This window comes from Lytechinus pictus, chromosome 18 (assembly GCF_037042905.1).
Source record: "Lytechinus pictus isolate F3 Inbred chromosome 18, Lp3.0, whole genome shotgun sequence".
NCBI lineage: Eukaryota > Metazoa > Echinodermata > Echinoidea > Temnopleuroida > Toxopneustidae > Lytechinus > Lytechinus pictus.
Genome location: NC_087262.1, coordinates 736,054 through 797,001, shown reverse-complemented (window position 1 = coordinate 797,001; position 60,948 = coordinate 736,054). Strand labels below are relative to the sequence as shown.

Below are 60,948 nucleotides of genomic sequence, written 5' to 3'. Positions count from 1 at the left end.
CAGTGCGCATTTGAGCTTACATGCAGCTTGAGCGCCGCGATGAGTGAGTGCGCCACGCATTTTATTATGAAATACACTTTTTTGGGGAAAAATACACTTTTTTTTAATCACAGAATACACTTTTTCATTCCCAGAGGTTGGCAGGTCTGCTGACTATATACATAAAAGTCCAGGGTTCGATCCCCGGCCCGGGCTCTTTTATCTGCATTCAAATACATGAAAATGCTATATGCATTATTGGTAACTAGGTGTGTACTTGTTTTGAAAAATAAAACCATTGAAAAAAAAAATATGAGCAAAAATAAAAATTCTTCACCTTTCTCACCATATAAAGTAAGCCTAGATATCCAAATAAGAATTTATACTCTCAATTATTCTCTTAATGTATCATATTTATTTATGTCTCTATTTGAAATCAATAAATGAATTTCAAAAGTTTGAAACTGTTTGTGTTAAATTGTATAGCATGTTTTACCAATTCACAATATGAAATCCGCTGAACATGAACAAAATTTATTTCATAGGTTATTAGCAGCTACAGTGCACGTACCATTGATGCATTGGAAGTTTTATCAAATGCTTTTATCAATGTTTATTTAAAGATGAAAAGAATGTTGCAGCATAATGCCATAGGATTATAGCTATATTCACAACTTAAATATTCACTCTCTATTATGAGTTTATAAAATCTATATAAACATCTGGAAATTGGTCATTTACAAAAGTAACAAAATACAATGCAATATGTATGCTATCAATTTCAATGTATGGAATAAGGCAATGCTAAGAATTATATACATTTATCTCACAGTAAATCTGTTGTTTGGTGATCACATATATTTTACATGTCCAACAATTAAACAAATGTCATGAAAGTAAATTTAATATTGTATTATGATGATGATCCACAGCATTTATATTGCTCCATATTTATGTTAAAAACATTCATACGCGCAGGCTCATCCAATTAAGCTACACATCTGCTGAAATAAGTGAGTTTTGAGGGACGATCATCATCATATCGTGGAAAGGAAAAAAATTCTGAACAATTACTTAGTTTAGTAGGTTACATTGTACATTGTGGATGACATGTATGGTGCATTTCATTGTACTCTCGTGATTAATGACCATGTTCAGGGGGGGGGGCAGTACAATGCTTTTAAGCATTGTATACTATTACCCTGGCTTTAGCATGGCTACCCATATAGGTGCTCAAACATTCAAGGAATTCCTTCCAACCTGGGTGTAGTGGCAAATGTAGATACACAACTTGTCAAGGATGCAAGTGCTGCAGTGGGATTTGAACTCCGGACCTTCTGTTCAATTTTTACTAAAGCTGGTTTGGGATGAAAATCTTGCAGGCTAAAATAATCAAATTTTCCATGGTTGCAAACACAGTTGCAATCAATGACAATCATACAAATATTAAATGTAAGTCCTAAATCGACACTCCTGATTGGTTGCAAATCAAGTTTATTTGATCCCAACTTGATTGGCTGAGAGTACATTAGTCCATGAAATATCACAGAAAAAACTCTTCATGAAATGCACCCCACAGATTGAATGAAATATTTATATTTATTCTCAAAATATTTGCATAGAATTACCAAGCTACATGTACAGTAAATAATAAATGGAATCAAACCTTCCTCTCTTATTGTTATTATTATATACAATGGGTAAATATCCAAGTCAGAGGAATTAATAAATAGTAATTATAGTTTTATCTATGTATAACATATATATCTGAGGCTGAATATAAATTCTCAAAATAAACGATGTAAATATTGATAACATATCATACTTTGAAGAATATAGAGCTCATGAGTTGTATTATTATCAACATGAATTAAACAGAAGAGGCGAGTTCAGTTGTAATATTTATGCAAACTATTTTTGTTTGTGAACACTTTCAGAATAGTTAAGTGACATGAAGAACAAAACCTGTGTGTGAACACTCTTGGGATAGCTCAGAAATGTGACATGCTGAACTATATCTGTGTGTGAACACTTCCAGGCTAGTTCATAAACGTGACATGCTGAACTATATCTGTGTGTGAACACTTCCAGGTTAGTTCATAAACGTGACATGCTGAACTATATCTGTGTGTGAACACTTCCAGGCTAGTTCATAAACGTGACATGCTGAACTATATCTGTGTGTGAACACATCCAGGTAAGTTCATAAACGTGACATGCTGAACTATCTGTGTGTGAACACTTCAAGGCTAGTTCGTAAACGTGACATGCTGAACTAATGTATATCTGTGTGTAAACACTTCCAGGCTAGTTCATAAACATGACATGCTGAACTATATCTGTGTGTGAACACTTCCAGGTTAGTTCATAAATGTGACATGCTGAACTATACCTGTGTGTAAACACTTATAAATGAATAAATCCATAATTTATTGTTCGAAATAGACATGAAATGAAATACTCTGAAAATTTGCTTTGCCCAATTGATCGTGGGCCCGGCAGCCGCTGTGCAGCGACAGATCGACGAGGCTCTATCCCTTTAATCGTTGAACGCCAAACAGGGTAGCGGCAACTCCCATCTTTTAACGTCTTTTAGTCTGACGCGGCCGGGGTTTGAACCCCTGACCTCCCGGTTGTGAGACGGATGCTCTACCAACTGAGCCAACACACCGGTTCCAGGCTAGTTCATAAACATGACATGCTGAACTACATCTGTGTGTAAACACTTCCAGGCTAGTTCATAAACGTGACATGCTGGACTATATCTGTGTGTAAACACTTCCAGGCTAGTTCATAAACATGACATGCTGAACTATATCTGTGTGTGAACACTTCCAGGCTAGTTCATAAACATGACATGCTGAACTATATGTGTGTGTGAAAGGTGGACCTGTGTGCTATAAAATTAGCCACCATTATTTTTATTATTATTCATTTTCAGTTTAGTCTCATCCCACAAGGTCCAATCTTAGTTTATCTACAACCAGATCATCTACTTACCAATTGGTTCATACTGGTAGATTCCCATGTTATATAATGCACAGTTTATGGTAATCATCGTCAAAGATATATTAATGTGCATTTATATTCATGGAAATATCCCCAAATTAGATCTCAGCAGGACCTGAGTAACAGAGACATCCATGTACATATGAGGCTACAAGTTGAGATTTTCAACTGTTTTTTTAACAACATTACTCTCATTACCTGTATAAGAGATTATAAAAAACAAACCATTACTAGTGATGTGATCAGAATGTGGAGATTACATATATTCAACAGCTTCTTATTTCATGGTAGCTCTTAATTTCCCAATCAGGAAGCAATTGGTAGTTCTGCACTATTTTATGAAATATGTCAACACTGACAAGTCATCGTTCCCCGACAGTAACCATAGTAACAACCAGTGCTTCCCCGCCATTCAAAACAACAGATTTTACTAAAATTGTCAGTGCTGACTAAATAAGTCAGAGGACAAAAATGTTGATGAAACATCTGATGATCATGCCCTCCTATCTTCACCGTAGATCTACTATCTTTATCGATGGGATGTCATTCCGGATCTTGCAGTGGGCTCCTTCTTCATAGATAGGGGGTTGTGAGGGGTGCGGATGAAACCCCTTCTGCTTACAATTGGCAATGAAACTGATACCATAGTCTGGGGTCAGGGAAAAGAAGCCCGTTCTGTGAACGACAAAAAACATAAATAATAATCAGAAGTATTTGTATAGAATTGTCTTTTAGTGGTCTAATGGTTCTAACATGTCTTTCAATAATGATAATACTTGAACATTTATATTGCCCAATTTCTATATGTATATACTGGTACTCAACTGCACGTTATTATTATTACCCCAGCTTTAGCCGTGCTGCCTACAGGCCCTCAGGCATTCAAGGAATTTCTTCCTACCGGGTACCCTTTCACCTCAACAGGAATGAGTCCAGCATAATGAGAGTTAATTATTTGTATACTTGTATACATTTCTGGTATGATAGAAACAAAATAATCATACTCCACAGAGAAGACGTAGTGGAACTTACAATTTCCAATGTTTTCTGATCAAAAACATCTTCAGATGAATGGCTGAGTTATATGGTACATTTTAACTTTATCAATCAAATATTCATAACAATCATATGTTTAGTAGTATTGTAGCATTAGTAGTATAGTATGATTAATTTAACACAGATTAAATCATCACACACAATAATAGCACAAGACACAATAGCAAAGAACTGATGAGTTTGGGACCCTATGAAACATATTTCCTTTTAGAGATTATACCCCCCCCCCCCCTGCTGGACTCAGTGAAATGAAGTTGATTCACCAAAAATCTTTTAAAGCCTGTATAAAATTTTGGCAAAGATTCAATCATGTGAACAATATTATAGTATCAACTAACATTTCATCTCCTACAAGCAAAGTGACCAATGAATCTCTATTTCATCTACAGCATTGATTCTTTTTGAAAATTTTACATTTGAAAAAATCGGATCACCCTCTCTCAGTAAAGTTTTTTTAATTAATTTTTTTTTTCAAAAGGCTCCCTGAACATTTATTTTACAAATCAAGTGATTGTATATCAGGGAACTACAAAAAAGAATTACATGAATTTCATGCTTGAAAAATGATTTTAAACCAAAACAATGTCATTTTTAATTTTGATCAGGAGCATTATACCTGCTAACCCTGAGCGCCAAAAGATAGGAACAAAGTACTTAAAAATTTCAAACAAAAAAAGTTTCAAAAAATTCTTAAATTTCTTATTAAATACTACAAAAACTCTGTCAAAGAAATAGGAATATGTTATTTAAAATGGCAAATTTTTCTGATCCCCACAAATAGGAATATTCTTTATTTGATAAGAACAGTTGTATACATGTAAAATCAGGCGTACTGCTAAAGTGGGAGGGGTGGAATGAGGAGACAAAAGAATTCTAATGAAAGACAGACTTACTGTTGGTGTTTTGGTGCACAGACGATGGCAATGGCTTCTGGCATCATGATCTGATATGGACAGTGTGTATGAAGATCTATACTAGACATAAACGCAGTCTGGGATGGGTGTGTCTGAAAACAATAAAGAAAATGGCTTTTCATAAAGACTAATGCCTCAGTCACATTTGTGACCAGACACCCTAAAACCACCAATGAGTTGCCAGGAAGGTTCTCTATAATAGACAGAATAGTAAAATTCTTAGTGTAGTAGGTTTCACGGTACACCATGTATCTTTCTTGGGCAGATGTTGGTCCTGAAAAGGAACACCCAATCTCGACGTTTCGACAAGTGTGTTCTTGTCGTCCTCAGGAGAATGAGCAAAGTTTGTAAAAGCAGGCCTTATATACTCTGTCGAAGTGCCGTATGCACGGTATCTCGCATTTGACCTTTTTAATACAACAAGGCAAAAGCAATTTTGTGTCTCGCCCACTTATGAAAATGACTAGAAATATCGTGATTTGCGAGGGCACGCAAGAGAATTATATCGAAACTTCATTGTGAAATGAAATAACACTTGTCATAAGAGCCTTGCACGTAAAGTTTAATGTTGCGGAGTTAGGTGTCATAAGAGAGTCTTGCATGTAAATTTTAACGTTGACCTCAAACTGACCTTTGACCTAACCATGTGACCTCCGACTGCAGCATAACATGCAGGTCCCCCAAGTCCATCTACCATCCAAGTTTAGATGAAATGCGACTTACGGTTGCGGAGTTAGGTGTCATAAGAGAGTCTTGCATGTAAACTTTAACGTTGACCTTAAAATGACCTTTGACCTTACCATGTGACCTCTGACTGCAGCATAACATGCAGGTCCCCCAAGTCCATCTACCATCCAAGTTTGGTTGAAAAGCGACTTACAGTTGCGGAGTTAGGTGTCATAAGAGTCTTGCATGTAAACTTTAACGTTGACCTGAAAATGACCTTTGACCTTACCATGTGACCTCTGACTGCAGCATAACATGCAGGTCCCCCAAGTCCATCTACCATCCAAGTTTGGATGAAATGCGACTTACGGTTGCGGAGTTAGGTGTCATAACAGAGTCTTGCATGTAAACTTTAACGTTGACCTGAAAATGACCTTTGACCTTACCATGTGACCTCTGATTGCAGCATAACATGCAGGTCCCCCAAGTCCATCTACCATCCACGTTTGGTTGAAAAGTGACTCACGGTTGCGGAGTTAGGTGTCATAAGAGAGTCTTGCATGTAAACTTTAACGTTGACCTTAAAATGACCTTTGACCTTACCATGTGACCTCCGACTGCAGCATAACATGCAGGTCCCCCAAGTCCATCTACCATCCAAGTTTGGTTGAAAAGCGACTTACAGTTGCGGAGTTAGGTGTCATAAGAGTCTTGCATGTAAACTTTAACGTTGACCTGAAAATGACCTTTGACCTTACCATGTGACCTCTGACTGCAGCATAACATGCAGGTCGCCTAAGTACATCTACCATCCAAGTTTTGTTGAAAATTAACTTACGGTTGCGGAGTTAGGTGTCATAAGAGAGTCTTGCATGTAAACTTTAACGTTGACCTCAAACTGACCTTTGACCTAACCATGTGACCTCCGACTGCAGCATAACATGCAGGTCCCCCAAGTCCATCTACCATCCAAGTTTGGATGAAATGCGACTTACGGTTGCGGAGTTAGGTGTCATAACAGAGTCTTGCATGTAAACTTTAACGTTGACCTGAAAATGACCTTTGACCTTACCATGTGACCTCTGACTGCAGCATAACATGCAGGTTGCCTAAGTACATCTACCATCCAAGTTTTGTTGAAAATTAACTTACGGTTGCGGAGTTAGGTGTCATAAGAGAGTCTTGCATGTAAACTTTAACGTTGACCTCAAACTGACCTTTGACCTAACCATGTGACCTCCGACTGCAGCATAACATGCAGGTCCCCCAAGTCCATCTACCATCCAAGTTTGGATGAAATGCGACTTACGGTTGCGGAGTTAGGTGTCATAACAGAGTCTTGCATGTAAACTTTAACGTTGACCTGAAAATGACCTTTGACCTTACCATGTGACCTCTGATTGCAGCATAACATGCAGGTCCCCCAAGTCCATCTACCATCCACGTTTGGTTGAAAAGTGACTCACGGTTGCGGAGTTAGGTGTCATAAGAGAGTCTTGCATGTAAACTTTAACGTTGACCTTAAAATGACCTTTGACCTTACCATGTGACCTCCGACTGCAGCATAACATGCAGGTCCCCCAAGTCCATCTACCATCCAAGTTTGGTTGTAAATCGACTTACGGTTGTGGAGTTATGTGTCATTAGGTTTGTGACGGACGGACGACATTTGGATCCCTAAGTCTCGCCTTCACCTCTGGTGGGCGAGACAAAAATCCAATTTTGTGATAGATTTTGACATGATATCCATAGAATAATATATTTCACTCTTCTCTCTTTAGATTTTTTTTTTGGTGGTCTGTACGCCACTGTGAACAGGATTCTTTGCGGCTGTAGCGTGAAGGGTAAAAAAAAAACTAAGGGCGCAGTATAGCCCATGTGCTAAAAAGCTGCTTTATATAAGTCCCGAGAGAGCAAAGCGAGCGAGAAAAAAATCACCTTTTCATGAGAATCTAACTTTGAGCTATTTTTTTACATTATATTCAGTAAATAAAATCATATCCTACACTTTTCCTTTGCTTTTCTTTCCTCCTTTTTTTTTGTTCTTGTTTTTTGGGGCCATCATCATCATCATCATCATCATCCGTTAAAGTACAGTCCACCAGGTTGGTGTATCATCGTACTTGTATAATTATGAAAAAAATAAAAATAAATAAATAAATAAATCAGCGCAGTCTTAGCGCAATTGGATTTTCTGCACCTCAGCCTTGAAGCTGGCTACTGAAGTGCAGTTAACTGTAATGGCAGGGAGAATATTCCACAGTCTAATGGCATCAGGAATAAAAGTTTTCTGATAAGTAACAGTGCGAGCATGTGGGACGTGTAACCTCATCTGATGACCACGAAGCGAAGTGGAAGTAGCAGCCTGGTTGAAGTACTGTACCTTTGGTACATCAGCAATTGTGTTTACCAAGCGATAAACCATCACCACCTTGAACTGGGCTCTTCTCTCTTCAAGGGTGGGCCACTGTAGCCGTCGAAGCATATCGGTGACACTACTAGTGCGACGATGGTCTCCCATGGTGAATCTAGCATATCGTCGCTGCACCATTTCCAGCTTCCGGGTGTTGTCCTTGGTGAAGGGGTCCCACACTTCACATCCATATTCCAGGACAGGTCTGAGGAGAGATTTGTAACATAGAACCTTGACGCTTCTTGGGCATGAGTGCAGGTTACGTTGCAAGAAGGCACGTGTAGAGTTGGCCTTCTTGGTGACCATGCTAATATGGTGGTTCCACTTCATGTTCTGATGAATATGAACACCAAGGTATTTTGCAGAGCTGACCTTTTGTAAAGGTTGATCATGAATGGAGTATGTCATGTTTAGTGGATTCCGCTTGTTGGTAACTGAGATAGTTTGACACTTCTGAGGATTGAATTTCATAAGCCAGTCTGACTCCCACTTCTGCAAGGAGTCAAGATCCTCTTGAAGTTTGTTGGCATCATCCTGAGATTGGATCTTGCGGTAGAGTAGGCAGTCATCGGCAAACAGTTTGGTTGTTGTCTGAGATGAAATGCAATCAGGCAGATCATCGATGTAGAGTAGAAACAGCAGAGGGCCGAGGACACTGCCTTGCGGCACGCCTGACGAGACTGGGATAGTATTTGAGGTACATCCATTGACGACTACTCTTTGAGTTCTGTTGTGGAGGAAGTCTTGAATCCAGCGCAGGGTAGTAAGACGAATGCCGTAGAACTTGGCCATGTCCCAACCCTTCCATACGCAGTGATGTGCGGTTGGGGCCCGGGGCGGAGTCCCGGAACTTCTTGATATCAAAGCCATTTAAACCTCGCAGATTGCCGTTATTTTAATCAAATCGCGGGCATATACAAAATATAGCTTTTACACAACACATTTATTCAACCCAGTTGCGTAATGAACCAAATATTTTGAGGGGGCAAAACATAGCAATGTGGAAAAAAATTGTAAAAAGTCGCCAGCGTGCAAATCGAGCTGGAAAAAAAATTGCCTATTGAAACCCGGGGGGGCCACTTACATTGACGAGTGAATACCATGCGCGGCCAAAAAAACACGTAAAAAGGATGTCTTTTTCAAGATAGGGCATGTTACGTACGTAACGTAATAAGGGTGTCAAAAACACTAAAATAATGAAAAAAGGGTATCTATTTCGCTAGGAAAGCTACGTGTTTAGGGTCGAATTTGCGAGGTTATAAAAATCAAGACTAAAATGTTTTATAAAGGATGTACTTTTTGCTCCAAGAGTCAACACTACGTGTTTAGAGTATGATTTGCGCGAGTTGAGCTGTTAAACCCATGCAATGATGTAGGTAAAGGTACGACCGACGTCCGTGACATACCGCTGTACTTGTTTAGGGGTTCAATTCAGGGAATACTTGCAATTAGTATCGTTTTGTTTCCAATACTTGTTAAGGGTAGGGTTTCACACGCCAATACGTATTAAGGGGTGCAATTTTAGAATATGGAAAATACGTGTTTAGGGTGCTTTTTGAGATCTCATGGTCGCGCATGGTATCCACTCGTGAATGGAAGTGGCCCCCCCCCCCCCCCCCCCCCGGGTATTGAAATTACATTCTAATTATGTGATAGATTTTTCCATTATATTCAGCAAATAACACATTTCATTATACGGTGTCTCCTATAATTTCTTTTATTTCCTCTTGGGTGTGGAACCAAGACCCCCCCCCCGCGCCTGTATGCCAGTGATTGAACGTGATTTAACGGGGGGGGGGGGGGGGGGGGGCGTTATAGAGCCATTTGAAGGTTATAAATGAAGAGCCCCTACTGCGTTGGGTCTGGGGCAAAGCCCCGGTAGCTTATTTGCATAAAATTTAGGCAAGCTATAAGCTTATAGCTTGCCTAAATTTTATGCAAATAAGTTACCGGGGCTTTGCCCCAGACCCAACGCAGTAGGGGCTCTTCATTTATAACCTTGTGGGCTCTTCATTTATAACAATGTTGTATGCAGTCCATCTTTCTTCCCGCTCTTTAATTTCAATCATCGGCAGCCCGGTCGTGTTATTATTTTTTTTTCTTGTCCCTTTTCTTTGTTTTCCAATTAAGCTTTCGACTAATTACATTCTACTTTCGTTTCCCGCTATTGTTTGCCATTTTGTCATCTTTTAATTTATTTCCCACCGTGCTATTGCATGACATAGGCCTATTTCGGAATGATTTGTTCTTTCTCAAATGTTCTTCTTTCGTACATTTTCCCGCTTGCCTCCCTTTTCCATTAAAAAAAATGTTTTTTCTTTGTTTTCTTTCCCTTTCCTTTTCCTCCTTTCCTTTTCCCCTTTCCCTTTTTTTCTCCCTCCCTTTTTTCTTTTTCCCATTTTTCTTTTATTTTCCAGGTGAAATCCGCCAGGGGGGGCAGCTTGCCCCCCCTGCCCCCCCGCCTGTTACGCCACTGCACATATGCGGACGTGGGTGACAACACACAAATTGGGCACGCAAAGTTATCATTCCCGCTAGGATTAGCATGAATGACAATAGTCACCACTTCCGCCCATGCACTGCAGTGCTCACACGTGTGTGGAACGTCCAGGTAGGCTAATTAGGCAAAAGTAAAATTCTTCTTAAAAATCCAAAAGTTAAAAAATAGCTTGTCTGGATGAGTATCTCTTCTTCATACTGTAAAAAAATTTCAAGTTGTAAAGTTGATTAGAAAAGAAGATACAAGAGTTTCTTTGACACAAGTTTTTGTAGACTGCTTTGAAGTTTCATTGAAATAGCACAGTGTGCATTTAATGCTTTCTCTTTATATTCTGAAGCTGTCAATTTCTTTCTTCTGCATTCAATCAAGTATTTCAGTGAGTCATTGTTGATCAGTTTTGATAAATCATATATCATTTTAAAGCTAAGAATGTGCTTTTTCAAACAGAATTAAAAATCTCAATATTCATTTTGGGCAGCTTTTTGTCAGTTTTGGGGTGGCTAGCCACATTCAATATGGATGATGCTGGATGATAAAACCTGCTCAAATGATATAGGGTCTATGATTCTGTTTAGCATGCCATTACATATTCATCGGCGGTCTTCGGAGCCGTTATATCACACATACAACAGACTTGCAAACCAATTTCAGAGAAAATCAACCTCAAGTTTATTATAATTTCCACACTTTCGTCCCAAGCCTTACAATGAGGCTATTTTGAAATAGAATCGATTCGATTTGTTAGATTCGATTCTATTTCGCGCCAGCTCCGCCGACACTTAGAGAAGTATAGCATACGCGCCGTGTTCAAGTCCGATACTACCATCCTCAAACAGCTAGTGCGCCCTAAAGACCCCGCGCTGCCCAGCAGACTCGATAGTGTTGTCTACAAGATACCATGCGTGGCTTGTGACAAGGTATATATCGGGGAAACAGGCAGACCCGTTAGCGAAAGAATGTTAGAACATCGCCAAGATGTCAAGCACCGGCGCATAGATAGTTCAGCAGTAGCAGTAGCAGTCCCAATTGGGACGAGGTAAGCTGCATAGCGCGGGATAAGCACTGGTACACACGGCGTGTTAAAGAGGCTATCCAAATCCGCCAACATCCAAATAAGGGATAACGGGATTAACATCCCCGAGGAATGGCTTCCGACCATTCGCCGGCATGCGCCCCCTACGACCGCCCGATACTCATCGATGAATCGCTTGCTTTCCACGCCGCCGGCAGCCGACGGGATTTCCCCGACGTCCGCATGCCGCCCAGCGGTCGCACCGTCCGTGGCTTCTAATTGGTCGGTTGCTCCGACCAATCATAGCGTGGCGCTTCCAGCACTGACGGCACGCAGCTTACAGCGTAAAAGGCGCACGCAGTGATTGTCCACTTCATTGCCTGACGAAAACTAGCAGGTGCAGTCGAAACGTCGCAATTTCAGTTTGCTGCATCGTGAGACAACAGATTATTTTCTTCATCGATTCTATACTACCACGATGATCAACATCTTCTGTACTATTAAGAATAATTTTATTTTGTTGCGCAGTTGGTGCAGACGATGTTCAAAGAAGGCAAACGGTAGTCATGGGGTAATGGTATATATACACTTAACAATAAAGTATAAGTTTTTGAATAATTAACGGCTCTATTTACAATGTAAAGCCCTGTAATGAAAATGTGCAGACTATTTTTTAATGAGAAATGTAAGACAATTATACGGCTAAATAACGATGTTAATTCTTTAAAACAACAAAAATAATGACAATAAAAATAATATGTAATATTGATAACAATAATAATTACAATGCACGATGGTGTGAACATTCATAGTACTGATTTTAACAATTTTAATTTCATTTTAATTTCCAATATTAGTTTCAGTTACAATTTCCATTTCAATTTCAATCTTAATTTTAATGTCAATTTAATTACACCAAATGTTCCAAATGCTATGCACGTGTACATTCGTATATATCATAATTGTCTATATGTCAGTGTTTGACTTTAAGGAAATATGTTCATTTTCTATAAGTCATGTATGTTCAATACCATGTAAAAATATTTATTTCTAAATTCATTTGGACTATAAATACTACTTTATGAACCTTATGAACAAGATATTCATTGCTAGAAAAATACATGGTAGGAAATACCAAGTCAATTGCATGACATTGGTATCATTATTTTTACACAAAACCAAAAGTCAGAGCAGAGCTACAAGCTTGTAATTTTGGTTTGAGCAGATTAGATTTTCCATGTACATGTACAAAAACGCCATAAGCGATACAACTACCCTGACCTCATTTCAATACGCACAATCAGCAAAATGTTGTATCAATCTTGTCACATGCAAAGTCAATGCATTGTAGATATGATTGTTGACTGACCATGCATTGGCATGTTAAGTGCATGCAGCTGTTGTTTGCTTTGCTACACTACACGTTTCCAATGGGACTTGCGCATTTAATAAACAAGTGGAATGCCTCTGGTGGTCTCACCTGCATCACGCGATTCAATATAGCAGCAGTGCTGACTTTGAAAACTACTATAACTTGCACAAGATGTTCAGTGATACTTGGTTACTCTTTTGTACACGTTTTATGAACTAGACCAATACACTTACAGAGATATGATGGTAATTCAACAGATACCCCCATTATGGCCAAAGTTCATTGACCCTAAACGACCTTTGACCTTAGTCATGTGACCTGAAATGCGCACAGGATGTTCAGTGATACTTGATTACTCTTATGTCCAAGTTTTATGAACTAGACCAATATACTTTCAAAGTTATGATGGTAATTCAACAAATACCCCCAATTTGGCCAAAGTTCATTGACCCTAAATGACCTTTGACCTTATTCATGTGACCTGAAACTTGCACAGGATGTTCAGTAATACTTGATTACTATTATGTCCAAGTTTCATGAATCAGATCCATAAACTTTCTAAGTTATGATGACATTTCAAAAACTTAACCTTAGGTTAAGATTTTGATGTTGATTCCCCCAACAGGGTCTAAGTTCATTGACCCTGGCTGAAAGCAGGAAAACATTGCTATGTATAAAACATTGCTTAACCTTAGGTTAAGATTTTGATGTTGATTCCCCCAACAGGGTCTAAGTTCATTGACCCTGGCTGAAAGCAGGAAAAGATTGCTATGTATAAAACATTGCTTTGACCTTGGTCATGTGACATGAAACTCAGGCAGGATGTTTAGTAATACTTGATTAACCTTATGGCCAAGTTTCATGAACTAGGTCCATATACTTTCTAAGTTATGTTGTCATTTCAAAAACTTGACCTTCGGTTAAGATTTGGTGTTGACGCCGCCGTCGGAAAAGCGGCGCCTATAAGTCTCACTCTGCTATGCAGGTGTGACAAAAATATGCATTGCCTTGAAAATCCCCACAATCTCAGAAGCTAAAGTGAATTGCTGCCTAGAAATTTAATTATGTATATAGTAGGAATTGTATAGGGGTGTATCAGTCCTGCCCTCTGTGATTAGTTTCTTTTATGTGCATTGTATAAAAAAAGATATGTGACCTGCACATGCCATGTCCACTTTGGGTAGGAAAATATGTTCACTGATTTTTGAAGTCTTACAAAAAAATTTAAATTGATATTTAACTTACATGAATCCAGCCTAGTGTTATCAGATCATTGTTGTCAACAACGTCAAAGATGTCTTCCTCGTTTAGGGCGGTGCATGAGTCAGAGGTTGACGTCTGCTTCGGAACAATGATGTGAGTGATTGTGAAGGCATCGCGTGCCTAAACCCAGAAAGTGAAGGGAAAGCATTGGTTTCGTATCAAGTTTTTAAATATTTTGGTGCTTACTTTCAAAGTAGTAAATTATACTGTTTTGGAGAAAAGATTGCAGTCAATGAAATCCAGTTTGATTCAAAACCAATAATACTATTAAGGTCGAGAACCAATCCTAGATATTTTCAGGGATACAAAAACCATTGAGACATTAACCATTGACCTTGATATCCCCAGTCTAATCAGAGCATTGTTTTTCCTATATGTATACTTGGATCAAGTTTGAAGTTGATCCATTCTTTAGTCATTTGCAAGAACGAAAGTGGGATGGAAGGATGACCCCAAAACATCATGTCTACGGTGGGTGGAACCATAAAATTACCAAACAGTCACTGTTAATCAATTGCTGAAACCCATGATTAAATTAATTAGTTAACCTATTATATTTTTAAACCTACAACACAATAACAACAACAATGATAAAGATAAAAACAATGGTAACGATAATAATAGTAATAATTACTTACAAGTTTGCCTGCTAGAATGCCACATGTTTCCAGGTTCCTCTGTGTATTATGAAGGGCCAGAGCTAGGAATCTCTCCATAGTATCTGAGGGAATAAAAAGATCTCTCAAACCATGTAGATTGGAGGTACTAGAGGCAATGCCTAACATCTGGGCTGGCTTGGTCGTCCTGTCAATCTTAAGTGACCGGTCAACAGTCGGCATAGGTCTAGATGAGAAAAGGAAAACAGAATAAAAAGATCTCTGAAACCATGTAGATTTGAGGTACTAGAGGCAATGCCTAACATCTGGGCTGGCTTAGTTGTCCTGTCAACCTTAAGTGACCGGTCAACAGTCGGCGTAGGTCTAGATGAGAAAAGGAAAACAGAATAAAAAGATCTCTGAAACCATGTAGATTTTAAGTGGTTGAGGCGATACCCAACATTTAGCATGGCTTCGTCGTCCTATCAACTTTGAGTGACCGGTCAACAGTCGGCGTGGTCAAGCACATGTGGCAAAGAGATATTTTAATACAACCACTACTTCACCAAGAAATATGTATGCCATGATGAAATTAATATGCTCAAAAGTTATTAGGGTACTCTTGCCTTTCAAACAGATAGAGTAAAAGCGGACAAACAAAACAATAAAAATTGGATAAGGTGCAAGAAAATTCTGCCAATTGAAAGGTTTGCATTATTTTAGTGAAACAATTAGATGCATTTCCCCATAAATATGTGATTATATGTGAATAAACTAAGTTCCAAGTTCTGGTATAGAAATCCATTTTCCATAGTAAATGGTTTGAATCCTTAAGTGTTTTTTTAGAACAACAAAGTTGAATTGAAATAATTCAGGCTTGCTTAAAATCATATTCATTTCGTTACCACATGCTTTTTCTGGTGTAGCTAATAATGGAAACAACATGTGGTGGACCACACCATAAACGGACAGGCATATTCAGTAACTTTCTGATCTTCATTTACACATAACTCTGTAAACATACATTATCCTGTAACATCATTTGGCAGATATCATTTATATGTAGTCTCTATATCCATGAGTAAAGTTTTGATCAATTCTGTGAACATTTTATTTTCTGTCCTTAACAGTACCACAGCATATCTTTCAGCATCTTTTCCTGGAAATGTGATTAGAAAGCACCCATACCTTGGGGCTGTAGGCTGGGTTGGTGAAGAAGGCAAAACTTGAGATCGGATTCCGTACCCCTGTGAAACGGCATCATAGCTAGGAGGAGGTGGTAGCGCGCCCCCTGCCCCTACCCCTACGGCCATGCCTGCTGCACCGCCTGCTACTAGAGGTGTGGCTACACTCCCTGCATGAATGAAAGATGAAGAGAAGACAAGGGTTATACTCACTTGGTCTACTTCTGAGTCTAATACTACATGGACTAGCCCCATTTGGTCTACAATCAATTTGGTCTAATTGCCATTTGGTCTACACTATACTTTAATTTAGTCTAATTCTCATTCATTCTAATTCCCAAATGGTCTAATTTTCTCTTTGTCTACTCATTAGTTTGCTTTAGTTTCTTTTGCGTGTATTTGTATTGTAATTATTATGTACTATTGTTTTAAATCGTTTGTAAACGCTGTGATATAGTTAACTATGGAGAGCGTACTAAATGCTAGTTATTATTATTATTATTATTATTTAGTTTCATTAATCATAATGAAAGTTTGATTCATCATAAGTTCATCTATTCATTCTAATTCCCAAATGGTCTAATTTTCGCTTTGTCTACTCATTAGTTTGCACTTAATCATAATGAAAGTTTGATTCATCATATGTTCATCTAAATACATAGACTAATGGATGAAGATTAAGTAATAACTTCTTAAATCTTTGATGGACTTTCTTAAAACCTTCACCAAATTTTTTTACTATTTTTACTGGAACATTTACAGCTAACTCTTCTTTTCATCAAGGTGAACTTCCCTTTAAGGTAATTATAATCACAACTTTGCCATCCAATGGAAAGTACTATGGCAACTATGATCAACAGCCAATGAAAATGAAGGACTCAACAGAAGATACCATTGTATGGCAAAGTCACTATAAAAGCAACTTTTAGACAACGGGGCCCAAATTTCCCTAAAAGCAACTTTTACACAGGCAACGGGGCCCAAATTACATGAAATGGGACCTTATAATTTCAAAATTATGATCAAATTGCAAAACTTAACCTGAGGTTAAAATTCTTATTAATACTGCGGTCACGAAAATGGTTCCTATGTCTCACAAATGTTCATCTTACCCGCTAATCTCCTGTTTGCTTCTACTTGTCTTTCTTGTTCTCTCAATGCATCTGCTTTCTGTTAATTACCCCAAAAAAAAGTAAAACCATTAATATTCCAGACAAGGAAAAACAAGTAGAAACATCTTAGTGATGATTTGAAAGACATATATACTCAGGATAACATTTAACCTTAATATAGGTAACAAGGTACTGCTTCACATAAATATCATCAATTGGAGGTCAATGCTTTCTAATATCCTGCCATCCCATTGGTCAAGAGCAAATACATGCAAGTCCTAGAATTTCAGGATTTGTCATGAAATTAAAGTTTTATGCAACAAGGCTCAGAATGAAATGCTCAGATGATTGGAGAGGCTCAGCTAGACAATTTATTATTTTAACGTTAGGTGTTGTTATAACAATATAGACATCCCAACCTTCTGCTTGAAAAATATGGATGATTTTGCAAAAAAAAATAGGAAAGAAATTGAATTTTCCATAGAAATGTACAGTAAAACTATCTATAAAAATTTCTATCTAACCAAATATTAATGCTCTTAAAGATTCTTTCATACAAATTCAGGATGGTTGGTATATGTAGGTCTATAAATTACATCCAGGGGAGAGATTCATCAACATTTTTGTCCGACAAGTTGTCAGATCTGACAACTTTCCTTTTTTCTGGGAAGCATTTCATGAAAGAAGTCGCCAGACATTTTATCCGAAAAGTCCCATTTTATCCGACAGTTACCATAGTAACACTGCTTCATAGCCAATCAGCATCAAGGAAAGTTGTCAGATCTGACAACTTGTCTGACAAAAATGTTGATGAAACGCGCCCCTGATTGACTGAGAGGTACTGTTACTATGGTAACTGTCGAATAAAACGTCTGACAAGTCCTTTCATGAAACGCACTCCAGATATGTCGAGGGAAAATCTGTTTTACACCAATAATATCTCAAAAATCACTTCAGGTATACAGAATAATTGAATGATTATATTTTCATTTTTAAATCTTTTAAATATTGATTCAAATTTTACATCCCATTTTTATGAAATCTGAGTCCTACAATATAATGAATTCAGTACTGTTTTCAATACGTTTCCTTCAAAATTGTGGGGTATTCATATTAAGGTATTATCACATTGTTTTGAGCAATCAATATAGCGATCAGTATCGTCCTTCTTAGCTAAACTGATAGGCCAGAACTCACAAAGGTGATTTTAATTCCAAGGTTGAAACCATTGTTTACGCAGATTTCATACAAAGACTATGGTAATATTTCAGGGCATATATTGAACAACATGCTTTTATCATAGTGCACTTACTTGTTACTAAAGTTACATTTATGAGCCTATTGTTTTGAATTAATGAGTCATCTATTAATGTCAATTAATTTACATAAACATTTGGCACAGTAATACAGTAACTTGAGAAAAAAGCTTCAATTTAGCGCCCTTTTGCGCATTTATTGTTGGACGTTTTCTTCATATACAGGCTGGAAAAATTATAAATTAGGATTACATCTGCATAAACAATGGATAAAAAATCGCCTTTGTGAATTTGGGCCATCTTATTGGTTCCAACCTCCAAACATCAACATAAGTGCATACTGAGGCAATAATGTCACAAAACCCCTTCTTTTGCTTTTTTTCATACCACATCTTGCTGGAGTATGATAAAAAAAAAAACATCTAAATCCCAAAGTTGGTAGGGACTGGTCCATGGTGGCCGAAGATGCGGCCGTATGAATATCTAATTAGCAACAATGAAATCAATGTAAATTTGTATAATTCCAAACAATTAACAAGTGGAATGCCTCTGGCCGTCTCACCTGCATCACGCGATTCAATATAGCAGCAGTGCTGATTTTGAAAACTACTATAACTCGCACAAGATGTTCAGTGATACTTGGTTACTCTTATTTCCACGTTTTATGAACTAGACCAATACACTTATAGAGATATGATGGCAATTCAACAAATACCCCCAACGTGGCCAAAGTTCTTTGACCTTACATGACCTTTGACCTTGATCATGTGACCTGAAACTTGCACAGGATGTTCGGTGATACTTGATTACTATTATGTCCAAGTTTCATGAATCAGATCCATAAACTTTCAAAGTTATGATGGTAATTCAACAGATACCCCCAATTCGGCCAAAGTTCATTGACCCTAAATGACCTTTGACCTTGGTCATGTGACGTGAAACTCATGCAGAATGTTCAGTGATACTTGATTAACCTTATGTATAAGTTTCATGAACTAGATCCATATATTTTCTAAGTTATGATGACATTTCAAAAACTTAACCTTAGGTTAAGATTTTGATGTTGATTCCCCCAACATGGTCTAAGTTCATTGACCCTAAATGACCTTTGACCTTGGTCATGTGACATGAAACTCAGGCAGGATGTTCAGTAATACTTGATTAACCTTATGGCCAAGTTTCATGAACTAGGTCCATATACTTTCTAAGTTATGCTGTCATTTCAAAAACTTAACCTCAGGTTAAGATTTGGTGTTGACGCCGCCGCCGGAAAAGCGGCGCCTATAGTCTCACTCTGCTATGCAGGTGAGACAAAAATCAGGCTGATTTCAATGGAGCCTATGTTGGGTTTTCATTTGGCCATACATTACTATGCATTGTGCACTAGTATGTAAATTGTGAAAACCAAGGGTCTGTTCCTGCAGACTAACCTTTGGTCATCATAAACCACTACAGATTAATAGTGGTGTGCGGAGGTTTCTCATTATGCTCTACCAAAATCTAATCAAGATAAAACTGAAATGCACAAAAAGAAATTGTTGATGTCACACATTGGTACTCATCATGTGGTATCATTCAATGCTAGAGGGAAAATCATTGATGACATCTTTAAAGTTGATATAAGATAGAAATAAATATCCATGAATTTAGTATCTAAGCAAAGCCTACATCTTTTATAACCTGCTCATCAACGTATTAAATCACAAAAATCTTCTGGCTTCTTATATCCTCAATTGAAATGCCCCCCAAATAGCCTCTTCCATGAGCGTGAAAACTCCGCATCGAAAAATGGCTAATTCGTGTGACGTCACATCATGCCTTTGGTCACCGGCAGTGCACCCCACTGTGCACAGAAAACAATGCAAGAGCTATGGAGAAACTTTGTAATGTGTTTTAAAAATGGTTGAAAGTTATATAACCCAAAGCCCTATGTACGATTGTTCATATCATGTATGTAGTTCACACTATGAATAACATTTGCTGACTTAGATCTGTGAGATACATGTGCTTAATTACGATGGGTTACTTGATGTTTTACCAAGTATTTTTTTTTCATTCTTGCTGACTGGCAAGATTGCCCATGTTTACTCTAGATCCGGTCGCTTTTATTTTTTTAGTGGTAGCACACGTGGCTGTGCGCGAGCTCCATAAATGTATGCACACAGGCGCATTGTTTATGTGGAAGATTTGAGAATGTTTGGGGTTTGGTCTCCCATGATTTTCCTTTCCCTTGTCCTGTTTGGGCCCTTGACATGATGATCCACGTCTTAATCGTTTATTGGTATAAAAACTACAAGTAGGTAAGCCTGGGGTAAGTTCAAATCACTCTCATAGTTCACTATGAATAGAAATATTCACATGTACATGTATTCAGCAGAGTTTGTGCAAAGCAAGCTATCACTATTTGCTAGTGATTCTACGATGCTCAACCCAGTCTGGTAAGCCGCATCACTCGCAGAAGAATATGACATTGATTCACAGGAACGTCAGCTTAGAAACAACAGACAGAGAAACCTGGCTAAAACTTGAGCTAATCGGCTTAATAATGAGGATTATTATTTAAAAAATATCAGAGTATGAAGCTTGTCTTATGATATTTTAGGCAGTCAGGCACAATATCCCTTCTTCCCAAATCCCTATTACACTGTATGTACTTTTGTGTAAACATTTCTAACCTTGTTTGCCTTTTATTCCCTCAGCTAATTGTGATGATATAAAAAGAAATATCCATTTCATAATATTTCTTCCATAGGCCTATTCTTCCTCCGAATAAAGGAAAAATTTTAAAAAATAACCACGCTTCCAGGGCAAAATACAAGTTCTGCTGCTGGGAGAGTATGTGTGGGTTTGTTCTATGCAAATGCAAATGCAAATATGTGAAGTCATGTGAACAGGCCCTTTCTCTGTGATTGAAGTTGCGTTTCCAGCTCTCAGACTTGGGCGGCATGTCGTTGGTTAAATTTGTTATTTTCTTTTTGTTTTTGTTATTTGGATGGAGTTCAATGCTATTCTAGGAATTGAAATCTTTCTATTAATGTGAAAATCTCAGTTTTTGTGATCGTCTTCATATGTCTACTTTAATCATTACCTTTCTCTCTTCGATCTCTCTCTCCAGAGCTTCCTGCCTTGTCTTGGCCTGCAGGAGGACAGCCTTCTGATCATCTAAGTCCTTCTGTTGTTGATTGATGGTGTTTCTCTCCAGTTCCTCCAGCTGTCTCCTCTGTTCTTCCAACCTTGCAGCATCCTCTTGCTCCCTCTTTGCTCGTTCTTCCTCCAGTCTAAGGGTTTCCTCCATCTCCCGTCTTGCCTCTTCAACTCTCCTCTCCTCCTATAGAAAAACAAATAGTTCTTAACACGCTATGCACCTTCAGCATCCCACAAAGTACATTTAGCGCTTTGTAAGTTATTCAAATATTACTATCGGTACTAGAAAAGTGTTAAATGACATAGTCTAGTCAAGCTGTAAAGTTATCACCATTAACTAAAAAACTTTGATGATGATGGTGATGATAATGATGATGTTGATGTTGGCGGTGATGATGTGATGGTGATGATGGCAGTGATGATGGTGATGATGATTATGATAGTGATGATGATGATGATAATAATAATGTTAGTGATGATGAAGGTGATGATTATGATGATGATGGTGATGGTGATGATGATGATGATGGTGATGCTGGTGATGATGATGATGACAATGATGATGATGGTAGTGATGATGGTGATAATGATCATCATGCTGATGAAAATGGTTTAAAAGATGCATGAGACTTTAAAGTAAAATGTCAGTGAGCAAACCACTTTTTAAAAAATTACGCCAGAGTGGTGACAGGAAATGTTGAGAGCCATTTTAGGATCAATATTTGAGATAATAACATGAAATAGATCAGGCAAAATGTTTTTTTAAGCTCTTGGGGGCTGCGTTATCTGATGAATGCCAAGAGTGGCAATGAGTCATAAGAGTGTCACATATAGGAGTCAGATCTATATAAAGTACTTAATGGAATTACCTACTATTAAATGTTTGAAAATAGTAATATGCAACATTTATAAAGTGCTTATTATATTGTTCTAAACACTGCATATTACTACATCAGATTCAGCATGGCTACCCTGACAAGACACTCAAGCATTCAAGGAGTTTCTTCCTACCAGGTATCCATTAACTACACTTGAGTGGAGAGTGGCAAATATAGATTAAAGGATGTGAGTGCTTGGTAGGACTTGAACCTCAGACCTTGTGGCTCAATGTTTCATATAGAAATGGAGAAAGAGAAATATATCGGGTCATACCTCGTGAACCTGCCATATCTCGTATTCCTCAGCATATTTCTCTCTTAATTTCTTCTTGGTCTCCTCTGCATTGGGGAAAGCTGCCTTTAGATTCTAAGGATGAACATACAGGTAACAGTTTGTTTAATATAATATTGTTAGAAAACAATGATCCATGCACAATATTATGTCTGAATCTATATCCAATCTCCTTTGCAGATTCAGTGAATGTTACAAAGAACACAACAGAATTTGTGTGCGCCATCCCTCTCTTGTGTAGGATCATGATATCCTATATAAACTTTGACAGAGTTCTTTCCCCAACTTGATTTCGACATTGAAATTTTCAAACTCATCTTGCTCATCAATATGTAAATTTTATGCAAAAAAAAAAGAGGAAAGACTGGACTTCATGATGCTGAAATGAAGATATGATGAATCATTTGTATTTATTGACAAATAACAGAGAATATATTCTTTTATTGAGGGACACACTGTATATAAAGGGAGAGCCACTAAGGAGGGTGTTTTGCAAAGAATGTTACTTAAGGAGTCATGCTCAAATGTCAAGGCGCACATGGTATATAATGCATAGCCTCATTGATGATGATACAGTAGTGCTCGTCCTCTGAGCATGATCTAAATCAATGAAAGCAAATTGGAATTTAAGTGTGAATTTTAAGTCAAATCTAAATCTTTGTGAATCATCCCTCTGATCTTCATGTGAATACACTGTTGAATACACATGTATGTGTGAGACTACACTCTCTATAATTCACTCTGGTCGTGAGTTGCCTACCTTCTTTGCAGATTTGATATCTTCTGGTCTGGCAGATTTGTATTGAGGATGTTTCGGAAGCTTCTCTACAAATATTCTGCAAGGCCAGAAAGAAAAGGGGTCAATAACACTTAATAATAATGCCTGAGATACTGTACATGTATCTACCATTGCTTGAATTTGACTGCATATTCTGAAATTGGACTTGGAGACAGGAAGTATAAAATCAGAGGTGGTGAGGGGGTAGGGAAAGCAAGCTTTGGTGTGCCAAACCCATTTTTAAAATTCTCCTTTCTGCTTGTTAGAACTTGTTTAAAGGAAAATAATCTCTGTGAGTGGCGATAACCTTGCTTTAATTTCTTTAATATTGATTTTGATCATTATTCATTCTCTTTATCTTTGCTTGAAAATTCTCTTCCTATTGCTCTTCATGTCAGTATTAATAGCCTAGTGTGGTATTCTGAGATCCATTTCATCTCAGATAAAATAAAATATGTTATCTTGTTAAAGTCAGTGAGACAAAATACCCTTAAAATCTTTCCGAATTGGTATTTATCTTCATTTTATCCAATATCCAATGAGAAACATTGTTTTATATAGCACTCTCATCTCATTCAACCAATGGAAATCCATTCCGCCAGGAAGTATAGCAAAGGAGCAAGACTGTTCATTTCTTGAATTCAAATGTACTTGCAATATATGCTAGCACGTCTTTACAGAGATTTCTTTTTTTTATAAATGACAATACCCTCATCTTTTTTAATGTCAATATTGTATCAATTCAAAGACAGTAATAGTAAAGAAAAATCTAATGAAAAAATTCCTTATTCTACAGTCCCGTGTTACTCTCAATGGCTATATCGTTCATTTTCATTTCAACATTTGGAGCTAATTCATTATACTGGTGAAATGAACATCACGGAGATAAAATAGTCCCCACTCTATTTTAAGATTATTTAAATTTTTCTTCAAAGCAAGTACATCATCCACATTGCAATGGTTAGATACGTGATGAATATGTCTACGCAGGCACTGCTCTATTGCGCATCATCTTTAGATACGCAAGATAAAATTTATCGCAGATTAAGGGATAAAATTTCATCTCAGAATACCAATTTTATTTTAAGAGATGAAATATTCTTAAGATAAAATGACCTCAGAACATTTTATTCTTGTAATGTAATTTTATAACCATTTCTTTTTGGCTTCTCAAATTTTCCCTCTAAATATCAACAAACTGATGCTACGCGAAATAAAGACTTTATACACACTGAACATTCCCATCAACATACCAACTTAGTGGTATTAGAAATCCTTTAAAATATGAGATTTCAACTGTAAAATATTGGATGAAACTATAATGACTTCAGTTTGTTGAAAATAGGGTCCAATGGGTAAAAATTGAACAAGTGGAACGCCTCTGGCAGTCTCGCCTGCATTATGCGATTCAATATACCAGCAGTGCTGACTTTGAAAACAGCTATTAAATAATTATTCATAATTTAAGAAAACACTCATATGATAGTAAAATACTATGTCCATTTACCCAACATGACCTCAGACATGTGCAAAACAACTCGATTACCCTTATGTCTATGTTTCATGAACTACATGTGTAGATCCATAAACTTTCTAAGTTATGATGCCAATTCAACAAATACCCCCAACACGGCCAAAGTTCAGTGACCCTAAATGACCTTTGATTTTGGTCATGTGACCTGAAACAAGCACAAGATATTCAGGGATACATGGTTACTCTTATGTCTCAAGTTTCCATGAACTAGATTTATAAACTTTAAAGTTGTGATGACAATTCCACAAATACCCACAACATTATCAAAGTTCATTGACCCTAAATGACCTTTGATTTTGGTCATGTGACCTGAAGCACACACAAAATATTCAGGGATTCATGGTTACTCTTATGTCCCAAGTTTCTATGAACTAGATCTATAAACTTTTAAAGTTTATAAACTTTAAAGTTGTGATGACAATTCCACAAATACCCACAACATTATCAAAGTTCATTGACCCTAAATGACCTTTGACCTTGGTCATGTGACCTGAAACTCAGAGAGGATTTAAATATACTTACGTCATATACTTAGAATACAAAATGAAAGCACTCTCCCAGTTCCCCTCTTCATAGTACACGTTTGCCTGCAAAATTAATTACCGATATCAAAATTTTTTATTAAGAAACAATTTTTTTGAAGGGGATTGAAAATAGGCATCTTGATGTGCCAACGACAACGACTGCCGTAATAATGATGATGATCATGACTATAAAAATGGTGATGATGATGATGATGATAATAATAATACTAATGACATCTATAATGAAATTTAAAAAGGAGAAATGATAACAGCGAAGGATAAAAAAAAAAAAGAATACCGGTAGATATATTACATACCTTCTTCTTTTGTATTTTTCCTCCCCTGTTATTAGAGATCCATATAATTCTACTGTCAAGTTTACCACTTATACTTGTAAAGAGTTTGTGCATGCTTTTTTTTTCTTCATAATAATCAGCAACAGTAATAATAATAATAACAATACTATTCATTAGGTGACAAGAAAGTATACAAGAAATTACAATTTTTTTTTTAAATTAAGAGAAGAAATGATAATTTTTCTTACCATTCTAATCATTTCCTGGCCTGACCTGAAGTATCTTCTAATTGGCATGCTGGTGTCCACTATGATATTAGATCCATGCTCAGCTAGACTACGGACCCGCTGACCTGGATCAATACTAGGATCATGCACCAACGCCATCTTTCCTAGATCTTTCACACCTGCAGAAAGAAAGTTTAAAATGTGGAACTTTTACAAATAGGTAGGAATATTTAAAGGAAAGGCAAACCTTTCAGCTGTGATAGAATGTTTGTAAGGAAATTTGTAACTTTCAGACCTTATTTTTTTATATTTCTAGAGCAATGCCACTTTTCCATGAAGGGAAATTCCATCTACATTTCTATATCAAAGTAAAATATGGTAAAATGACAAAATAGCAAATTACAGGCCAACAAGAGGGGCATTAAGGCTGGTTAACAGAGTATGAAAGGCCTTGGACTGATTTGAGCTCTGAACTTTTAACTCAGATAGAAGAAAGTTCAAAGAGAAGTAGAAAAATACTTATAGGGAATATGCAACTTTAACCTGTGTAAGAAAGTAAACCCCTCAAAAAAAGTTTGGAAATCTGAGTTTGGCCATTAATTTCTCCCAACTCCCAATTTTACACAGTGCATATTTGATATCATTCAAAAGATCATTTAATTCTCTTTAAAATGATACCATGCTTGTTATGATCATGCCATCACGAAAAGAGCAGGATTCAAATGTGTTGGATGAGATCTGAATTGAAAAGCTGCAAAACGAGCAGAAACTTTCAAAGTTATGATGGTAATTCAACAGATACCCCCAACATGGTCAAAGTTCATTGACCTTTGACCTTGGTCATGTGACTTAAAACTCATGATCATGCAGAATGTTCAGTAATACTTGATTAACCTTATGTCCAAGTTTCATAAACTAGGTCTATTTCTAAGTTATGATGATATTTCAAAAACTTAACCTTACGTTAAAATTTTGATGTTGATTCCCCCATGGTCTAAGTTCATTGACCCTAAATGACCTTTGACCTTGGTCACATGACCTGAACTAAAAAGGATGTTCAGTAATACTTGATTAATCTTATGTCCAAGTGTCATGAACTAGGTCCATATAATTTCTAAGTTATGCTGTCATTTCAAAAACTTAACCTTCGGTTAAGATTTGGTGTTGACGCAGCCGCCATCAGAAAAGCGCCGCATATAGTCTCACTCTGCTATGCAGATAATGCAGGTGAGACAAGAATCATTAAATATCACTTTTGTGACCAAAAATACTAACTTCCATACAGTCATGACAGTTGCAATTTATATTTCATTAGTAACTTGGGAATATTTTTTGTATTCACCAAAGCGCTAAAAACTTGAATTTTTGGCATATTTTTGTGTATGCCCTCTATTGGTGGAAAGTAATATGGCAAGAAAATAGTCTATTTTCAATCTCTATATTTTAATTTAGAAGAAATAATTAAAAGAATCACATTTACTTGAGAGCCAAGTTATATGATGATTAGCTCTATTGGAAACCGACAGTGTCCAAAAATCAATCATTTGTCCCAAAGAAAAAGAGAAAATAAGCCAACCATTGCCAATCTTATTTTGCCACACATGGAGTAGTAACAGAGGACAAGGTTATATCAAGATTCAAGATTTATTAAAACAAATGATCGCAGCTTGTGAGGCTGAATTGACAAATGTTTTACAAAAAGGCATAAAAACACACATAAAATCAACAAAAAAGCAATGTGACAAAAGAATCAAGAAATTGAATGAGTGGCTCCGTGGAGATAAAGCACGTCAGTGGTATGACTTTAATCTCCAGGAGCCTCCAGGCTACGCGCACCGAGTCACCCACGCAGTCTAGTCTAGTGATAGACAGGAATAACCGTCGTTTCTGGGGATTTATTTAACAATTTCTGACATTTTACTATCATCCCCATTTACTGACAGTAGGTCGTTAGTGCGAGCCTGCATGTGTCATCATGTCGCCCAATCCGGGCCTATAGTGTTTGGTCTAGATTTTATATTTTTTGGGGGTCTAAATGACATTATACTTGAACAATGGCCCACTATTTTCCTTAGACTCTAATCTTTTTGTTGATACTGCGCATATTCCAAGAAAATATCGAAAATATACGTTACTGATGATTTATTCCTTTTTTTTTTCTTTATTGTCAGAGAGAAAAAATGGCAGCCGTGTGTTGCTGCCCTCTACGTTCATTGAGTTAGGCTTTTTGAAGGCTTTCCGATTATCCTGGCCAATCAATGCGAGCGACAAGTTCCGAACGCACGCATCGAATCGCGATATATAGCAACTGGTTAAGACGTCTGTAATGATGATAATGTCATCCAAGATGGCATCTTACAATGACCAACGAAAGGATCAAGGATGACTATGTTTTCTTGGAATATGCACAGTATCAAAAGAAAGATTAGGGTCTAACAAAAATAGTGGACAATTGCTTAAGATAATGTCATTATGTCAATTATAAAAATCTAGACAAAATTGGGTGACATGATTACACATGCGGGCTCGCACTAACGTACCGTCGGTGAATGGGGATGATAATAAAATGACAGAAAGTGGGAGTTGCGCAACAGCCAAAGAAAGTCATTTTTTTTTTCCTTTTAATTTTATTTTTCCTGTATTGGTGCATTTCGGGCCAAAACGGAATAATCTTGGATTTGATTTTGACCCAGGACTCCAGGGGCCTGTTTTATGACGAGATGAGTGATACCTAGGAACGTCCTAGGACCATTCTTCCGAGATAGGAAGATTGGCGACAAATCAGCATTTTCCGTTTCACGACGGCAATTTTGTCTTCCAAGTCCGCGACATCATTTGATATCGATAGTATCGGAAAATATTTAGTCTTCATCATCACCTGAGGGCAGGCTGAACCTTTTATTTCAGAATGATGACTTTTCATAAAATCATATATTTCAATAAATGGAAATCAAATAATTTGTTATGTATAACTGACTGTAGAATTGATGTATAGAGCTTACTTTATGAGGTAAAAAGAGAAAAAAACTTCAAAGATTCACAAACATAACTGGATAAAATCGAAATTTTCATTATTTCCCTTATCTAGAACTCGGTGCCCTTTTAAAGACACCTTTCATTGATATTTCAACGAAAGAGACCCTTGTCCGACATGAAAATTTATGTAACTTAGTAATTTCGACATTGTATTAGGTCAATGTTTTGAATTTTCATAGAATACTTATTTATAGTGATAATTTTGCAAATTATGCTTTAAATGGTATTTGTTGAGGTAAAAATGGGGTTTGAATGGAGTAAACAAATCAACGTGTCTGATTGTATGAGACTAAGAAGGAAGATATGAGAGGCTGCGTGTGAAAAATCGAATTTATTTTATTTGTCAGATATAACGCAAGAAATACAAATATAAACATACCTTTGTATGAAAATCAACCGAGGACAAGCAAAATATGAAAATTGCTACAAACATGTCAAGGGGGTAAAGTAGTGCTTTGCAATAATAAAACATAGAAATTGGTTAAATCAATCCGCAAAGGAAAAAAAATACTATTTACAGAAACAATGCTAAAAATGACAATGATCATAAACGTCGGTCATATTTAAAGTTGATAACTTTACAGGGTGACCAGATTTCACAAAATGAAATATGGGACAATCGACAAAGTACGCTGCACGAGCGGATTGACCGAGCCAGGTCTTAATGAAAAAGATCAACAAAGAAGGTTACACAGTGTTAGACTTGTGAAAAAAAATATAAAGAATTGGAAAGGAGTGTGAACGAAAGAATGAAGGAGAGAATGAAAAGACGAACGAAAAGAGATGAATTGAGTAGAAAGAAAAAATGAAGGGGGAAAAATGAAGAATGTTAGAATAAAAGAAGGATGAAAGAAAGAATAAAAGAGAGGAAAAAGTTTCCATCATTCTTTGAAATGAATAAAGAAAGAAAAAGAAAAGGAAGGAAAGATGAATAAATGTATGAAAGAAAAAATAAGGGAGAGAAAGGAAAAAAAGAAAGTAAGAAAAAGGAGGAGGAAATTATTAGAATGAAGGAAAGAAAAATGTTTTCTTCATTCTTTGAAAGAAACAAACAAAGACTGAGAAAAACTGGAAGGAAGGGAAAGAATTAGAAGGAAAAAACTAAAATAAAGAATGAAAGAAAGGATGAAAGAGAGGGAGGAAAGAATGGAGGAGAGAATGAAAAAAAACAAACAATGGAATGAGAGAAAGAAAGAAAAGAAAAAGGAGACGAAGGGAGAAGGAAGCCAAGAAAAGTTTAAGGAAAGAAAAAATGAAGGAAATAGGAAATTAAAAAAAAAAGGAAAGTACATAAGAAAAAGAAAAATAAAGAAAAATCAACAGAGAGAGAAAGGATCAGGAATGGAAAATAGGAAATAAAGATAGATGGATCAAACAAGGGCAAACAGGAAGGATAGAAGGATGAAGAAAGAAGGATATAGAAAAGAAAGAAAGAAAATTGGGAGTTGAAGCAGTTGAGGCGAGTTGAAGTTGAAGCGGGACATTTTAGCACTTTTTAATCTAGTACCGCTCATGATTTTGCCGCCCTCTATACGCGTCACGTAACTAGGTTGCAATAACAATGGATTCAAGATGGCGATGTCAACAGATGTAAGTAAACTCTTTTCTACTTTTATTATTTATCGCATTTTGGTGTCATTTTGCAACCATAACTATCCATTTTTGGCCAAACGTTGCCAACCAATATTTTTACCCATGTACAGAAGTGTTAACCTCAGATTCTAAACATAACTAGCAGTTTGGCGCATTTTTATAGTTGCCTTTTTCTTTGGTGTGTGGAAGCCAATACGTAGCCGCGCCAGGCGGGAGTAAGCCTACGTATAGTAGATGACTTTTACTCCCCAGAAGCCTCCAGGCTATGTTAACTGGGACGATCCCAATTTTCTGACCAGCGCCTCTACTGTTTGGAGGTGTTTTTCCAAGGACCATTCTTTGTATCGCCCAAATCAGCTTTGTGAAGCAGTTGAGCGATATTTCATTCTTTCGTAGAGCAGTTATACCAAAGAACATTTCATGAAACAGGCCCCAGTTCTTTTAATATTTTTAATTTTGATTATGAAAATGAAATACATCATGTAAATGTCACCTATGGGTACATTACCGCCGCCGTCCACAGGATAACCACTTGCACGGCACTTGCAATGCCTTTCGGGCTATATATTTTAAATTAGCAATATATATGGATTTAAGATCAGATAAGCTTTGGATCTGAAACTTACAAAACGATATGAAGCCAATTTCAATTCCTCTCTGTCTTTCTGGTACTTTATATCGATGATTTTTCTTGATGTCGAAGCAGGCATGGCCCCGATTCGCTGGTTCTCTCTATACGCACAGAGAGGGCGCGCGATATTATTTAATAAACTTGCTTGTTTACGTCGTTTACATCAGATCAGCTGTACTGCTGGCTGCGCTCTAGGCGCTCCGCATTTTTTTCGCTGTTCTGCGTTATTTTATGATGTAGCGCCATCAGCGATTATACGGGACATGCAACCTGTTGATTTTTGGTACAATTTCCTATTGAGTATTATGCGCCGGCGACTTGAATCAAGACTGTTCGATAGGAAAAATTCGCATTTCGATTGTTGTTTGCGTAATTTCCACCGCAGTATGAAGGATGACTAAGGACGGATCGAACAAAGTATCATGGTTGAGATTTGGAGGTAAACGATCATGACGATAAAAACACTTTTATAATTATAAATACTTTCCAATTCCTTTTTACAATGAACTTAAATCATACGATCAAGATTAACATAGGCCTAGTGGAAAAATATTGAAAGGTTTGGCGTGTTTTAGTCCCTCACATTCGTGTGATGAATGAAAACGTCAAAATGCACTATGAAATCACATGCGTTGTGCGAGGTTAGTATACTAACCTCGCATGTTGTGTGAGTGTGTAAATGTACTTAGACTCGAGTCTAGGCCTACATCACATTTAACGAGTGGGACTGTCGTCAATTTTGCAGGTTTAATGAAATCCTCACACGTACACCCAGGTAACTTCTCGAATTAAAGGCAAATTAGACTTACTTAGTAGTTTGGCAGTAGTTTTTCTTTTAGCAAAGACTCCCGTTTTCCTGATATAATATGACGAAGGGTATATTTAAGGCAAATCAAAATTACGATCACTGTCTATTTTGAGGAATTACGTTTATCGGTAAAGATATATTGGAGTGCTTCGTAATCAATTTTCTTGGCCGAGGTTGCACTGTAATAATAAACGTGACGAATGAGAAATGAAGATGAAAACGTGTACCAGTCTGTATTCCCCCCCCCCCCCCTCTCACCCATTCCATTCCTTGTTTTTATTTGGCAATAAGATAAGTGACTATTTCTGCTACACACTGTGTATTCTAAGTAGGATTAAAAGTTGTCTTTATTTCTGATGTACTTTTTTTTTTTTTTTTTTTTAATTCACTTTTTTTCTGTGATGAAATAATCATAATGGGGGGGGGGGGGCAAAATTAACACCAACAATATCAGCTTAAAGTGAAACCACTGATGAAATGGGTGGGGGGGGGGTGCATGCTTCCCCATTACGATAGAGGTTTATTTGTTGATATGATCGACGAAATGATGAAACAAAAAAATGACATTCTCACTAACAAAAGGGGATATCATTTCAACAATCATGAAGTCCTACAAAGGTCAAGTCCGCCCCATTTGATTTTGTTGTTGTTTGCCTATTTAGAACATGTTTTTATTGTCTTCTCTCTAATCAAATATACAATAACAATATAAGTCTCATAAGCAAATTATACAATAACTGAAACAAGTATTATTACAGAAGTATACATTTGTACAAATGATCATTGAGAAAGGATATACCTAAATGATAATGATAATGAAAAACATGTAACTATTAAATTGTTTCTATTACAGATTAAAATTCATAAGAATCTGAAATGATATGAGAGAAAAGCAAGATAAATATAAAACAGGTGGAGTGAGTCCACCATCCCCCACGAACCCAACCCCATAAATGAAATCTTTAATTCCTTCTTTTTCTTATTGAAAAAAAATATCATAACTTCCTCATACTTTAATTAAAGTAATTCAATCACTTCATAAGTCACTTTACTTGATTCTACTACAAGACTAATCTGAATGAGGTAGGCCTATATAAAACATAATCTTGGCAGTGTAATTTTAAAGAATTACATCTAAAACAAAGCTTAAATAACTATTATACAAAATCTGAAAATACATATTCATACACATAACATATATATAACACATAAACTTCTTAGAGGAACTTAACAAAATAACAAAGAAGCAAACCTAAGAAAAAAAAACATAACAACGAAACCCATTGAATGTTGATGCCCCTCCCCTCGATCACCCCTCCCCATAATCACCCCCCCCCCCCCATCCCCTTCGCCGTCACGACCTTCATTCTACTCGTGTGGGCTGGAAAACCTCTCTTCTCTAAATGGTAAGAAAGAAATATATAAACATACATATACACACATTCTTTCTTGCATTTCTAGCTATTCCTAAACCTCACAAAATTCCAATTTTCTTAAGTAAAGTGGGGGCATGGGCGGAAATCCCAGGGGGGACAGGGGGAGACGTGTCCCCCCTACCGAAAATAGTAGGGGGGACACAATATCAAATGTCCCCCCTACTATTTTTGGTCTTTTATGATGGAGAAAAATGCATCATTCACATTCGAAATAATACATGTATTTTGGACTAAATGACCTTACGTTTTTGGGTAAAAACCTTCTTTTTTTTGGGGGGGGGGCTTGTCAAATTTTCCAGAGTGACTAAAATAAGATGAGGGGAAGACTTGGAAAATAAAAAGAATCTTTCATGTCACTATATGAAATTTTCGCTCGCGCTTCGCGCTCGCATTGCCTGTCAGGTGATTTTTCAATATGGAGCTTAAATATCAAGTTTGGAAGTCAATATACATTACACATTTCACCTCGGAAATCGAACTTTCATTATTTTGTGTGATTTACAAACTGATTTTTAAAAAGTGCTCTGTAAAAGTGACAGCTTCATGGTCTGAATATTGAAATTTTCTGCTCGCACTGAGCGTTTGCAAATTTCGATTTATTAAGTACCTTTTATTTTTGTGTATTCCATTTAGTTTGAAAAAAATCAAGTCTGATTGTCAAAACGTATCAGATAGCGCTAATCGCTCGCATTTTAATTGGCGATTTATGTCTCAATTTTGATTTTCATGACAGTTTATCAAAGATTTTGGCTCGCAATTTGCGCTCGCATTCATGGTTAAAACATATTTTGACTGATGCATTTTATTTATAATTACAAAATTGCTTGAAATGTCCAGTTTTCAGGCCATAATATCATCAGATTTCTCACCCTCATTAGGCATTAATAAATAAGATATTAATAATTTAACGATTAAGTTGTCTCTTTTGTTTCATCTCGCGCTTAGCAAGAGGAATAGGAAGATAGTCATCATTTTCATATGACATGTCCCAAGGATGTCCCGGTCCTATGTCAAAACTCAAATAACAATAAAAACTATCAGCTCTTTATTAAGTGCGATCCATATCCACCTCACAATTTTCCTACAAAGTGCTTGAAATATATAGCTGAAATGGACTCTTTTTTAGATTTTTCATGATAAAAGAGGTGTAGAATGCCTAGATTCTAGGTCTAAATCTGAAACACGCGCATGTTTATTCAGATATTCAACTTGTTCTCTATTTAAATCATTATCCAGTTTCAGATCACAATATCAAATATTGTCTGCTCGCGCTTTGTGCTCGCATTATTAATGTAGAAAGATCCCCTATTACTCATCCTTTTCATGATTTACAAAACATGAATAGAGTGTCCCGTTTTTAGGTCTAAATCTCGAATATTTCTGCTCGCGCTTCTACCCTGTTCACGCGATTACGAAAATTGATTAAAATTTTTGATTCTTTTTTGTAGAAATGTCAACAATTTTCAGCTCGCGATTCGCGCTAGCATTATTTGATTGTTGAAATATGTAACGTCTTCATGGCTAAGTGCAAGCAGTCCTTCACAAGTACCTTTTCGATCAGTTCAAATAAAAAAAAACATTTTATGGATGCACTTTGCACTCGCATTATTAATGTAAGGACCGGGTGTAAGGAAGGCCCCCAATTACTCATCCTTTTCATGATTTACAAAACATGAATAGAGTCTCGGTCTAAATCTCAAAATTTTCCGCTCGCGCTTCGCGTTCGCATCAATTGTTTAGTTATATACCTATTATATGTTTCAGTTAAAAATAGTGCTGAGAATTTCCATTCTTTAAGCAAAAATTTCAAAAAAATTTAAGCTCGCGCTTCGCGCTCGCATTATTTGATTGTTGAAATATGTAACGTATTCATGGCTAACCTTTTCCATCAGTTAACATCTGCTCGCACTTCGCATTCGAAGTAATTATTTAGTTGCATATACATCTTTTTCAGGATAACAAACATTGCCAAGAATGTTCAAATTTTAGGAAAAAATACATAAAATTTCCCCACCAAAAAAAAAAAATTTGCTCGCGCTTCGCGCTCGCATTATATAGATAAGGATTATGATATTATATATTTATGTTGAATTATAAGGATAAAGCTAAAAAGTGGCCATGAGGAATACTCCTTCAATGAAACAAATCATCTTCGAGCGGCCGATCGGGGATTAACATAATTTTTTTTATGGCTGAAAAAAAAATCGTCCCCCCCCCCCATTGGCGAAGGCTGGATCCGCCCCTGTTGTCCCCCCTACCTTTCGGAACAGATTTCCGCCCATGAGTGGGGGTATTTATTTTTATTCAATGCCAAGTTTCTTTCTTCAAATTCGTCTACTTTAAATCTGCACGGGTCGTGTGGTCCAGTGGTTAAAGCATTGGACTCATAATCGCAAGGTTGTGAGTTCGAATTCCCAATCTGCCATTGTCTCCACTTAGATAAAAAGGACCGAGAGTAATATCTGTCGTCTTCAAGGTCAGCCTCTATGACTGATTAACCTAGGCGTAAAATGCTTCCTAGGTAATTGGTTATATTATACCAGCTTGGCGTTTACCAGCAAAACGCTGTCCTTCCGAAGTTCCGAGTTCCTACGGGAGTTATGATCTTTTTAAATACGTTTGATTTTGCTTAAATTTATTCTGAATTTATTTCTCCACCACTGAAAATCAAATACTTCACAAGGATTATGAAGTGATTAACCCCCCGGGGGGGGGGGGCACTCAGTATATAATGCATAGTGGGTATGTGCCGCGGAGGGGACCCCCATTTTTACACTCAAATTTCCGTTCCAAGGCATATCATTTTTTGTCTTATTGAGAAAAAGAACAAAGAAAGCCGCTCCAAAGCATAGCATTTTCTTCTTATCGAGAAAAAGAAGAAATAAATCCGCTCCAAGGCTTCGCATATTTTCCGTTACGCCGTTCCGGTCGCATTGTTCTGCTACAATGAGCCGCAATTTTGGTGAAAAGCGGCCGCAGAGCGCTGTCCGACCATCGCATCTGCGCTAGCGCACCCGGCGCCCGTGCCGCTGGGCTAGCTGCAAAGCAGCTGCATGCACGTTCCATAGGGGTGCATCATAGGGGTGCATACGCACTCACACGCAGGGACCCGTTCCAAGGACCCCCGTTTTCACAAACATTTGTAGTTCCGAAGCCCGTTCCGAGGACACTCCTTTTTACAATAAGCCCGCTCCAAGGCCCCCGTTTTTTGTCTCGCCCGCGGCACATACCCACTACTTTTTTGGTCGAGTGCCCCCCCCCCGGGATTAACCTATTTTTCTTTTTCTTTATATACTAATTTTATCCCCAAAATATATCTTCTCAAGAAGTAAGATTGGTTAAAGAAATGAAATAAAAAAATATTCTCGCAATCTCTTTATATCAATTTTGCCTTTTCACATCGAAAAAGTAAATAATGAAAAGTCTCTATTTCTTTTTCTTTTTTTTACAGTAGCTACACAGATCAGAGTCAACTTTCCCAAATAACTAATGCAAACGCTGATATTCATAAATGATTATTGTGGCCTTACACATCTGACAAAACGTTTTTCGTCAGGCCTTAATAGCATAAATAATAACACACAATTTGTTAATTTGCCTCTGTAAAGTGACTTCAAAGGGCATGGAAAATATAGATATCTGGAAGGTCAAGGCCCATTTGTATAGTTTTTTTTAATGGATTTCTTTTAAACTATTTTGTTAACATTTATCTGTAAGAAGATAGATATACTCACTAACCTCATTATAAGTGTGTGTGTGTGTGTGTATTTGAGTTTTGTCAGACGTGTATCAATCAGATATGATTATTTACGTCTGAGACCGACCTTTAACGTCACCATCCGAAAGACGTGACCAGGGCTCGAACCTCAAACCTCTGCATCAATTTGTAACTTCCCCACATAGCTTGGATTACAGGCGCACGCCACAACGCCCAGGGTACGCTAAACTAAAAAAACAACAACTTGGTGTTAAAACTGACATCAGTATAGGCCTATACCACAACATGTTTGAAGGTGTTAAGATTATACACTATTGAATTTGAATTAGAGTTAAAATAAAAATCAAAGTTGTTTTGATAATCTAATAATGAGAGGGTGGGAACGAACAAATAGTTTTTATAATGGCCGAGGAGTGAGAGCGTCATTCTTCGGTCCTTTTGCAACAACTTCCAATAAGATAAGCGTTTTTAATCCACCGCTTACAGGTCATAAGAAAACAATAATGAATATTGGATGTTCTCTTGAATAGGAAGTGTTGGATTCATTTTTTTCGAAGTGTTTGATTCATGGACCTTTAATTTGGAGTTTGGAGAAATAAATAGCGTGCGATAGTATGGTTATTTTCTGGTGACGCGTATAAACAAATTATGAAAACGGTTGTTTGTTTAATTTCAGATCAAAACTGAAAATCAATCACAACCGAATATTAATTCGGCAACCCCTGGTTCGAACATCGATTCGGCGCCCCCTTGTTTGAACATCTATTTGGCGCCCCCTGGTTCGACCGTCAATTCGGCGCCCCTCTAGTTCGAACGCCAATTCGACGCCCCCCCCCCCTAGTTCGAATATTAATTTGGCGCCCCCTAGTTCGAACATCAATTTCGGCGCCCCCTTGTGTGAACATCTATTTGGCGCCCCCTAGTTCGATCATCAGTTTAGTACATAAATTCGGACATCAATTCGATGCTTCCCGTCCCCTAGTTCGAACATTTGGCGCCCCCTAGTTCGAACATCAATTCGGCGCCTTGGTGAACATCAAATGGGCGCGTTCGCTCATTTATTAGTTATTTTTCCTCTCTCTCTCTTCCTCTTTTACTTTCTCTCCTTTTTTCTTTCTCTTTCTCTTTTCCTTCTTCCTCTCTTTTTTTCTTCTCTTCCTTTCCCCTCTTCTTCTAGAAGTAGTGAAAGGTAGTAGTAGGTGTATTAGTAGTAGTAGTAGTAGTAGTAGCAGCAGCAGCAGCAGTAGTAGCAGTATTAATATCAGTAGTAGTTAGTTGTAGCATTGTTTGTTGTAGCAACAGCATCAGTAGTAATTAGTAGAAATAGTAGGAGTAGTAGTTGTGAAAAAATATTTTCACAAAATATTTAAATAAGAGTTGCCAAAGCTGTTGTACATGTAGTTTCTCACATTTGTATACTTTCTCCCATACGTGTACTCTCTAAGCAATAGCTTTGATCCAGCTGAAGCCTGCATGGCGGCTTGCCATTGTTCGAAACCCACCTACATCCGACAAAGGAAATTAAAATTGGTTTGGTGTCGAGAATCTGTTTATCTGACGGTCAATCGGATCGGGGTCGCCCTAGCCACTAACCCGTCTCTGTGGACTAGTGGTTAAGGCACAGGGGTTCCAAGCTGGGGGCCCGGGTTCGATTCCCGGCAGAGACATTTTTTTGGCATCACCAATTTTTCCAAAGGGCAGATAGCTCTGGGGAACCTTGATTTAAGCTACGCCTACCTTTGTTCTCTTCATCCATTTCTTTCAAAATAAATAAATAAATATATATATATTTTACTTTTATACATAGTTTTTTTGTTGTAGCAATAAATTTGATAGATTAGGTAATTAAAAATGCAGAGTCTAAGATGTGGGAAAATTATCAATTTGTCTGAGTTTACGCAAGCACAGGGCTATTGGACTGATGCCTGTCGGAAAATGACAAACTGTCGTGTCACGAAAGGCTGTTCTAACTGCTCCAAATAATTGTACTTGTTCTTTGTCGATAAATGTCAAATTGCATACTGTTGTCGATAAATTATATTTTTTTCCGACAGTGAAAACAATATCAAAAGTTGCCAACTTCTCTACCGACAGTGATTAGAATGTCCCGCTTTACGGTCTAAATCTCAAAATTTTGTCAGCTTGCATCATAATTTATATTTAGTGAAATCGATATCCTCTCCACAATATTGTATTGGACAGTGCTTTATAAAAGGCCCTTTCGGGTTAGTATATCAAACATTTCAGCACGCGTTTCGCGCTCACATAAGGTTTATTAAAATACATAGCTTGTTCAATTACATATGGAATCTGAGTTCGTTCTTTTTATAAAAATGTGTGAAAATGATAAGTTTTCAAGTTCAAAATATATATAAAATTCTGCGCGCGCTTCGCCCACGCATCATGTATTAATTTTTGGTAAGATTTCCCACTGGAAAAAGTCCTAGCGACGCCCCTGGTTGCAACTGTCGACTTATTCAGGTTTGACACCTCAGGATTTATATTTGTATTAACAAATATATTGTCGATAATTTCGAGAGACACAGAGGCAAATGTTTGCATTCATTTATTAATATTATGTCAGTGGAAAATCAATATGATCATGCCGTTTGCATGGTTTGTCACCGCGCGCTGAGCATGTTTTCTTGTTCTTTCATGAAATTGGTAGCCTATCTTGTTGTACAACTCGTTTAGAGAAATGAAATCGTTTACATTTAGATCTTTTCTTACGAGAATATTCCGTTCTCATTTCCCCTGTGTTAACTTTCATTTTATTCATTTTTTTCATCAAAAGGAAATGTCATACCTTCTGTAACCATTAATACTTTTATTGCTGAAATTATTTGGTTTTATTATGCGTTCTCGGATGATAGATTCCCTTTCTTTTCAGTAATGCCAAATATAAAAAATTCCAAATATCAAAAACTTTTAAAAATAAATGTTTGCCTTTATTCTTATTATCAAAAGCTCAATAGTACAATAACAGTTTGTCGAAACATAGAACATGATAGTTTTTGCGTGTCTTTTGTCTTTTCAATTTCCCTTTTAAAAAGTGCGCATATAGTTATAAAGAATGTCTATAGGATCTCTGTTTACTTGAATATGTAAAATAAATAAACACGAACATATATGCCATGGTCGGGATAGAACCCCGGACTTCCGTGTCTAGTCAGGCGCCTCTGGCCACGGCCAGTACGGCACGTTTTTTTTCCACCAATGTTCCTCAAAACGTTACTCATCGAATCAATGATAGCCACCTTGTGACACACTATTTACATTTACATAAAAACTTGTTTTTAGAGTAAAAAGAAAAATCTTACAATAGGTGAAATTTTGAAGAATATCGGGTAACAAATAAGAAAGCTATGAAATTTTAAAAGTTGTAAATATTGGTAATCACTATACACATCGAGACTTCAAATTGGCCGCATATGTCACGTCATCGTGATGTAAGGCAAGGACTAGTCTTCCATGAACTCCAATGCATAAATTGCTAAAATGTTATTTCATTCAAAATTGTTCTTCAAATTATATTTTCTTTCATTAGGACATAAAACAATATACTACTAGTACCTGGGTTATATTTAGATTACTGCCCCAGGAAAATGGGTACTTAAAAGAAAACCACAAATCCCTAATAATTAAAGGGATACTCCAGGCTGAAGATATTTATACCTCAGTAAATAGAGTAAAATTCAAAAAAGCAAAAATTTGAAAATTTGATCAAAATCGGATAACAAATAACAAAGTTATTGAATTTTAAAGATGTGCATTATTCCGGTGAAACAGTTCTAGGCGTGTTTTCATGAATATTCAATGAGCAAACTGATGATTCCTACTTGTTCTTTTGCATTGTATTATATGAAATTATGTTTATTCAAAAAATTTCTACCAAGAACCAAAACGATTGTAATGACAACTGATTAAATGCATTAGTTATTTATTGCTGTAAATTATTTCATTATAATGGAGACACATCATTTACACATGTTTGAAAAAATGAAACAATTTTGATTTCATGTATAAAAACATAAGAAATTCTATTTGTATTTGATAGATTTTAATCAGTTATTTATTTCAGGGAACTCACATAAACAAGCAATGTTGTCCGGTAAGTTCCTTTTTTCATTTCTGTTATTCATTATACAGTGGCGGATTCAGGGGGGTGGCGCAGGGGGCGCGCCCCCCCTAAAAAATTAAAGTAAAGTAAAAGAAAGAAAAGGCGCTGCTTGAAAAAAATAAAAATAAAGGAAAGAAAAGAAAAGGCGCCGCTTAAAAAAATTATACACTGATATAATATTAGCAACAGTAAGGAAAGACTATCCCCCAGCAAAGCACAATCATATCTTATCTTTTCTTTTAACTACCCTTTTACCAACAACTTCGCCGGTTAAAAATAATCAGCAGTGCGCTGCCTGCATATAACTGGCGCCAATCAAGAATAATCAGCACCACCTTAATCTAAATCGGCGCCGGACAAGAATAATCAGCGCTATTTGGTTATAAATCGGCGCCAGTCGAGAAAAATCGGCACTGCCAGAGTCTTAACCGGCGCCGATCAAGGATAATCTGCGCCACCTAAATCTAAATCGGCAAATAATCGGCGCCATCTGGTTATAAATCGGCGCCGGTACAGAAAAATCGACGCTGCCTGAGTTCTTAACCGGCGCCGATCAAGGATAATCAGCGCCACCTAAATCTAAATCGGGGCCGGACAAGTATAGTCAGCGCCATCTGGTTATAAATCGGCGCTGCCAGAATCTTAACCGGCGCCGATCAAGAATAATCAGCTCCAACTAAATCTAAATCGGCGCCGGGCAAGAATAAACGGCGCCATCTGGTTATAAATCGGCGCCGGTAAAAAAAAAATCGGCGATGCCTGAGTTCGTAACCGGCGCCGATCAAGGATAATCAGCGCCACCTATATCTAAATCGGGTCTGGTCAAGAATAATCAGCGCCATCTGGTTATAAATCGGCGCTGCCTGAGTCTTAACCGGCGCCGATCAAGAATAATCAGCTCCACCTAAATCTAAATCGGCGCCGGACAAGAATAATCAGCACCACCTGGTTTTAAATCGGCGCCAGTCAATTATGAATTGCCGCTGCCTGAATCTTACGTGACGTCGGTAAAAATAATCAGCACTACTTGTTCTAAATCGGCGCCGGTCAAGAATAATCAGCGTCCCCTGGTTCCAATAAATAGGCGCCGGTAGAATAATGAAGAAGGGCCTATTGCCAACCAAATCTAGATCGGCGCCGGTCAAGAATGATCAGCGGCACCTGGTTATACATTTTATTGTTGAATGGTCATAACAAAGCTTATCGCATGCCCTTACAGAGTGGACTGGGGCGGGGCAGTTGCCCACAGAATGACAGATGTCATGAAATCTTTAATTTATTTAAAAAATCCCAGAATCATACAAAAGCGTAGAGAAAATCCTTTAATTTTGATCTTATTTTCCAATGCTTTAATAAAAAGAAGGTCAGTCACTTTTCTTCTTCACACATTCCACATTGTACCACCTCTATGGCCTTTAGTTTAAGACAGCTACTATAGTGTTTTATGAAGATGATTCGATATTTTAGCCCAAAACTTTGCTAAAACCCGTTGCTACTACCGGGAGTGTATAATTACGCAACCAGTCGTATATTGAGATTGAGCTACACAACTCGTTCTTTATTTAAAATCGTGCTTAAATTATCCGCTTCTCAGATTGGAATATAAAAATTTTCAGCTAGCGCTTCGCGCTCGCATCATTTCTGTAGCAAAACCCCATACTTTTCATGATTAAATAGGTGAATAGAATGTCCCGTTTTCAGTTCTAAACGTCAAAAGAACTCCCGCTTCGAATTGCAATAATCTCTTGCTGGATATAATCTTGTTCTTTATTACAAACGTCCATAAAACTGTCATTTTTTCAGATCGAAATATCAAAATTTTAAGCTCGCGCTTCGCGCTCGCATCTATTGTTTTTTTTAGATACCCATCTTAATCATTGGTACCAAAAATGCATAGAATATCAAGCTTTCTGGTCAGAATATAAAGAAATTTCAGCTCGCCCTCGGCACTCGCATTATCTGTGTAGTGAGATATGTATCCTCCTCATGAGTTACTACAAACAGTCCTAAACAGGCACCTTTTTCCTGTTTTCAGGTCAGTATATTAAAACATTTCAGCTCGCGCTTCGCGCTCGCATTAATTTATTGGTGAGATGTGTGTTTCTATCTCATGAGTCATATAAATATATATATATATATAAGCATATGTGCACAGCAAAAACTACGGTGTTAACTGGTGTACATAGAGGACCACACCAGTGATTTTACACCGGTGTTAAATTGACAGTGTTAGTTTAGCACCTATAGGTGTTATTGCAACACCTTTGGTTGTTACATGTACACTCTTTGGTGTTATATTCAATCTCTAGGGTGTAATTTTAACACCAGAGGGTGTGGTCCTCTATAAACACCCACTGGTGTCAGTTTTAACACCACAGTTTTTACAGTGTGTGTGTGTTTGTGTGAGTTTGTTTGTTTTGTGTGATATCGAGCGCCTTTAGAAAGTTGATTCATGATTTTGCCCCCCAAATCTTAAAAAAAGGATCGACGCCCCTGTGTATATATATAAATGTATATACATATAGTAAAAAAAACTTGTATCTCTATTAATATACAAAAGTATTGGCCTCATCGCAATAAAAGGGTTAATACACGAGATTTTGAAATCGCCCATAACATGCATAATTTGTGTTACTTTTTGCTTGTTTCTTTCTTTAATAAGCTTTTCAATCTCTCTCTATATATGTTTTAGATTATATGTTTAAATGATGTATATTTTCTGTTATAATGAGATATGTTTAAGTGGACTTCAGGGAATGGTCGTACGCAGCAAGGGGGGGGGGCACATTCGCGATCTGCTGTTGTGAAAAACAATTTTTTTCTCCTTAACATTTCATGAAAACTATGAAAAATGTGCAAATGTGAGATGTGCACCAAATTTTCGAGTCTTGCCCCCCCCCCCCGGAAATATTATCTGCGTGTGGTCATGCAAAATGGCATGACTGGAAATCCTACATTTTGAAAAGAGCATTTGACAGGGTCAGACTTTACCCCTTTTTCAACATTTTCTTTTATGGCGCCGGTGAAGTGCAAAAATATGTGCGCCGCTCGGCAGTGCGCCCCCCCCTTTCGCCAAAAGCTGGATCCGCCTATTCTGATTTGTTCCTACTTACTTTGTCAATTTGTTTGAAATGAAGAAGAATAAATTCAATCAATCAATCAAAGAAAAAGGAAAGTGGGGATTGTATTTTTGATGTTGTTTGTTGTTGTTGTTGTTGTTGTTGTTCATAGTTATCTTGACGTGTATTTTAAACTGCAGGGCGCCTTTGTAAAGCAGTTTTAAGAACTGAACAGTCCTACCCTGCAGTATAAAATAAATAAAACAAAATAAATAAATAAATAAATAAATATCATCAGCCGACCTATGACGTGCATATAACTGTTTTCACAAAATATTGCTAAACTTTAAATTGAAAACTTGTTATTTGTTATCTGAATCTGATGAAATTCTCAGGATTTTGCTCTGTGAATTTTACTCTATGTATTTAAGTATAAATAACTTCAGCCTGGCTGAAGTACGTGGCTTATGGGTGGCTTACGTGGCTTTAAGTACGTGGCTTATGGGAAAGTTGTCCTCGCCCCTTGTCATAATTTACTTCCCAGTTGCCAATTTGGAGCTACATAAGTCTTTAATAGGGATGTCAATTTTAAAGCAGTCATAACTTTCTTATTGCTTGTTAGATTTCTTTCAAACTTTCACCATTCTGTTTAATTTTTTTCTTCCCAACACAACATTTTACATTCAAGGCTGGATTCTCCTTTAACATCGTTATTACGAAGAGAATGAAGGCAGTGCGTGGGGAAGATTAGCAAAACATGACACATTGAAATTTATTGAAGATTACTTATTATCATAAATAATTTATTATTATAAATCATTATTCATTATGAAAATTTATAGCCAAATCTACGTAGACTTATACTTATATTACTGGCGTAAATGCAAGCGATTCAGGGGGGTGATCTATTGTTTCACCCCCACTTGAATTAGTATGACGTCACGGATTTACGCCAATGACTTAAACATGTTTGTTTTATCTGTAATATACTTGTAATATCTGTCATATATTACTCATATAAACAATTTTTGAGAAAACATGCATAATTTCCATACAGATTGATTAAACAAGATATTGAAGAACTAACCTACCAAAAGCAAAAACCAGATCAATCTGACAAAAATATTTATAAATCATTCCAGTCGATAAGACGAATTCATTTCTTCATAGAAATACGCATTGATTTTCTTTGAAATGGTATGCTGAACGTTCTGGAGTAAAAGGGCTATAACCCATTTGTTATCAAGGAAAAAACAGAGAATATCATTTTCTAAAGAATGTATTTTCAGAAATAAATAATAGAAAATAATTATAAAGAGGGCAAATGTAAATTAAAATAATTCATTTTCACGATTTATTCTTGTAATGACACGCTCTTTGGGCACTCAAATATCGTTAAATATATATTTAAAAAATTCTCTTTAAACAACAACATAAAAAATATCCATTACGTGACGCTAATGAAGAAACTACTCACTGAAACAAAACAATCATAAACACAATATGACAGAAAAATATAAAAATCACTTCAGACCTCGTAAAACTATACTGTTCATCAAGGGAAATATCAATCCAATACAAGCAGAGTTGGACTGATATTCCAAACTTCTTTTTTTTTTGGGGGGGGGGGTTATATCTGAATATAAAGTCGAGCTGAAATTCTCCTGTAACTTTATCTCTTTACTAGACATTATTATGTGTGTTTGAGGAAAGGACAAACGGAACCGTTTACAGGCGGACTTTTCAATATTTCCTCCCAAATACTATACCTTTTGTAATTTATAATAGTCGGAATATTGCATATTGCATTATTACATATACTTTCACTTTACATGGAGTGATCCATGTAATAATTTCTAGTATATTAGCAATGTACTACTAACTATGTAAAAACAGTACTGATATATTACAGTATGCAATTAATCTGAAATTTAAAGCTAAATGAAATAAAATTAAAAGGAGGTCATATAAACTCATACATTTTTTTCGGCTAATGGCAGTTTGAACACCCTAAAATCCTTTTGGGGTATGAATTCATTTTGGTGGGGTACCAGCCCCATTAAAAAACATAAACATTATTTATGCCCGAAAAGCAACGAAAAGCAATTTATCACCAATAAGATTTGACCTCTTCGACATCACCGATCAGCGAACGAGCAAGACAAATAGCGATGGACTGCATAAGAATTAGGGCGCCACCAATGCAACCCAAGAGAATGGCGTTGGTCTTGAACCAATCTGTCAAAGCTTGAGCACAACCTATGGTGTAAATAAACTGATACCAATCTGATTGGGGTAATTCTAACACACCGTATCCACACTGATAATTGATAACATTAGTTGTTGGGTCGGGTACACAGCATGAAAAGGGAACACTACATCGGGAGTGTGCTATCGAGGAACAGTTGAAATATCTGCATGGGTAAATAGAATAAGAAGTGTTAAATTAAAGATATTATGAGTATTCGCATAGAAAGATATATGAAGAATGATTTTACTAATAATAGATTTATAACTGTCATCATAATAACCATATCATTATCATATTTCAAATTATAAATATGATCATGATCACATCGTTATCGTCATTACCATAGGTAATCTTGATTAGTATGATCATAAGGACAATCATAATAATAATAATATAATAATATAGGGTATTTATATTGCGCACATATCCACCTTGTTAGGTGCTCAAGGCGCTCCTATATTATCCGGCTAAGCTAGGCGTATTCAATGGCATACGGATGAGGAGGGGGTGGGCGCACTGCCCCTAAACTGATCAACGACCTACAATCTAAAAAAAGACCCCCCAAAAATGGAAAGGTAAAAGGGATGAAATATGACTTTGTGGAACGTTGTGTCAAAATCTGAATCACAAAATTATACTTTCACTGAAAAATGTCAAAATTTTCCGACAAACGTCATGTTGTGCCCCCTTACAACGTTTGTCCGAATATGCCCCGTTATGTCAATCATAATACTGATTATGAAAATAATTATCATTTCTTCCCCCTGTAAGAATCAAGAGTGCCAACCAAACTCAGCTCCATAGCATTATTCTATACTTCATTCGCAATCCTCACATAACCCGCCAAAACCTTCTCAGCAACATTTCTAACTCTAAAAACTTATAGGAAATGTCTTCAGTTATTTCAACTGATATTAGCGATCTCCGACCTTAACGGAAGGAAGGATACAAGATAGAGAGAGAGATGATAATGATGATGATGATGAGGAGGAAGAGGATGGCGGTGTTGATGATGATGACTAAAAATCAAAATAGTATTTTTTATCCACGCTTTTAGACATTTAAAAAAGACATTAAACAATAAGCATGTAACAATAAATACACCAAGAATTGTCGTTATACTTACGGGTTTTTCTGCCAGTCATTAGGGGTATTAACACCACAACACTCCAGGCCTTCCTGCATGTTATCCATCAAAAACTGACTATCAGGATCGTCTGAAAGATAGTCAATAATATTGAGATATTTTTAAGAGATTGGAATCTTAGAAACTGATGAACAGAATATTGCAATAACCATTGGCGACGTGCCGGCGCGTCAAGAAATCAAAATGGGGGAGCAGGCAAAATATTATTTCTAAATTAAATAGGGATATCATGGAGTTACACGACCCGTATTTTAACTTTTAATACTCTTCTGCTTTCCCTTTTTTATTTTTTTCTATAATCTTATTTTTTTTCACCACTTGTTCTTTAAGAAGTGACAAAAAAGGGAACAACGTTCATCGTTAGAACTGCAATGCAACTTCACGGGCACCCCCTTTGATTTTCAAATTTTGTACTGCAGCCTATGGGCTCATGGGTTGCTATGAGCCCTTGGGGGCTTGGGGCGTTTGAACCCCATATTTTTTCACGACCAAGAAAAAAAAGGAAAGAAAGGGAAATAGAGAAGGATCAAATGACATTATATTCTGAATATGTATCTTTGAAGATATATATTTCTATTCAATTTGCATTTATTTCATTCTCGATTTAAAAAATAATCTACATTAAGATATGAATAACTATTTACAAGCAAGAATACAAATGAAAATGAATTGGGGAACTGCAAAAATAAAGCCGAGGGGCCTTGTAAAAAAACAATTCCCAGAACATTGATAACATGACATGGTAAAGAAACGATGAGATAAAGAAATAAACGTGATATAAAAAAAACACAAACATAAATAATATACAATATTATGTCAATACCTATTACACAGACTATATATCACAAAATTGGATTTTAGTTATAAAAATGTCGAAATTTGTGCTCGCTCACTTCGCTCGCAACTTTTATAAATATTGCTTAATACACCCTTTCGAGCCTCCTCGAAATATTTGGCTCATTACGCCACTGCCCATCGGGAGAGCCCCGATTGACCACCTACGCCACCACGTACCACCCCACCACCCGTCACCACCACCGTCATTCATCCTTACCGAAGTAATTGAGTAGAGTCTTTTCCACCCAGGTATCAAGAAGTGTTGAGAATCTTTCTTGATAGAAGTAGACGAGAAGGCCAATGGTAACCTCAGCCAGGAAGATGAGAATCAGTATAATAACATAGAGCTTCAGTAAACAGGTATTCTCTCTCAGTGATCCAACACATCCCAAGAATGCTAATATGAAGATACATCCACCGATTATAATAAACCCATACATAGGATCTAACTTGATTCCAACCTAAGATATGAGCGAAACAACAAAAAAGTACATTTCAACAGACCTACAAATGAAATCTTTTTGGAACTGTCCTGAAATGATACAGTACTAGCAATAAATCTGTATAGTGTGGAAGTAGGAGAGAAATGCTTCGGGTGGCATTTGGCTTTATTTGGGATTGCCAAAATTTATTCTTGGCGATTCTGCGCTGACTCTATTCTGGGAGCTCCCCGAATCAGGGACGAATAAGTTCCGAATCCACCGAAACCATCCGAATCAGGCCGTATTCGGGCACATTCCAAATTTATTCGGGAGAAATCGGTAACAATGGCTTGACAGTCAGAGAGATACCGGCGTATCTTTCCAGACGTTTTGAATGTCTCACTATATGTCTCTCTATACCTTTCCAGACGTTTTGAATGTCTCACGTAAGCTTAATTTTGATTCTTTATATAAATAGAAATAGTAAAGACAACAACAGTAATAATGGTAATATTGATGATGATGATGATGATGATAATAATAATAATAATAATAATCAGATAAAGAAGAAGTAGGGAAAGAAGGAGAAGAAGAAGATACAAAAATTCAACTCTGTGAAGATTTTGATGGTAGCGATGATGATGGTTGTGGTGGATGGTGATGTGGTGGTGATGTGGTGGTGGTGATGATGATGGTGATGGTGATAATGATGATGATAATGATTGTGATGATGGTGATGTAGATGGTGATGACGGTAATTATGATGGTGATGATGATCATAATAATGATGGTGATGATGATGACGACGATGACGATGATGGTGGTGATGATGATGGTGATGATGATGGTGTTGATGATGATGATGGTGATGATGATAGTGTTGATGATGATGATGGTGTTGTTGATGATGTTGATGATGATATGATGGTGATGGTGGTGATGATGATGATGGTGTTGATGATGATGATGATGAATACAATGATGATGGTGATGATGGTGATAATGATGATGATAATGATTGTGAGGATGGTGATGTACAGTAGATGGTGATGACGGTAATTATGATGGTGATGATGATCATAATAATGATGGTGATGACGACGATGACGATGATGGTGGTGATGATGATGGTGATGATGATGGTGTTGATGATGATGATGGCGATGATGATAGTGTTGATGATGATGATGGTGTTGTTGATGGTGTTGATGATGATATGATGATGATGGTGGTGATGATGGTGTTGATGATGATGATGAATATAATGATGATGATAATGATGATGATGGTGATGTTGATGATGATGATGGTGTTGATGATAATGATGATGATGATGGTGATGATGATGATGATGGTGTTGATGATGATGACGATGATGGTGATGATGATGATGATGGTGGTAGTGGTGGTGGGGATGATGGTGTTGAAGACACTGGCGATTGAAGTAATAATAATGATGTAATACTAATACTAATGATGTAATACTAATGATGATCACTGTGCTATGAATTTCAATTGTAAAGATACCTCTTCGGCGATGGCCTCCACACTGGACACGCTCTTCGAGACGAGACCCCACACACCAAAACCCAGGATGGCTACACCACACAACCAAAAGATCACATTAAATGTGAAGATGGTGTATTTGACGCAGATACTAACGCTCACACCTCGTGGTGCCCTTCTTACCCGGGCCGGTGGGGGCTGATGATGGTGGAGCTGCTGCTGAGAGTTCGTCGTATCAGGATAGGGCTGTGTCTTTGTTTTCTTCCCCATCCTTATATTCTTTGGTGGGAAGTTTTCTGTATCGCGTTTTTCAGTTCTGATTAAAGGTCTAAGGTAGATAAAGACATAAATAAAAGAGTAAAATTATATTTGATTAGATTGTGTATTAGAAAGGTCTTTTATGCTCACTCGCTTCGCTCACACGCAGCTTTAATCAATTTTGTCATTTACGCCATGTCTGACCCCTAAAATGTTTTGTCTCATAAAACCACTGACCCCGGAACGATTTTTTTTTACTGGGGGTGCTGATGTATATTTGACAACCCCCCCCCCCAAAAAAAAAAAAAAAAAAAAAAAAAAAAAATTAAATAAAGTTTCATTCCAAAAGGAAGCTTATTTTGGTTCCGAGAAATTTGACCCCAAAAAAGGGGATTTCTCCATTTTTAACACCTACCCAAAAAAAGTTTCATTCCAAAAGGAATGTCATTTTGGTTCCGAGAAATTTAACCCCAAAAAAAGGATTTCTCCATTTTTAACACCTAACAGAATTCCATGGGTACTGCCTTTGGAGAATAATACACGCAACAGCCCTAAGGAAAATTTTGGAGGTGCTTCAGCACCCCACTTGCTAGGGCCATGCACTGGCCCCACCCTACACTAAAAAAAAAACCCTCAGAGTGAACAAATATTTGAGTCAGTCATCCCCCAACCATGAACACCGATACACGCTAATTGAGTTTGCGGTACTAAGAAAAATGATTATTATTATAACAGGAAAAAAATTGTTTACCCCCCCCAAAAAAAAAAAAAAAAAAAAAAATAACAAAGTAAATAAAAAAATAAATGGATAAAATAGTACAAAATGAGAATAATGGTATATTTGGGAAAAGAATGAAGATTGTTCTTCATCCTTGCAAAAACGTTTTCCTTCCATTGGTTCTAGTCGGACTAATGGAGCGGAGATGTATTTTTTTTCATTTATTTCTTTTGATTAAACAATCAGCCGCCAGGGTCTCGACAACAGACTACCGAAAGTGTGCAACAGATCTGTTGATAAAATAAAAATACAATAACAATCACTATTCCTCGAATATAAGTTCGATGGCTGCTTGTATATTACAGTATATAGATAATTTGCTAAGCATTGTTGCATACAGATCGTACCCATCTCCTCATCCCCAGGAGAAAAAAATGTTGCATACAGATCGGACAATAATATGCATTAGTTAATTGGACTGTATATAGGCCTTATTTGTTTACATTCTTCCTCGTCTATAAGCCACTGACAACCCGGACCTAAACTAGGTTGTGTCCATGACAACCCACTTATATGTCATGATGCTTTGATCCCTATAAACAGTCACGAGCTTGAAATAAATCGCGCAGTTTATAGATGGTTTATGTTCGATCTGAGAGATAAGCTCAGAATGCATCGTTATAAATGAATGTTATCATGATTGTTTAATATCATGTGAAACTTCGGGCAGTAATAATGGCTTTATGATGAAATCTTTGAATGAGTCTAACGATTTTCGTTGTTTTCCCCGTTGTCATGACAACACATATATGAATTATCGATACAGATGCACAGCAATACAAGGAAGGGAACTCGAATTACACGATTTTCACTCCGTATCACGCCTTATTGATTCAACCTTGTGTATTATGATAAATATCATTTTAGTGTGGGGACCGTTTGCATAGATAATGAAATAAAGGTTTAAGGTATTAAACAGATAAGCCTACATACATGACATCAGAGCTGTCATTTTATTTAAGGCTAAGCGAAGAAACACACCAGTTGTCTAGAGAAATATAATTTCTTTTAACAGAAAAATAACTAGTAATTAAACTGCAAACGGAAAATAACAAAGACATTTACGTGAACGTAAACATCAACGATATTCATTTTTTCTTTATGATCAGTGATGCTTAGGCAATAAAAAATATAAATTGTATTCACAATGCATATGCATCATACTTTTTGAAAGCATATCGCCCAACTCATGTCGTTTCCATGGCTTGCATGAAATATCACAAAGTAAACACACGAGGGTTAAATTCAATAACATCTGTTAGATATTACGATGAAAATATTAAAGGAATGAAATTCACATGAATAACAATTTTATAGACTATAACACAACAACACGTATGGATGGGAAATAATAGGAAGAGTAGAATCATGTAAGCGCCGATTCTTCATTTCATTTTCGCGATAAAATGTACCCTAATTATTATTTTGTAAAATAATAAAAAGCATATTATAGGAATGAAATTCACATGAATAACAATTTTATAGACTAACACAACAACACATATGGATGGAAAATAATAGGAAGAATAGAATCATATAATATCATAGTCTATTGTGTTAGAATAATAATGATGATAATAATAGTAATACAAATAATGATAATAATAGTAATAACAACAACAATAATAACAATAATAATATTTATAATTATTATTATTATTATTATCATATCAATAATAATGGTAATTAATATATATATATTATTAACATAGCGTAAAAATATGGGCATATATTATCCTGCGCAGTAAGAAAATTAAAAATAAGGAACAAAATTGAGACAAATCGGCCATAGGGTGGATTTTCACAATAAAATATCTCTCCCGGAACAAACGTCATTTTTATATACATGTCATACCGCATACTGATCTGAATACATCAGAATATCTTACCTGAAAACGGCGTTTAACTCGGTGTCAGTAAATAGTATGGTTTCTCGAAATATTCCAAAATACACCACGTTTTAACGATATTCCTTTTGTCTACCAGTCGAAAATTAAAATCAATTTCCTGATCTGAATTGTGCGAAAGCTTTGTTCTGACTGTCTCGTCTACCTATCATATCCGCATCCATTCCTTAAAACCAATCGTTCACGTTTAGAGTGCGCGCACGCTGGTATTGGGGTACGTTAATGCTTAACCATATACAGTATAGTGGATTATATATTATGATTTTTTGTTTGTTTCTTATCTACCAAGGTGGTTTGCTTGATCTGATTGCGTCTTTGTTCAAAGGTCTTTTCTTAATTAGGTTCACATCAACACTGTTGCGTTAACCGATGTACAGACCAGTCATTGCCTACTCAAGTGTTATTATGATATTCAATACCCATGGGTATTGAACTTCTTTGCCTTTTGTTTTTACACTCATTGGTGTTTGTTCAATAGGGTGTTATTTAAACACTTAGGTGTTAAAATGACATACTCTTGAATGAACACCAATGAGTGTAACAAGGGTGTAGTCCTCGAGGGACACTAACTAGTGTCAGATTTAACACCCTATTATTAATAGATCCACACGATTCTGCCCCCACCACGGAGATGTTATATTCATCATGAAAAGGCATACAAGATGATTTTCTGTAAATAAAACAATCATACCTTTATTATTTTTTTATGAAAAAAGAAGGAGGAGTAGGAAATTATAGAGCCAAAAAATTCCCGGTCATATCGTGGTATGAACAGGCGTAATGAGGCAAAAATCTTGAGGGGGCCAGATATGGCGTATCGGGTAGAATTTATTTTTCAAAAAAAGTTGCAAGCGAGCAAGATTTTTGACAATGATTGCTTTTTTTTTTGGTACGTACGCCACTGTAAACAGGATTTTTTAATGATCGTGCGCAGTAGCGAGAAGAGTAAAAAAAACAAAAACACGAGCACAGTATGGCGCATGTGCCAAAAAGCTGCTCAATATAAGTCCCGAGCGAGCGAAGCGAGCAAGAAAAAAATCACTTTTTCATGAGAATTTTACTATATTTTTGACATTATATTCAATAACTAACATGATATCTTATATTTTCCTTTGTTTTTCTTTCCTCTTTTTATGTTTTGTTCTTGGTTGTAGAACTTTGGGGGCAATGTCCCAACCCTTCCATTTGTACGCCAGTGCTATGCGGGCGGAGCCCCGGAAACCTCTTGATATCAAGGCCATTATACCTTAGTTATAAAGCTTACAGATTGCCGCTATTTTTAATCAATCGTGGTATATACAGTATATAGGTTTTACACAACACAGTATTAAACGTAGTTGCGGAATGAACCAAACATTTTGAGGGGGCATAATTAACATAGCAATGTGGGAAAATTTGTAAAAAGTCTTCAGCGAGCGAAGCAAACCCGAAAAAATTGCCTTTTGAAATGAAATTCTAATTATGTAGTACATTTTTCGATCATATTCAGCAAATAACATATTTCATTGTTTGCCATTAATTTCATTATATTGCCTCCTATATATTTTCTTTTATTGGGGGTGGAACCAAGACCCCATCCCCTGTGTTTGAACGTAAAGCTTAAAAAAGAAAGGGTCCATACAGGGGGTGGTTATAGAACCATTTGGAGGTTTAAAATGATCTGGAGTAGAGCCCCCGGTAGCTTTGGAGATTTAGCCAAAGTAAACATGAAGATACTCTTTAATGGTAACTCTTGCCAGCGTAAAGTTTTACCTAGGTAGGTACATAACAGAGGGATAATAATAATAATAATAATAAGTATTTCTAATGCGCACTTTCTAATGGATCATTACTCAAGGTGCTACATATTAAATAAACAAAAATATTGGAAATAATCACAATTAAAATAATCAAACATAACATTCATATGAGGAAAAGACATGGCCTTTACTAATATGATTGTAAAAATAGGTAATATTTGACACTTGATTGGAATGTCTTAAGAGTGTTCATATTCCTGATAGTAATTGGCAGTCTATTCCACTGACATAACTGGGGCCACATAGCGAACAGCCCGATCTCCATATAATGCTTGGCCCTGCTACGCGGGATCACAAGGGTGGTAGATGTGGAAGATCGTAAAGAATAGTGGCACTGCTTCACGACAAGAAGATCCTTGAGGTAAGTAGGTGCTGCGTCGTGAAGAGCTTTGAACACTAATGTCAGGATCTTGTATTCAATTCTTCTCGACACAGGAAGCCAGTGGAGTTCTTTTAGGAGTGGAGTAATATGTTCGTATTTGCCCACTCCTTTAAGAACTCGGGCAGCGTTGTTGAGTATTCTTTGTAGTCTTGAGGCCGAAGAATGTGGTAGACCAGCAAGCAGGGCATTACAGCAGTCCACTCGCGACGTGACAAGGGCATGGATGACTTTTGCAGCATCTGGTTCAGAGAGGAATCTGCATATCTTCGCTATGTTTCGCAAGTGATAGAAAGCACTTTTGCAGGTAGACGAAATATGTGCATCCATGTTCAAAGACTTGTCAAAAATTACGCCCAAATCTCGAGCAGTATTAGAAACAGGCAGAACATCTCCGTTTATTGTAAGTTCTTGCAGGTCGAAAGTGGAGTGCTGGTGACGTGAACCAATGAGGAGAAGATTTGTTTTATCATTGTTCAGTTTCAGGAAATTTCTCTCCATCCATGTCTGCATATCCTTTACACAGTTCTGAATACGAAGGTATGCATTATTTTGGTCAATACCTTGATTGAAAGCCACATAAAGTTGAGTGTCGTCTGCGTAGAGATGGTACTTCATGTCGTGATGCCGCGCAATGTCTCCAAGAGGGGCTGTGTAGGACCTACATAGTAAACAGCTAGCACAGATCCTAGCCAGCGGCGTAACAGGGGTCGGTGGCCAGGGGGGGCAAGAGTCAAACATTTCCCGGTCATATCATTGAACAGGCAATGGCGTCATAAGGCAACAATTTTGAGGGGGCGATATGGCCTATCGGGCAAATGAATATATATATATATATATATAAGCGAGCGAGCGAAGCGAGCGAGCAAAATTTTTTTGACATCTTTATTGCAAAAAATCAAATTTTGTGATAGATTTTGACATAATGTTAAAAAGATGATATCATATTCACCCTCCTCTCTTTCCTTTTATTTCTCTTTTTTTGTACGCCACGGTGAACAGGATTTTTGTTATAAACTTATGATTGTGAGCATCAGGGCGAAGCTCTATATGCTTGAGGGGGCCGAGTATGGCGCTTTTGGCAAGAAGTAGCTTGATATAGGTCCCGAGCAAGCGAAGCGAGCGAGATGAAAAATCACCTTTTCATGAGAATCTAACATGAAGATAGATTTGAACGTGATATTCAGAAAAATATAATACACTTTCCTTTCTTTCCTCATTTTGTTTGTTTGGTTGTATAACTTTTGGGGGCCATGGTCCAAACTCATCCATATAACAGTGCTTTATGGGTGGGGTCCAGGGCAGAGCCCCGGAACCTCTTGATATCAAAGCCATTTTAAACCTTACAGATGGCCACTTATTTTAATCAAATTGCGTGTATATTTATATAGCTTTAACACAACACATAAATTCAATGCAGTTGTGTATCGTAATCATCCAAATATTGTGAGGGGCACACCATAGCAAATGTGGGAAAATTTGTAAAAAGTCGCCAGCGAGCGAAGCGAGCCAGAAAAAAAAGGCCTGTTAAAAATGAAATTCTAATTATGTGATAGATTTTTACATCATTATAGCAAATATCATGTCATATATATTTTTTTCATTCATCTCATTTCGCTGCCTCCTTTATTTTCTTTTATTTCCCCTTGGCTGTGGAACCACCCCCCGGTACGCCAGTGCTTCAACGTAAAGCTTAATGCAGGAAGGGTCCATATAGGGTCCCGTTATAAAACCCATTGAAGGTTACAGATGAAGAGCCCCCACTGCACGGGGTCTTGACTCTTGGACAGAGCCTTTGGAGATTTAGCAAGTTTATGATAGACTTTCATACGACATTGTGCTATATACCATCCAATTTTCTTCCCGCTCGTTATCTCAATCCTCGGCAGCCCGGTAGTGTACGTTATCTTGTCCCTATTCTTTATTTTCCAATTTAGATTTTGGCTAATTCCATTCTGCCTTTATTTCCCGCTTTTGTTTGCCTTTTTGTCATCTTTAATTTATTTCCCTGTCTTACTAATCATGCTAATGTATTTGTATATCGGAGCGAATTGTTCTTTGTCACTTGTTCTTTTTCCTTCCTTTTCCCGTTATCTTTCCGTTTTCCCTTTTTTTTTTTTTAATTAGTTTTCTTTTCCCTTTTCCTTTCCCTTCCCCCTTTTTTCTTTCCTTTCCCTTTCCCTTTCTTCCCCCTTTTTTTTTCTTTTTCCCTTTTTTTTTATATTTTCCCGGTGAGCTCCGCCAGGGGGGGCAGCTTGCCCCCCCTGCCCCCCCGCCTGTTACGCCACTGATCCTAGCACAGATCCCTGCGGCACACCACAATCTATGATGTATTTCTCGGATGTGGTTTCCCCAACTGCTACCTGCTGTGATCTCGCCTGCAGATATGACTGAAACCATTTAATAACATCACCAGTTATTCCAAAGCGGTCAGAAGTAACTCGTGATCGACAGTGTCAAACGCCGCTGAAAGATCAAGCAGGACAAGAAGCACCATCTGCTTTTTATCTACAGCTGTTAAGATATCATTTGTCACTTTAATTAAGGCAGTTTCAACACTGTGGCCAGGCTTGTAGGCTGACTGCAAGTTTTCAGATAGACAACTATCTTTTAAGTAGGTACAGAGGCGATGAGCTACAACTTTCTCCAGAACCTTTGAGACAAATGATAGCCGAGAGATGGGTCTATAGTTAATTAGACATTTCAGGCCTTTGGTTAAGGTCTTTTCTGTCCTGATTGCAACCTTTATTGTATAAAATTTAGCGAGCCTATAACACTATGTTGTATGCAGTCCATCTTTCTTCCCCTTCTTCCCGCTCTTTATTTTCAATCCTCGGCAGCCCGGTCGTGTTATTAAGTTCTTTTTTTCTTGTCCCTTATCTTCGTTTTCCAATTTACCATTTGGGTAATTCCATTCTACCTTCATTTCCCGTTTTTTGTTTGCTATTTTGTCATCTTTTAATTTATTTCCCTTTCTTACTAATCATGATAATATTAGTCTGCATAATACGCAACGATTTGTCAGTTCCCACATGTTCTTCTTTCGTTCCTTTTCCCGCTTTGCTTCCGTTTTTAATTTCTATGTTTTTTCTAAGTTTTCTTATCTTGTTTCCCTTTCCTTTTTCCTCCTTTCCTTTTCCCTTTTCTTCCCTTTTCCCTTTCTTTCTCCCTCCCTTTTCTTTTTCCCCGTTTTTTTTTTATAGTTTTTAAATATATTTTTCCCGGTGAAATCCGCCAGGGGGCAGCCTGCCCCCCCCCCACCTGTTACGCCACTGAATTCCCCGTAAGAAATGTCGTTTTCTAAAATAAATGATATGTGCCGCTTTTCAAAAGAAACACCATTTTGGAAGTAAAACATATTTTAGTATTTTAGGTTAGGAAATCTCAAATTTCTGGGCTCGCATCAATAATCTATTGTTAAGTAAGGTTCTGTTCTTTTAAGTAATTCATGAAAAGCATACATATCTCAACATGGTCATCTAATGTGAGCGCCAAGCGCTTGCTGATTTTTTTTTTATAGAATTAATACACCTAAACAAATGAAGTCATTGTGATCATGAACATGGTACGTATCTCACTAATCCAATATTGCGAGCACGAAGCTCCAGCTGATTTTTTTTATATTTAGACCTGAAGATGGGCATTCTAAGGCTTTTTGTAGGAATTTATTAAGACCATACATATTTCACTAACCAAATGATGCGAGCGCGAAGCGCGAGCTGATTTTTGTCCCCCCTGCATAGCAGAACGAGCTTATAGGTGCCGCTTTTCTGACGGCGGCGTCGTCAACATTGAAATCTTAACCAAGGTTAAGTTTTTGAAATTTCATCATAACTTAGAAAGTATATGGACCTATATAGTATTACTAAACATCCTGCCTGAGTTTTAGGTCACATTACCAAGGTCAAATGTCATTAGGGTCGATGAACTTAGACCATGTTGGGGAATGAATATTGAAATCTTAACCAAGGTTAAGTTTTCGAAATGTTTTCATAACTTCGAAAGTATAAGGACCTAGTTAATAAAACTTAGACATAAAGGTAATAGTGTATCACTAAAGATCCTGCCTGAGTTTTAGGTCACATGATTAAGGTCAAAGGTCACTTAGGGTCAACAAACCTTGGCCATGTTGGGGTTTTTGGAGGAATTGTCATCATTTACCTCATACTCCTGATTCATTGTAGAAGAATATATTCTGAAGACGTTAAGAAATTTAAAATATGGGATTAAAACATTAAAAATATGGGCTCACTTATGAAACATATTTTTATGAAACATATTCTGCTTAGGGCCTATGAGGTAAATGATATGGATTTTTAGTGTTTGGGAGCAGAACTACGGAACCATTTAGACATTTTAGACGGTATTAGACATGGACGTTTTCGGCGGATGTTAGGCGATTTTCAAGCCAATTCGCAACACTTTGGACACTGATATAGTTTAAAAACAGTCATGGACCATAGGCAGATCCAGGGGGGCGAGGGGCCCGGGCCTCCCTATTTGCGGAGCAAAAAAAGGGAAAAAAGAAAGAAAAAAGGAGGGAAAAGAGAGGAGAAAAGAAGAGGAGGAAGACGAGTGGATAAAATAAGATGAGGGAAGGACTTGGAAAATAAAAAGAATCTTTCATGTCACTATATATAAAAATTTCGCTCGAGCTTCGCGCTCGCATTGCCTGCTTGGTGATTTTCATATCTTGTTCAGTATGGAGTTTAAATATCAAGTTTGGAAGTTTATATACAAAACGTATTTCATCTCGGAAATCGAACTTTCATTATTTTGTGTGATCTACAAATTGATTTTTGGAAAGTGCTCTGTAAAAATGTCAGTTTTATGGTCTGAATATTAACATTTTCTCGCAAATTTTGATTTATCAGGTACCTATTATTTTCGTGTATTCCATAAAGTTTTCAAAATATCCCTTTTCTGGTCTGATTGTCAAGACGTATCAGCTAGCGCTGCACGCTCGCATTTTGATTGGCGAGTTATGTATGTCTCAATATTTATTATACAACAAACTACTTAACATCCCCCTTTCATGACAGTGTATAAAAAAATTAGGCTCACAATTTGCGCTCGCATTAATAGTTAAAAATATATTAACTGATGCATCCTATTTATAATTACAAAAGTGCTTGAAATGTCCAGTTTTCAGGCCATATATCATCAGATTTTGCGCCCTCATTAGGCATTAAAGAATAAGATATTAATGCAATAATTGAATTGTCCCTTTTGTTTCATCTCGCGCTTAGCAAGAGAAA

General features: G+C 36.9%; 2 protein-coding genes across 2 annotated transcripts; both read right to left on the bottom strand.

Moving 5' to 3' along the window:
* Positions 1-371: 371 nt before the first annotated feature.
* Positions 372-32,327, bottom strand: LOC129282142 (STAM-binding protein-like). The gene is made up of 12 exons (XM_064113002.1): positions 32,075-32,327; positions 26,027-26,184; positions 25,481-25,545; positions 23,407-23,482; positions 22,629-22,721; positions 21,421-21,660; positions 17,077-17,134; positions 15,969-16,134; positions 14,823-15,027; positions 14,167-14,304; positions 4,938-5,050; positions 372-3,663 (listed from the first exon to the last, which is right to left on the bottom strand). The coding sequence occupies exons 2-12, from the start codon at positions 26,162-26,164 to the stop codon at positions 3,498-3,500; spliced, it is 1,458 nt and encodes a 485-aa protein (XP_063969072.1). The 5' UTR covers positions 26,165-26,184; positions 32,075-32,327; the 3' UTR covers positions 372-3,497.
* Positions 32,328-45,188: 12,861 nt separating this feature from the next.
* LOC129281163 (tetraspanin-5-like) lies at positions 45,189-53,848 on the bottom strand. Its single transcript, XM_054917105.2, has 5 exons — positions 53,495-53,848; positions 50,591-50,897; positions 48,859-49,102; positions 47,784-47,874; positions 45,189-46,820 (listed from the first exon to the last, which is right to left on the bottom strand). Exons 2-5 carry the CDS (start codon positions 50,837-50,839, stop codon positions 46,517-46,519), a joined length of 888 nt encoding a protein of 295 aa, XP_054773080.2. The 5' UTR covers positions 50,840-50,897; positions 53,495-53,848; the 3' UTR covers positions 45,189-46,516.
* Positions 53,849-60,948: the final 7,100 nt, after the last annotated feature.

Coding starts and splice junctions, on each gene's coding strand:
- LOC129282142 (XM_064113002.1), bottom strand. CDS start 26,164: ATGGCGTTGGTGCATGATCCTAGTATTGATCCAGGTCAGCGGGTCCGT. Junction 14,305..14,822: donor GCATTCTAGCAGGCAAACTT/GTAAGTAATTAT, acceptor TTCTGGGTTTAG/GCACGCGATGCCTTCACAAT. Junction 5,051..14,166: donor TAACACTAGGCTGGATTCAT/GTAAGTTAAATA, acceptor TATTGTTTTCAG/ACACACCCATCCCAGACTGC.
- LOC129281163 (XM_054917105.2), bottom strand. CDS start 50,839: ATGGGGAAGAAAACAAAGACACAGCCCTATCCTGATACGACGAACTCT. Junction 49,103..50,590: donor TGGAGGCCATCGCCGAAGAG/GTATCTTTACAA, acceptor CTCATATCTTAG/GTTGGAATCAAGTTAGATCC. Junction 47,875..48,858: donor GACTCTACTCAATTACTTCG/GTAAGGATGAAT, acceptor ACTATCTTTCAG/ACGATCCTGATAGTCAGTTT.